The following is a 72,089-nucleotide window of genomic DNA, read 5'->3' on the forward strand; positions in this document are numbered from 1 at the left end:
TCTACATGGAATGTTGCAACATTCCATGTAGAAGTCAGCCCTTGCAGATCACCAATGTGGCCGCGCAGGCTTCTGCTTCTGTGAGTCTGACGTCCTGCGCAGGACGTCAGACTCACAGAAACAGAAGCCTGCGCAGCCTTCTACGTGGAATGTTGCTAGTGGAATAGCAACATTCCATGTAGAATCTCCAATAGTATCTATTTTATTTTTGTTACATTTGTACCCCGCGCTTTCCCACTTATGGCAGGCTCAATGCGGCTTGCATGGGGCAATGGAGGGTTAAGTGACTTGCCCAGAGTCACAAGGAGCTGCCTGTGCCTGAAGTGGGAATCAAACTTCATTTTGCCGCACATCCATTTCTGGCAAAAATTTTAAGAAAGGCCTTTTTTTTACAGGTGCGCTGAAAAATGATTCTTCGCGCACCCAAAACCCGTGCCTACGCTACCGCAGGCCATTTTTCAGCACACCTTAGTAAGCGGACCCCTAAATTTGGCCCTGTATTGTACTGGTAGCCAGTGTTTAGCTGTGAGTAATTCTGGCTAGGCCTTTACTTTTGAGTTATTTCCTATCATGATCTCCTTATCTTTGGGCTGCTCTCTTCAATTGGTGGGGGGGGGGGGGGGGGGAGGGTTTCTACGTATAATTGAGATTTTTGTTTTTCTTATGCAAGTGTGTCTACCTTGTAAGTTTGCTGAAATTATAATAAATAAAATAAGAAAGAATATTATTATTTACATGCTGTCCAACTCACAACTAGGCATGGCCATTTACACTAGCACTAGGACTGCTGTTATGCTCGCGTCTAGAAAGTAAGAATGTTTTTGGCTACTTGCACCAATGAAATATTTTGGCACCCACCAGACAGGACTTCACAAAGGTCTGGGCTTTCTATCCCACTGTAAACCATAAATTTCTACTGCTTTGTCACCCTCATCAGCCATCCATTTCTCCCTGTCTCTCACCCACCCACCCCACCCTCTTCCAGTGAGACTGTCATTGGAATGCTTTTGTCTTTCACTTATATATTCTGATATTTGTCAACATTTGCTTATTTCTGATCTGAAGAAGAAGGGCAACCTTCGAAAGCTAATCAAGAACTGTATTAAGTTATGTCCAATAAAAAAGGTATCATCTTATTTTCTTTTCTATACTTTGATTTATTTCTACCGCATCACTTTAACCAATATTCTTTAAAGAAAAGTAGGCAGCTGTTTTTCTAGGTATAATAGGTTTGAGAGAAGTACCATAACTAACTCCTCTTACTCTCCATGGAGTGGAGGAGCAGCCTAGCGGTTAGTGCAGTGGACTTTGATCCTGGGGAACTGGGTTCAATTCTCACTACAGCTCCCTGTGACTCTGGGCAAGTCACTTAACCCTCCATTGCCCCAGGTACAAATAAGTACCTCTTTGAATGTAGTTGCAAAAACCACAGAAAGGCAGTATATCAAGTCCCATTAACAAGATTCCAGGCACAATCTCAAAGAGTAGCAACATTCCATGTAGAACCCCAAAGAATAGCAAGATTCCGGAATCCCAAGGAGTGGAAGAGTAGCCTAGTGGTTGCTACTATTTGAGATTCTACATGGAATGTTGCTAGTGGAGGAGTAGCCTAGTGGTTAGTGAAGTGGACTTTGATCCTGGGGAACTGGGTTCAATTCTCACTACAGCTCCCTGTGACTCTGGGCAAGTCACTTGAACCCTCCATTGCCCCTGGAACAAAAATAAGTATCTGAATATATGTAAATTGCTTTGAATGTAGTTGCAAAAACCTCAGAAAGGCAGTAGATCAAGTTCATTTCCCTTTCCCTCTTACCTATCTATGTGTTAACCACCTCTCTGACCTCATGTGCAACTTTCTTTAAATTAGTCACCTTACTTTCTAACTCCTCTTACTCTCTTACCTGTCTATATGTTCCATTTTTACTTATACCCTACACAGTCAATTAAAATATTCTATTACATATTGTGTTGACATTGTAAGTAGTATACTATGCCATACTTTGTATTGTTATTGGAACATTTTTACTGCTGTAATTGTCTATTGCTCATGTAAATACATTCTAATAAATAAATAAAATCCTACAACTGCCTGCATGAGTAACAAGTGCCCTCATGCTTTTCACGTCATGGTCTTGGGAGGTTTTCCAAAGTGAAATTGCACAAGTATTTTCACATTTAAAATAATCCCAAGCAATGTACCCAACACACATTTACACCTGCTGATTTGTGGTTTTATTTATTTATTTATTTATTTGTTACATTTGTATCCCACATTTTCCCACCTATTTGTAGGCTCAATGTGGCTTACATAGTACCAGAGAGGCGTTTGCAGACTCCGGTGTGAACAAATACAGGGTGATGTGGTGGTACGATCAAGTTCACGTGGCATAGCCACATTAGGGAATCGGAGAACGGAAGAGTTGTGTTATGTCCATTAATTGCTTTAGTTTTGTTATGTTGCAGAGATCAGGCATTTAAGTTGGATCGGTAGGGTAGGCCTTTTTAAACAGGTTGGTTTTTAGTGATTTCCAGAAGTTTAGGTGGTCGTACGTATTCTGAATAAAAACATGTATGTATTTGTGTGTAATTCTAACCAATACCCGAGTCTACCTCCAGGAAAGGTCTTCCTCCTCTTGCAGTGAAAATCATGCATTTAAAGAACATTGCACAAATGCACACAATTCTTTCACCCCCAGATAGCGTAGGCAATGTTATAAAAACCCATTTCCATGGTTAATACACTCTTTCACCTGCAGTCATGGCTTTGAAAACATGTTAAAAGCTAATTACTTTGACTGAAATACAAAATGGCCAAAGTCTCAGATTGATTTTCCTGCCTATTTTCTGTGATGCCATTCAAGATCAGTTTTGATTAAATCCATTACCACAGGAGGCTCTAGTGGCTGATGACCCTTGACTTGTAACCTAACGACCTTAGCTGTCCTGGCTAGAGGAACTACTTTTTGTCCTCTGATAACCTCACAGACATAACTCAGCTGGACTCAGTACATCCTGGCCAGTGGGAAGTATTAATTAGAACATAAGAACCAGGGGCGTAGCCAGACTTCGGCGGGAGGGGGGTTCAGAGCCCAAGGTGAGGGCTCCCCCCAGTCATTATCAACCCCCCCCCCGCCGCTGACCCCCTGCCATTACTGACCCCCCCCTGCCGCTGCCGCCAACTTTGACAACCCCCCTGCTGCCGCCAACCCTCCCCCACCATGGGCTACCTTTGCTGGAGGGGGACCCCAATCCCCGCCAGCCGAGGAGGTCCTCTTCTTCCCGCGAAAGCTTCGTTCTGTTTTTGCGAGTCTGACGAAACAGAATGAAGCCATCGCGGGAAAAAGAGAACCTCCTCGGCTGGCGGGGATTGAGGTCCCTCGCCAGCAAAGGTAGCCCACGGCAATGGCGGGGGAGGGTTGGCGGCGGGAGGGGGGTCGAGAGGGTCGTTAGCAGGGGGGTCCAGGGCCAAATCTATGGGGGACCCAGGCCCCCCTGGCCCCACGTGGCTACGCCACTGATAAGAACATAAGTATTGCCATACTGGGACAGATCGAATGCACAGTGTTCTCCTAAAACTATATGGAGTGTCTGCTTGATACCACCCTGGTCCTTCACAATATCTTTTCCCAAATCCTACCACTGACAGCAGTAAATCGCTATAAAACCAACAGCGCTCTGACTGGCAAATGACAGTTTCTGTAAATCCGACGACAGGTCGCGGACACACAACGTGGTTGAATGAAAAGCATCTGTTTTTAGCTCTCTTAAAGCCATTTTACTCCAGGTTGGGATCTGAAGTGAAACTGGTTGAACAGCACTTCTGCAAGCCCACAGGAGCCATGCCCAGCATTTAAAAAATGATAACCCGTCATCTGGTACACTTGAAGTCCAGGGCTGCAACTGCCTGGAGCCTACATGGTCAGTAACCCCTGGACAGAGTGGTCTCAGCGGGTCAGAACAAAGGTCATCGGCAGGGCAGGGATGGGGAAGGCCTGAACTGGGCCACACTTCGCCTGGAGATTAGTCAAACAGAAGACATCTGTTTTGTGACATACCAGTTTTCAACCTCTGGAAGCACTCACAGCATCTCACTCCAAACAACGTTGCCCTAATAATTCCCTGACTAATCCAGGGCTTATTCTTTGTGTACGTTGGGGGTTCTTTTTTTTTTTTTTTTTTTTAACCTTTTCACTATCGTTAATGTTTTTTAATTTAGTGCTACCCTGTACTGTTAGGATCCGTCAAATTAGAATTTTGTAAAAATCTCTGCGAAATTCCTATGGAATAGGTGTAGGGAATTTAAATGATAAGAAGCGAGTGCTTAATTTACTATTGATCCCCAAATCAAACATGTATTCAGCATTTTCCTGGATGGGATTTTATACTATGGGAGCGATTCTGTGATATGGTGCCTCCTTTTGGGTACTTCAAGACACAGCAGGAAGCGTCAATTCTAGAACTGAATCATAAGTACATAAGTATTGCCATACTGGGACAGACCAAAGGTCCATCAAGCCCAACATCCTGTTTCCAACAGTGGCCAATCCAGATCACAAATACCTGGCAAGATCCCCAAAAAGTACAAAACATTTTATACTGCTTATCCCAGAAATAGTGGATTTTCCCCAAGTCCATTTAATAATGGTCTATGGACTTTTCCTTTAGGAAGCCGTCCAAACCTTTTTTAAACTCCGCTAAGCTAACCGCCTTCACCACATTCTCTGGCAACGAATTTCAGAGTTTAATTAAACGTTGAGTGAAGAAACATTTTCTCCGATTCGTTTTAAATTTACTACATTGTAGCTTCATCGCATGCCCCCTTGTCCTAGTATTTTTGGAAAGCGTGAACAGACGCTTCACATCTACCCGTTCAACTCCACTCACTATTTTATAGACCTCTATCATATCTCCCCTCAGCCGCCTTTTCTCCAAGCTGAAGAGCCCTAGCCGCTTTAGCCTTTCCTCATAGGGAAGTCGTCCCATCCCCTTTATCATTTTCGTCGCTCTTCTCAGAGCATCCATATTCTGACCTAGAAAATTAGCGCAGAGTGCATCTGTGCGTCCAACGGGAAAGCAAGCCTCTTTATGTCAAATCCGTGTCAAGTGGAAGTGGGCGTGCCTATAAACGTCACTCAGCATGTGCATCTGATAGTGGACAAGCCATTGGCCCGCCCATGTGTACACCCACTTTGCAGGTGTGTGCTAAAGCACTTACGGCTACCTTACAGGAGAGTGTCTAGAGCAAGGGTGCTCAATGCCAGTCCTCGAGGTCAGCATTCCAGTCCGGTGTTCAAGATTTCCACAATGAATATGCATGAGATCTATTTGCATACCATAGAGCAGTGATGGCGAACCTATGGCACGCAGGGCCCTCTCTGTTGGCACATGCGCCCAGGCACTTTCCCTCCATCCTTCGTTCCGGAGCGGAGCTGCCTGTAATGGCAGCGCTCGCAGCAGTGGCCGCTAGAAAAAAGAAAAAGCAAAAATGTTTTTTAAAAGCAAGTGCGGCACCGCAGGCAGCCATCACGCATTGGCTGTTCGGCCCTGCAGCCGCTCCTCCTCTCGCCTCTCATGTCTCTGCGCTCCTCCGGGGTTCTACTCCAGGGGTGACGTGAGAGGCGAGAGGAGGAGCGGCTGCAGAGCCGAACAGCCAGTGCATGATGGCTGCCTGCGGTGCCTGTTGGAGTGTCAGCTGAAGAAGTTCGGCCCTCTCAGTTCAATCTAGGCCTCACCCCAATGAGGTAAGTCAAGAGATTTTAAAATTCAGACGGAGGGAAGGAGGGGGCCTGGAACTCGAAGGAAGGGAGGGAGGAAGGAAGGGAGGGGGGAAGGAGAGATGATGACCCTGGAACTCAGAGGAGGGGAGAGGGGATACCCTGGAACTGGGAGAGGGGAGGGGGGGACCCTGGAACTGAGAGGGAGAGGGGAGGGAGAGACCCTGGAACTGGGAGGGAGAGGGGATCCTGTGGAACTGGGAGGGAGGGAGGACGGGGACCCTGGAACTCGGGGAGAGGACCCTGGAACTGGGAAGGGGGACCATGGAACTGGGAGAGAGGAGGGGGACCCTGGAACTGGGAGGGAGGGAGGGAGAGAGGAGGGGATCATGGAACTGGGAGGGAGGAGGGGACCCTGGAACTAGGAGGGAGGGAGTAGGGGACACTGGAACTGGGAGGGAGGGAGGGAGAGAGGAGGGGATCATGGAACTGGGAAGGAGGGAGGGAGGGAGGAGGGGACCCTGGAACTAGGAGGGAGGGAGTAGGGGACACTGGAACTGGGAGGGAGGGAGGAGGGGACCTGGAACTCAGGGGGAGGGAGGGAGGGCCAACTCTGGAACTGGGAGGGTGGGAGGGAGGGGGCCTGGAATTCGGAGGGAGGTGGAGGGGGGAAAGGGGAGGAGGACAGGAGGGAAAGGGGGAATGGCACTTTGCGATAAATAATTAGATTTTGGGTTGCTGTTTGGGCACTCGGTCTCTGAAAGGTTCGCCATCACTGCCATAGAGGCAGTGCATGCAGACAGATCTCATGCACGTTCATTGGGGAAATTCTGAGACCCCCAACTAGGTTGCGGACCTCAAGGACTGACATTGAGCGCCCCTGGCGTAGAGCGTTAGGGCAAATAAACACAGCAAAGATGACAATGAAACAACACACAGTCGGGAATGGTGTTGTTATTTATTTATTTCTTAGGAATTATTTACCACCTTTTTGAAGGAATTCAGTCAAGGCAGAGTGAACAGTAAGAATAAATCAAACATAAGCAATAGCCAATTACAGCAGTAAAAATATTCCAATATCAATACAAAGTATGGCATAGTAAATTGTGATACTGAACTTGGTTGCTATAATCCATGGAATAATCATGCTGCACATTCTCTCGCTACACAGTCCTCTATTCTGTCCGTTTGGGATTAAAAACTTCATTTGCAGTTTGTTACTAGTCTGTGGAGCTCATTTTCAAAAGAGAAAAACATCCAAAATTGGCATAAATCGGCCTGTGGATGTTTTTCTCACAGAAACATCCAAATTGGTATTTTCAAAACCAATTTTTAGAATCTCCAATAGTATCTATTTTATTTTTGTTACATTTGTACCCTGCACTTTCCCACTCATGGCAAGCTCAATGCGGCTTACATGGGGCAATGGAGGGTTAAGTGACTTGCCCAGAGTCACAATGAGCTGCCTGTGCCTGAAGTGGGAATTGAACTCAGTTCCCCAGGACCAAAGTCCACCACCCTAACCACTAGGCCACTCCTCCACTGTTCCTACTATTTGAGATTCTACATGTGATTCTACATGGAATGTTGCTATTCCACTAGCAACATTCCATGTAGAAGTCGGCCCTCGGCCCTTGCACATCACCAATGTGGCCGCGCAGGCTTCTGCTTCTGTGAGTCTGACGTCCTGCACGTGCAGGACGGACGTCAGACTCACAGAAACAGAAGCCTGCGCAGCCTTCTACATGGAATGTTGCTAGTGGAATAGCAACATTCCATGTAGAATCTCCAATAGTATCTATTTTTTTTTTTTGTTACATTTGTACCCTGCACTTTCCCACTCATGGCAGGCTCAATGCGGCTTACATGGGGCAATGGAGGGTTAAGTGACTTGCCCAGAGTCACAAGGAGCTGCCTGTGCCTGAAGTGGGAATCAAACTCAGTTCCTCAGGACCAAAGTCCACCACCCTAACCACTAGGCCACTCCTCCACTCTATGAAGTCAATCAGAAATGCGTTCAAATCACAAGGGAGTATGTCAGGGGCATGTTAAGGGCAGGATCTAGGTGTTTTTCAGCCATAACGGAACAAAACAAAACCATCCAGGACTAAAACTAAGACATTTTGAGCTAGACCTGTTTTTAGAATGAATAAGGAAAAAAAAAAACAAGTGCCTTAAATGATCAGAAGACCACTGGAGGGAATCAAGGATGATCTCTCCTTACTCCCCCAGTGGTCACTGACCCCCTTCTACCCCCCCCAAAAATGTGATTAAAAACATTACTTGCCAGCCTCGGATGTTATACTCTGGTCCATTACATCAGTATGCAGGTCCATAGAGTAGTGTAGTGCTAGGGGGCAGTGCACTGCAGACAGGTGGACCCATAGCCGCCGAGAGGGGGGGGCAGGGGGGACAAGGTTCCCCGTGCCCGGGCCTCCGTCGTCGACCGTCTGCCACTCACCTCCGTGTGAAAGCGTTGCAGGCAGCAGGGCAGCAGATCGCCTCCCTTCAGGCTTTCTTCCCTCCCTGTGTCCTGCCCTCATCTGACGTAACTTCCGCGAGGGCGGGACACAAGGAGGGAAGGAGGGCCAAAGGAGGTGATCTGCTGCCTGCAGCGCTTTCACACGGAGGTGAGAGGCGCTGTGTTTTCAATGCAGGGGCCTGGCCCAGTGGCGGACAGAGGGGGGCAGGTGGAGGGGGGAGCGGTGGCGGCGACCTCAGGGGGGTGGAGGGGGGAGCAGCAGCAGCGTCCTCGGGGGGGGGCAATGGGGGCAGGGCCCCGGGGGCCACCTTGCCCCGGGCCCGGCCCAGTCTCTCGGCGGCCCTGGGTGGACCCAGGCCTATACATCCCCCTATCTTTTACATTTGTGATGGAAACTGTGAGCCTTCCAAAACTCCCCAGAAACCCACTGCAGTGGCATACCAAGGGGGGGGGGCGGTGGGGGCGGTCCGCCCCAGGTGCACACCGCTGGGGGGTGGCGCGGCACGCGCCTGCTCTGAGTTCGCTGACTTCGCGCGTTCGCTGCAGCTCCCTCTGCCCTGGAACAGGTTACTTCCTGTTCCGGGTCAGAGGGAGCTGCAGCGAACGCGCGGTCAGGGAACTCTGAGCAGGCGCGCGCTGCGGCACCCCCCCCCCAGCGGCGTGCACCCGGGGGGGTTCCGCGCTGCATCGGGGGGTGCTGCACCCGGGGGGCGGGACGCCACCCTGGGTGTCCGCCCCCCTAGGAACGCCACTGACCCACTGTACCTACATACGTGTAGAGAGAGTGTGTGCAGCACAATTATCAACGTGTACTGAGTAGCCAAGTTCAGTATCACAAGTGGCATTAGACTCCTGATGCAGGCCAGTTGGCCGAAACACAGGCCAGTGTCGAGGCTTGCTTTGTTTTGAATTAAAATGTTAACAACACCATCATTGACAGTGCGTTGTTTCATTGTCATCTTTACTGTGTTTGTTTGTCATCTGTGCTGTTTGCGAGGACGGTTTCTTCTGTTTTGCTGTACAGCGTTAGGCTGCATAACTGCCTTGCGCACACAAGGTGCATGTAACTGCTGTGTTGCCATTTCTAGAATTGCATTTCATGTAAAAGCACGTGCACGAGTCCCCCATATGCATTATCCACAGATTTTATATATGGCACCAGGTGCACTGCTTAAGTACACAAGTATTGCCACACTGGGACAGACCAAAGGTCCGTCAAGCCCTGTGTCCTGTTTCCAACAGTGGCCAATTCAGGTCACAAATACGTGGCAAGATCCCAAAAAAGATCAATACATTTTATGCTGCTTATCCCAGAAATAAGAAGTGGATTTTCCCCAAGTCAATTTAATAATGGCTTGTGGACTTTTCTTTTAGGAAGTTATCCAAACCTTTTTTAAACCCTGCTAAGCTAACTGCTTTTACTATATTCTTTGGCAACGAATTCCAGAGTTTAGTTACACAGTGAGTGAAGAAACATTTTCTCCGATTTGTTTTAAATTTAGTGCTTTGTAGCTTCATTGCGTGCCCCCTAGTCCTAGTATTACGGAATATCTGTCATCCAGATTTTTTCCAAGTCCTGAGTGTGGGTGAATAAAGCCCTAAAGAATTTGTTCCATGGTTGCTGACCTTTGGTTAAGGCAGAGGCTAATGCAAAGAGATTTCCTGAAAGGCACTTTTATTTAAAAAAAAATAAATCTGTGGGTAAATGAAGCACCAGCATCTGGATTTAACCCTATTTCACACACACACACACACACACACACACATATATACAAACACACTGTACTACTAAATATGAAATCACTGTTGCAGACTAACCATGAGTGTGCATGGATAGAGACATTTTTCCTCTGTCTTTATGATGCTGGTGGCATCTTTCCATCTCTTTTGAAGATGTCTGATAACTCGCCGAACAGTTTGTTTGTGAGTGCATGTTTATAAAATTCTGACTACTCCCCGGAGACACACATCTTCCTTTTCCAGAAATACTGTATGGAACGAGGCCATCGTAGAAGGACGCAGACATCCCTTGATGGTATCAGGAGGGAATAAGAGGCTTCCATTGATGAGAACTGAAACCAGGAAAGCTTCAAGAGGCCGAAAGTTAATAAAATAATTGAAAGCTTGGAATTCTCATTTCAATGTGTCTCCTCAGCTCAGTCACAGACCAGATCCTGTAGATCTCAAATAATAGAAAAAAACTATCCTTTTGCAAATATTTATGATTTCATGGGAACGATTTGGTTGTTTCAGCCGCCTCATTATTCCAAGTGGACAGTTTTCCTAGCTTGTTCTGGGGACCCCACAGCCAGTTGGGGTTTCAGGATATCCACAATAGCTGTGCAGGAGATAAATTTGCATATGCTGGGTCTCCAAAGCATGCAGATTTATCTCACCTCTATTTATGGTGGATATCCTGAAAGTCCAAGTGGCTGTGGGGTCCCCAAGACAGGTTTTAGGAAGCCCAGTTCTAGTGGTAAAAAGTGGCTGGCAACAGACTTCGAAAGCCACCCTATGCAGTCCTGCAACCTCAGGGGTATTTCTGAGCCCTCAGTATCTATCCTAATGTCTGTGGTGATGGTTACACCTTCACAGCTCAGTGCAAAAACAGACCTCCAAATTTCTTTTTTTTTTTTTTTTCATTTAGGGATCCTTTTTACTAAGCTGCAGTAAGCACTAACAGTTGCTTACCACAGCTTAAAATGTACTACCGCAGGGTGCACTCAGACGTTCAACGGTAGCTTTTGCATGTGGGCGGTGTACCCACACACTAAAAATTAAAAATTATTTTTAGCACTGAGGGAGTGTTTGGGGTGGAGAGGGGGCGTGGCTATGTTATATTATGTTGTGTTATGTTATTGGAGGATTATCTCTCACCAGCTCTCTCAAATGAGATTCAAGGCGAGTTACAGGTACATCAGTTACAACTAAAGGCTGTGTTCTGCCCTTATTTGTATGGAGCAGTGGCGTAGCTACGTGGGGCCTGAGGGGGCCGGGGCCCCCGCAGATTCACCCCAGGACCCCCCTCCCGGCGAACCCGCCCCCGCCGCCGCCTACCTTTACTTTTGCTGGCGGGGGATCCCACTCCCCGCCAGCCGAGCCAACGTCTTCTCAGTCCTTCCTGCACTTCAATTTGTTTGCTGACGTCCTGCACGTAATTGTACGTGCAGGACGTCAGACTCAGAGAACAGTTCTGTTCTCTGAGTCTGACGTCCTGCACGTACAACGTGCAGGACGTCAGCAAACAAATTGAAGAGCGGGAAGCGACTAAGAAGAAGACGTCGGCTGGTGGGGAGTGGGATCCCCCGCCAGCAAAAGTAAAGGTAGGCGGCAGCGGCGGCGGGTTCGCGGCGGGAGGGGGGGGCGGCAATGTCGGCGGTGGGGGGGCGGCGCCGGGGGGGAGGGCTAAAATGTGCCCCCTCCCCCCGGGCTCTGGACCCCTCTCCCACGGAAGGCTGGCTACGCCCCTGGTATGGAGGCAGGGTGCATGTTGTTTATATGTATATGCTGGACATTGTTTATATCAGATTATATCGCCCGTAACAATTTACAGTGCTTCTGCCCTTTGGACTGCAAATCTTAGTCTTCCTGCAGTGCTCTGTAATAGGCTTTTCCTGAGATGATGTCCCTGTTCCCTATGCCTTTTCCTGTTGGCCGGCCCATGCCCCTATGTATGCTGGGTTGTAGCCTGCCCCTTCTCGCTCCACTGGGGTTGATAAGAGTGTCTGCCACATACTTTTTGAACAACTGTAAGCTGACTTGCTGTACCTTGTTGCATCTCCCCCTTTAAGCTACTGTAATATAATCAAGTCTTTTTTTTTTTTTACAGTTTAAAAGTATTCGCAGCATCTATTCACTCAGCTTGGTGCTGAGATCTCTTGGCTCCTCTGGTATGCAGGTGAGCTGCTAGAGAACAGACTCCCAGTTCTGCAAGGCCGAGACTCTTGTCCAGCACATCTAGCTGCAAGTCATTGTCTTTTGTTTGAATTTGCATTAAAGAAGATTTTGATTCAAGAGTTCTGAGTCTTCACAGTGATGGTGTATATACTCTGGTTAACTGCAGGCTAATCTCCTGAGTAGAGAAAGCCAATCAGGAGAGAGAGCAGAACAGTTATCAGAAGTCACAAAAGAAATAAAATGCACAATAAACAACATCATAGCCCCTCGAGCACGTGGGAATTGCTGCACACTAAGGGTCTCTTTTACCAAACTGTGCTAGCAATTCCCAAGCAGTAGAGAATGACACGGGGACGGGGAACCACAGTAACCGTGGGGATGGGGACAGAGCTCGCGGGGACAGATCCCACAGGGACAGGGTGGGGACGGGGACAGATCCCATGGGGATGGGGCGGGGATGGGGACAGAGCCCACAAGGACGGGGACAAACTTTGTCCCCGTGTCATTTTCTACTTTGAAGCCTGTTAATGAACTGGACTGTTATTTATGTTTAAGTGATGCCTACAAAGATATTTTGATTTTTTAGAAAAACAAGCAAACATACTGGCCATAACTAGCAAAATTTGCATGGGAGATCCTGTACATCCTGCTACCAGCACATCTTCTAAGAAGACAACTTCTATTCCAGGAAGGACTGTGGAAGGCAGGAGAGCTAGATTGAATCCCGAGATTGTTGATGATTTCTTATTTATCCACAGATTTAAAAACCATAACAGTGCTTTATAGGGCATATTTTTCCCCTCTAGGGCATATAGAACGGGTTTTATTTTGTACTGGACATTTTAACAGTGTGAATTAGGATTCCTTGGTGTAGTAGAAATCACCTACTGTTGGGGTTGGAAGGGTAGAGGGTGGTGGTGGGAAGGAGGGTTATTATAGCTGCTCATTGTTATTATTGTTCTCTATTTGTAATTTATACACAACAGTTGCACAGCATATTGTTCCTTTTTATATTTTAATAAAAAGATTTACATATAAAATCGTAAGTGTTCGAGGCTTCTGCAGATGAGGACATAGCCCACTGGGACGGGGAGAGAACCTGCGGGGACGGGGCGGGGACGGAGACAGAACCTGCGGGGATGGGGTGGGGATGGAGACAGAACCCATGGGGACAGGGTGGGGACGGAGACAAACTTTGTCCCTGTGTCATTCTCTACCAAGCTTAGAAATTGTGGGAATCACATATGAAACAAGGGACCACAGATCAGTAATAGAGAGTTGAAGACAAAACACTGAACTGGAACCTCAAGAAGTCAGAAATGAAGACAATTGTTGTCCTTCTGCAAATACATAGTTTACCATAGAACATGAAAGCAATGAATACTGAGAATGCACTTATGGCCCGTCCTCAGTTCCGCTTACTTTTTGCCTACAAATTAAATCCTGCAAACACTATGGAGCCCTGTTACTAAAGCTTAGTGTGTGCTAATGGAAATAGAGAAGGAACCCGAGGAAGAAGTTCCATTTCAGATTTTGACAGGTTCAGGTTGTATCCTGTCAAAACGAGTATTGTAGGTAGCACTTGTTTGGTTTGGGATGACAGGTTCAGATTACATCCTGTCATAAGGATTATCGGTGATTGTTTGTTTGTTAAAGTTAAAATATGTTTGAAGAAATGATTTCCTTTCAAGATGGAAGGAAACTACAGAACCCATAAAGCTTGGAGCTAAAGCAGGAGACTCAAAGAGCCCAAAGGGGGAGGGTACTCTAGGAAGGAAGGTTTCAGCCTATGAGGAACCACCAATAGGGAGAGTTGTCTCACTCTAGGAAGGAAGGTTTCAGCCTATGAGGAACCACCAATAGGGAAAGTTGTCTCACTCTAGGAAGGAAGGTTTCAGCCTATGAGGAACCACCATAGGGAGAGTTGTCTCAGGAGGGTGGGAGTAAGGAAGCCTGAAGTCTACTACTACTAGTCATTTCTATAGCACTACTAGATGTAAGCAGTGCTGTACACATTATATACAGGTACCTTTCTCTGTTCCTAGGGGGCTCACAATCTAAGCTTTTTGTACCTGGGGCAGTGGAGGGTTAAGTGACTTGGCCAAGGTCACAAGGAGCTGCAGTGGGAATTGAACCCAGGTTGACAGGGCCAAAGCCCACTGCCCTAATCATTAACCTACTCCTCCACTCCGGGAGTCAGGGAGAGCTTGGCCCATATTAGGGAAAGCATAGAGGAAAGAGTCCCCATCTCAAGGAAGAATGAATCCTATAAGCCTAGTTGTGGAGTAATGAAAGAAGCCCACAGATAGGTGGGTAGCTAATGAAAAGGAAGGAATTTATATCCTAATTGAAGGCAGAGAAGATGGGGAAATAAGAAACAAAGGACCTACAGCCCTGAGATCTGAGGAGAAAGCATGGCCTGAGAAGCTCCCACATGGAAAGCCCATCGGAGAAGACTTAAAGCTGGATAGCTGAGGACTGTGAGAGAAGGAACAGGGTGCTTGCCATTAATTGGAACTGAAAAGATGAACGATGGTTTTCTGGTAAATTTTTAAATAAGACAAATAGCCAAAGGTGGAAGATAGAGCTTTAAATTAATGGCAAGATTGTTTCTATCCAAGGAGGGCTGATAGACCTACAGCTCCTAGTCCTTACCCAGGAGTCAAACTTTCTTTTTCTTTTTTTTTTTAAGTTTATAAAAAGGAATGCTGAGAGAAGAAAGCCCTATAGACTTTGTTAGAGGGGAAAAGGCTGGAGTCTGTGAGAGAGACTGGAAGTTGATTTGCATATCCTGACAACTCTAACAATGTGTCTGTTTTCTTGTTCCTCCTCTGCCAATACAAGAGCCATACGGTTCTGAATAATAAAGTTTTTGGTTTTGCTCACAGAATGAGTATTGCTCAACTTGATGAATCAGCAGTTGAACTGCTAGTGGGAATTAACCCTGACTGTGTTGGTGGAGGAGGATATAGACTACTGTGCCTGAAAGTAGGGTACATATGGATTTTCTTTGATTCTTTTTATTAGAGACAAATCCTGAAGAGCTGTTAGCAGTGTTGTCTCATAAGCCAATGGAGGCAGATACTCAAGTCTCTTTTCAGAAAAGGTTGGTAGCCACAGCTTTAACATAAGATCCAAACATTCTGAATTAAAAAAAACTGTTGAGTTTGTTTGATAGTTCATTATTAGAAGAGCTCTGGTTTATTATTATTATTATTATTTGTATCCCGCATTTTCCTACCCATTTGCAGGCTCAATGTGGCTTACATTTGCCGTTATGGCGATTGTCATTTCCGGACTTTAGATATGCACATGATTTTGCAATCAAGTGTGTACATACATGGTAGAAGAATGCATTGTAGCCTTGTGTAGGTTTAACAGATTAAATTATATCTATAATTTTATTCAATCTAGTAAATTAAATTTTGATGTGAGAAACCAAAGAGAACAAAGGCTGAAGTTCTAACATAGGGCCTTGAAGGTTCGCTCTTCGCCCTGCCCTTCAGCAGCCACAAAACATAAATTCCACAGTAACCTTTGCAGCCACTTTAAACTAGGGGTCTGCTATACTTTCATTCTTCTGAGTATCCCTTCCCTTCCATTTCACAAGATGACTATGACCGGAGAGTATGATGCTGGCCTTCAAGACACCAAAAACAAAGTCCTTAAAATTCCATGGAACATCTTCCTCAGGTGGTTTGTTGTTTACCATCAATCAATGACTGGCAACCTTTCTTACACTTTTCATATCTGTGCAAGTCTTGCAAGACCTACAGCGCACAAGAAAAATGCACAAGACAGGTTAGAATTAGATCTCACCAACACTCACAACTGACAAATGAGATTTTTTTTGGCATGGAAACATTTCAAGCCAAGAAAAACCCAACTAGATCATTTGACCTCCTGTTGCTTAGAAATTGTGAGAATCACATTTGAAATATAACCGTAAATGCAGTTCTACTGGAAGTTCTATATATAAAACTGTTTACTTTGAAGCTAACCTTACGTATAGCTTGAGAAGGTATTTGGGAATGGATTGCCTGGAGATCGCAGACTCTCAGGGTAGCATTGCAGCAGAAACAATTGAATGGGAAGGAACCGGTCTGCGGAAGGATAGGGTTGGGGCACCACATGCCACAAGTATACACAATATTTTTCCTCTAAAACCGAGGCTCTTTTTCCTTGCAAACGTAAACTAAGTCTCCAGACCATGCACTAAGATAATCCCCTCATTCCCCTCTTCATACCATGTAGCATATTTTTTCTGTCAGGAGTATTTTGTGTAACAAATTCCAATTTATAGTCCTTTCACTTGAAAAAATAAAGATTGGCTTCTTGACAGCTCTGACCATGGAGTTTCTTGCATTGTCTATACAAGTTTTACTTAGAATCATTCATCATTCGCTTCGTAAACCAGAGCTCCACTGGTGGTTAAGAGGAAATCATTTGTTTCCCACAAAAATATTCCCTGCCTCCACTGTCCCATCTCTTAAAGTGGGAATGGTTTCATCAACCTCATTTTTTTTAAAGGCATCTTCTGACATCAGGGCTAAGCTTTATCTTAACAAACCTTCCTGAATGATAGGAAGAACCTCTGCTTTACCCTGTTTGGTATGGCAAGGTTGAGTCAGAACCCCCTCTCCCCACCATCATCGTCCATCCTGGTAGTTTTCCAAAAATCAGCTCATGGATTTTAAACTTTAAGAGTCGTGGCTAACTAGGTAAACCCTTTTCTATTGCTGTTAACTCCAGAAGCATAACGTGTTGCATACAGGGGTGATAATGAGCAAAAGGCACAACCACACTGATGGGAGGTTATGCAGTCGACAAATAACAAACACCCAGAACTTGCCTATAATTTTTAAATGAAAAGAATTGGCCCGCTCACTGTAATGCCGTGTTTTGCTCACGGAGAGAATTAAGCTATAATTTTGCAAGAGAAACTCAATAAAATCAAATATTCTCTTTCTGTGAGGACTGAAGAATTCTGAACTGGCCAGCATTTTTATGATTTTGTTTCCCAGTTAAAGGCACGGGCTACTACTACTACTACTTATCATTTCTATAGCGCTACTAGACGTAAGCAGCGCTGTACACTTGAACATGAAGAGACAGTCCCTGCTCCACAGAGCTTACAATCTACTCTTCCTTAGACCACTACATGTGGGGGGTTAGTCTTTTAACCAGGAGAACATAAGATATGTATAATAAAGAAAAATGGCCTGACTCATATTCTACCCTCTTATCCCATAATAGGGTTTGAACTATGCTGGATTCACATTGGAAAGCTTTTTCTGTTCCAGAAAAAACTTTAACTGATCTGGTTCAAAAAAAACGTATTTTACATTCAAATATTTAGTTAAACATTTACATGGGTACGCCAACAAAAAAGTGGCTCCTAGTGCCCTGGTTTCTTCCCTCAGTGATAGAAATAATTTTCTCTTATCCTGTGTAGTCTTTGTAACATCCGGAAATATCCAAAGCCTTGAGCCACAGAAAATCTTCTTAGAATTCTTAAAGTGTAGTTTTAATAATGAGTTCTTATCTTGCTCGAAGACAAAAGAAATTAGAAGTGTTTGACGCTGAGATATTACTGACAAAGACTGTTCCAAGAATGCTGTTAAATCTTGTAAACTATGTCCAGCTTCAACTTGAGTTTCTTCCCTCAATTCCCCCTGACTTTTCTTTTGCAAGGAAATGTAAAAAATGTTGTTCAATGGAGGTATAAGTGAAGGGGAATATTGCAGAATATCAATTAAGTATTTTCGAAATAGTTCCATTGGAGCAATACCATCTACCACTGGGAAATTCAAAATCCTTAGATTTAAACGTTTATTATAATTTTCAATTTGCTCTATTTTCCTCATCATCAACGTTTTATCTTTTATTATAGTCATATTAACTGCTTTCAGCGTTGTTAAATCTGTTTCAATTGACTCAAACTTTGTTGTATACTCAGTTTTCACTTTCTCCACTATTTCTGTCAAGGTATTTACTTTACTCACTAGAAGTCTGGTCTCCTGGGCAGTATTCGTCACTATTTTTGTCAAGGCCTGAATAGCCTTCGAAATTGAATCCAACGTTACCACCGGTGGGGTAGATAACTCCAAAGATAATTCCTCTGCTCGTTCTGGGGCGGCACCGTCGTTTTCGGTCCTGTCTCCGTCGCCTTCCGATGAGATCAGGTCCAACATCCCCCCTCTCTCGCGAGCAGGACACGGCGGGGTGTTAAACTCCGGCGGTGAAAGAGATGTTTCAACCTAGGTTTCTCTCCGATTTGTAATTTCAAAGAAAGAGAATAACATCCAGCACCACCAGCGTTCAGCCTCGAGTGTGAGTCGCCATCTTGGACACGCCCCCCTCATATCCCACAGAGCTTACAATCTAATCAGGACAGACAAACAGGACAAACAAGAGATAAGGGAATATTAAAGTTCAAAATTCTGCTGCACGACTGATATTTCGCCAAAGTCGTTATGCCCATATCAGCCCTCTCCTGAAGTCACTTCACTGGCTCCCTATCCGTTTCCGTATAAAATTCAAGCTCCTCTTATTGACTTATAAGTGCATTCACTCTGCAGCCCCTCATTACCTCTCCATCCTCATCTCTCCCTACATTCCTCCCCGGGAACTCTGTTCACTAGGCAAATCTCTCCTAATTGCACCCTTCTCCTCCATCGCTAACTCCAGACTCCGTTCCTTTTGTCTCGCCGCACCTTATGCCTGGAATGGGCTTCCTGAGCCATTACGACTAGCTCCATCCCTGGCCGCTTTCAAATCCGGGCTAAAGGCCTACCTGTTCAATGCTGCTTTTGACTCCTAACTTGTCACTTGCTCGTAACCTTTATCTTGTCTTCCTCTCTTCAATAGTCCCTTTCCCTATGTGTCCTTCTGTCTGTCTTACCCTTATCCTTATTGGTCCTGTCTGTCTGTCCTGATTTAGATTGTAAGCTCTTTCGAGCAGGGACTGTCTTTTCTTCATGTTCAATTGCGAAGCGCTGCGTACGACTGGTAGCGCTATAGAAATTATTTATATTATAGTAGTAGTAGCAGGATGATAAAATAAGGGTTCTGAACAAGTGAATAAGGGTTAGGAGTTAAAAGCAGCATCTAAAGGGTGGGCTTTTAGCTTAGATTTGAAGACGGCCAGAGATGGAGCTTGAGGTACCGGCTCAGGAAGTCTATTCCAGGCATATGGTGCAGCAAGATAAAAGGAACGGAGTCTGGAGTTAGCGTTGGACGAGAAGGGTGCAGATGAGAGATTTGCCCAGTGAACGGAGTTCCATCTAGTTCTGGGCTCAGCAGAGACCCCTAGTGAATCTACCAGTATAAGGTATGTGACCTTTTGACTTAGAATACTCTAAGAGGGTGGCTGTCCTACCTGTGACTGACGGTGGAAGGCGGAGACATACTTTGGAGGGAAACTGTGTTGGTATAAATACCAACCCCCAGGAAAAGTTGTCTTGTCTTTGGCTCCTGTTCACCAGCCACTGTACCTGCGCTGCAAGGGGATCAGGCTGGGCTCTCTATTCATTCCTAATAAAATACACCCAAATAAGAAGAGGGTCTCTGGCTATCCAAGCCACCGCACCTGGAGACAGCAGGAGGGAAAGGACATCTAACAGAGCCAACAAGGCCGCTGCACTTGCGAAGGTGGAAGCTGGAATGGAGAATCAGCTCAGCACCCTTCCTACCATGAAGCAAGCGAAGAAAAAAACACCAAGATCAATCCTGAAAGAACAAGTAGGGACCAGAGGAGGGTCCCAGCAGAAACCACAGGGCGGGGAACCTCAGAAGCTGAGTTCCCACAGAGGAAGGGGACACTTATTTATTTATTTATTTATTTATTTTATTTATTGCACTTGCATCCCACATTTTCGCACCTCTTTGCAGGCGCAATGTGGCTTACAAAACATCATGGATAATGGAAATGAAAAGAGAATAGGCAGTTGGTGTTACAGAAGGATGTTGGATTGCATGGTAATGGAATACATGATAGTAATATAATAGAAGGCATTAATAACATTTCTGGGTATATGTATGAGTTTCACGTGATTTGATCTTTGTGGTATATCTTGTCGAAGAGATGGGTCTTTAGTAGTTTACGGAAGTTGGCCAGTTCATAGGTCGTTTTTAGGTTGCGTGGCAATGCGTTCCAGAATTGCGTGCTCATATAGGAAAAGGCTGATGTGTGCATTAATTTATATTTTAGACCTTTACAGTTGGGGAAATGGAGATTAAGGAATGTGCGAGATGATTTTTTAGCATTCCTGGATGGTAGGTCTATCAAGTTTGACACGTAGGCTGGGGCATCGCCAGGGATGATTTTATGTACTAGGGTACATATTTTGAACATGATACGTTCTTTGAGTGGGAGCCAGTGTAGCTTCTCTCGTAGGGGTTTTGCACTTTCGTATTTTGATTTTCCAAATATGACTCTGGCCGCCATGTTCTGGGCTGTTTGGAGTTTTTTGATTATTTGCTCCTTGCAGCCAGCGTAGAGTGAGTTACTTACAAGGACTTATATCTAAAGACTCAGAGAGCCCTACTACATCGTCAGAACAGTTTCTCTCTTGTCCATAACGAAACTTGCTAAAGACTGTAAGCAATTGAAAATTCTATATTCTGCTACTGACTGAATATAGTTAACGTTGAACTTTTGTCCCATTGTTTTTCCTGCATCATCCAAGTTTATGTTAACCTTTTAGTTCAGAACTGCAACTTCTGCCCTGGACTGACTTATTGGATGAAAGAAGAGTGCTGAGTGCATTAATGTGTCTGTCAACCACCCAGTTCACGCTGGTCCCAACCCTGACCTCACAAACCAGTCCAAAATTTACTTAAATTAACCCACCCTGATGCTTACTGGGTAGGTAAGGGTTACATAATTTATTTGCATTTGGTGGTACAAAGGATGCAAGTTAATTTGTGGCTCTCGGTGACCCAAAAGAATGCCAGCTGCCTTCATAGTGAATTTTTAATTGCGCTGGGTAAATTAGCATAAACCGCTTCTGATTTTCAGCCAGTGTTTTACAGATCGGGCTAAAAAGGCGTCGTCGCTCCTGTAGTGCCACAGAGCAATCCTGAAAGAGCTTGATAGGTGCTCCATCATAATATAAGTACATAAGCACTGCCACGCTAGGAAAAGACCAAAGGTCCATCAAACCCAGCACTCTGTCTCCGACAGCGGCCAATCCAGGCCCCAAGAACCTGGCAAAAACCCAAAATTTAATAACGATCAATGGACTTTTCCTTCAGGAATCTATCCAGACCCCCTTTAAACTCAGCAAGGCCAGCTGCCGTCACTACCTTCTCCGGCAATGAGTTCCAGAGTCTAAGTATGCGCTGAGTAAAGAAAAACTTTCTCCGATTTGTTTTAAACCTACCACATTCTAATTTCATCTTGTGTCCCCTGGTTCTATTATTGTTAGAAAATGTAAACGAACGCTTCACATCAGTCCGCTCTACCCCACTCATTATTTTGTACACCTCTTTCATATCACCCCTCAGCCAACTTTTCTCTAGGCTAAAGAGTCCTAACCGTCTTAACCTCTCCTCATAGGGTAGTCGTCCCATCCCTTTTATCATTTTTGTCGCTCTTCTCTGCACCTTCTCCAATTCCTTTATATCTTTTTTGAGATGAGGCGACCAGAACTGAACACAATACTCCAGCTGCGGTCGCACTATGGAGCGATATAACGGCATTATAACATCCTCATGCTTGTTTTCCATCCCTTTTCTAATAATAACATTCTGTTCGCCTTCTTAGCAGTCGCAGCACATTGAGCTGAAGATTTCAGCGTCCTATCCACGATGACTCCCAGATCCCTTTCTTGGTCCGTAACTCCTAAAGCGGAACCTTGCATGACATAGCTGTAATTCAGGTTCCTCCTTCCAACATGCATCACTTTGCACTTGTCAATGTTGAACTTCATCTGCCATTTGGATGCCCAATCCCCCAGTCTTATAAGGTCGTCTTGTAAGATTTCACACTCCTCCTGTGACGAGATGACCCTGGATAACTTTGTGTCATCTGCGAATTTAATTACCTCATTAGTTACTCCCATCTCAAGGGAGTATTTCAATCTTATGTACATAGTTGAAAACTTTAGCGACGACAACACGGGGCCTGTTTCCCTCAGGCTGCTTACGGCCTACCCTGTGTGCTCGCTCCAGGCACAAGGGCCCCGCACTGTCTGAGAGGGCAAATTCTGCTTTCAGCCATCTCTCCAGTAAAGTTGTTAATGAGTTCTCGGGAAGTGTCTCAGGGATCCCAACAATTCTGAGGTTGGATCTGCGTGAGCGGTTTTCCAGATCATCGAGCCGTTGTGCATGGTCCGACACTGTTTTGTGGATTTGCTTTATTTGCACTGTCATATCCACCTCCATGTCCTCTACTGCTGACACTCGTTTCTCTAACTCCCCCATTCTACGCGTTGTATCTTCCAGTAACTCTTCAAGACTCAAAATCTGTTCAGATAGGTGCTGCAATCATTGGAGCCGACTCTGTGGGTGCTGTGGGTGCTTGAGCACCCCCAATATTGAGAAAATTCATTGTATGTGTCCAGGGAGGGGTCATTTCCATTGGGCTTAGCACCCCCAATAATTTTGAAAAGTTGGCTCCTATGGCTGCAATTATGGTTCTATAGCATTTCTTACCGCCTCCATTAACTGGTGCAACTGCGGCGATGTAAAGAGCAGGGTCATCGCGGTCGGACTCGGAGCCATCTTTGTTTCACAAGCGGTTCTTACTTTCTCTGGTTCTTTCTTATTTGATTTTCCGGGCATCGCCTTTCCGGTTCTTAATACAAATAGGTCCATAGAATATGGTGCTTTTAGGGTCCGGAAAAGTTGCTGGATGTGGCTGGGCTGGGTGCGAGGGCCCCGGAGAAGTGCTCTCACACGTCTGCACTTCTCAGCTCATCACGTGATCTCTCTGATACAGACATTTAAATACTTGAAAGGTATAATATAGAAACAAAAATTTTCCAGAGAAGGGAAAGTGGTAAAACTAGAGGACATGAATTGATGTTACGGGTTAGTAGATTTAGGAATCAAACAAAATAAAACATGGAAAAGAAAATAAGATGATACCTTTTTTATTGGACATAACTTAATACATTTCTTGATTAGCTTTCGAAGGTTGCCCTTCTTCGTCAGATCGGAAATAAGCAAATGTGCTAGCTGACAGTGTATATAAGTGAAAACATTCAAGCATTACTATGACAGTCTGACAGGGTGGGAGGAGGGGGGTGGGTAGGAAGTATGCATGGGGACATCAAAGCATATCATTGATATTCTAACAGGATGGGTGTGGATAGGTGAGGGGTGGGGTGATCAACAGAGACATACAGCTTTATGGTTTATAATGGGCTAGGAACCCCAGATCCTTGTTAAGTCCTTTCTGTTGGGTGTTAAAATATTCAATCATTCTGACTTCAAAGGTCTTACGTTCTTGTATGGTTTTAAAGTTACCTTTCAGGATTCTCACTGTGAAGTCACTGGTGCAGTGTCCTGGTCCTGTAAAATGTTGACCAACAGGCGTGGGAACCCTGCTGGCACCAGTATTGTTCATATGATGTCTATGTAAATTGAATCTTGTCTTAAGCATCTGGCCTGTTTCTCCAATATAGCATCCTTCGTTACATTTTTTACACTGAATGATATATACCACATTGGAAGATGTGCAAGTGAAAGATCCCTTTATGTTGAATATCTTTCCTTTGTGGATGACTTTGGGGTCCTGTGAAATATTTTGGCATAGTTTGCAACTGGATAAATTACAGAGAAGTGTGCCCTTCTGTTCCTTTTCAGTCTGTGATGGAAGTTTACTTCTGATTAGCTTGTGTTTTAAATTGGGTGGCTGTCGGAAGGCCAGTACTGGTGGGGATGGGAATATCTCTTTCAGTAATTCATCCTCCTGGAGTATAGGTTGTAGATCTCTTATGATTTTCCTCAGTTTTTCCAGCTCTGGATTGTATGTCACTACAAGGGGAATTCTGTCTGTGGATTTTTTCTTTTTGTACTGTAGCAGATTCTCCCTGGGTGTTTTGAGGGAGGAGGCAATATTCTTGGAGATTATTTTGGGGTTGTAGCCCTTCTGTTTGAAGGATTCAGTCAGGGTTTTAAGGTGTCTGTCTCTGTCCCCTGGGTCAGAGCAGATACGGTGGTATCTTGTGGCTTGGCTGTAAATGATGGATCTTTTTATATGTGAAGGATGGAAGCTGGAGTTGTGGAGGTAGCTGCATCTGTCTGTGGGTTTCTTGTATATAGATGTTTGTATACAGCCATCACTGATTGATAGAATCCTGAAAGGTAACTTTAAAACCATACAAGAACGTAAGACCTTTGAAGTCAGAATGATTGAATATTTTAACACCCAACAGAAAGGACTTAACAAGGATCTGGGGTTCCTAGCCCATTATAAACCATAAAGCTGTAAGTCTCTGTTGATCACCCTCCCCTCACCTATCCACACCCATCCTGTTAGAATATCAATGATATGCTTTGATGTCCCCATGCATACTTCCTACCCACCCCCCTCCTCCCACCCTGTCAGACTGTCATAGTAATGCTTGAATGTTTTCACTTATATACACTGTCAGCTAGCACATTTGCTTATTTCCGATCTGACGAAGAAGGGCAACCTTCGAAAGCTAATCAAGAAATGTATTAAGTTATGTCCAATAAAAAAGGTATCATCTTATCCATGTTTTATTTTGTTTGATTTCTATTGATAACCAGGTTCAACATACAAATTCTGCCTTGTCATAGATTCTGTGACTGGTTGCAGGGGGCCTGGCTATTGTGGGGTGAGTCCCTCAGTGATCACCCCACCCCTGAAGGGTAGGCTGGCATTTGAGTACCAGCACCTTTTTTGCTAGACAAAATGCACTGAGTAAATATGATAGGATTTCTAAATTCTGTATTGACCTCCATTGGCTTCCTATGGAAGCCAGGATTCTGTTTTAAGTTTTCTTGTTAACTGTTCTATGTTTTTCATGGGCAGGGGCAGACTGACCGTTTGGGCAACCGGGCATTGCCTGAGGGCCCAGAGGCTCTGTCTAGATGTCCACTGCACACTACAGCCCTCTCCGGTCCTACCTTTACAGGCGCGACCTGCTGGTGATCTAGTGGCTTCTGCGGGGGGGTGGGGGTCATGTTCTTTCCTGTCCGTTGTGCTGCTGCTATTTCCCCTGCCTCACACCACCATACATTAAAAATGGTGGACGAGACTCTCTGTAGAAGTCTCGCGAGACTGTCGAGACCCTCAAGACTACCACGGGAAGTCTCAGCCGCCATTTTGAAACTGCAGCGGTGCCAGCAACCGGGGAAATAAAGGAAGCGCAGCAGACAGGAAAAAACATGCTCCTTCCCCCCCTCCCCCGTAGAGACCTGTAGACCACCAGGGCACTTCAGGTAGGACCGGGGCAGTGGGGGCGTTGGCTGCAGCTGTAGGGGGGCAGCAGCGTGGTGGTAGGGAGTGTCAGGCAGTGGCCGAGCGGGGGGCTCAGACCACCCCCAGTGCTCCGTCCCTGTTCATGGGGATTGCCCTGAATATTTATTGTGCCATTTTGAATTTCCAAGTTCATCTAGAAGCAGAGAACTTTAAACTGTTCTCCTTCTGCTAAAGGTGTGAAGAGGATGAGGGTCTGTGACATGTTTCTTGCTTACCAAGCCCCTAAAATTTGGCATTCATATGCTACCTGTTTTCTAGATATTTCAGAGTATATATATATTTTAGAAAGATGCTTAAAACTACTCTTTCTAAGGATTTCCTTACTATTTATGGTTGTTTTGTTTTTTAGGGGTTTTTTAAAATTCTTTTTAAAATTTATTTTATTAAAATGTAATTTTATTGTAAGCTGCTTTGAACCAATTTGGTGTTAGAGGTATATAAATTGAAAACTGTACCTGTATATACCTACCGTACCTTCGTTGTAACTGGCCTCAAGTTCAGATTTAGAAACAGCAATTAATGAAGTCTAAAATCCATATGCTTAATTAGCCTGTACAATGAACAGATTCAGGCTATAAGTATCCTTAAATCATGCAATTAGTTTTTGTTGTCGAAGGCATTATGTCTAATACTTTTTCCAGGACTGTGGAATCCAAGTCTGAAAAGGTTCTTCTGTTGAGTAACGTCACATTTTCAGTCTCAGTAAAATAGCTTTTCATTTCCTCTTGGTGAGGATAAATGTAAATTGAAGCCGAACTGAACTTTTTCCCTCTGGGTAATAGAGAAGGTTGTGCTCTCCAAATCACACTGGCATCTTGCGCTTTCAGACCACCACTATCAGGAGAACAGTCGTGCAAAGGCTTTAACTGAAGCTATGTACCGGTAAGAGACAGCAGGTAAGTGGGAAGGTGCTACAAGTTGGAGACTTCAGTCTGAAAGATGTTTTTAAGATTTGGATAAGTTTTTGTAGAAAAAGTCAAATGCAGGTACCTCCACAACTCCAGCTTCCACCCTTCACATACAAAAAGATCCATTATTTACAGCCAAGCCACAAGATATCACCGTATCTGCTCTGACCCAGGGGACAGAGATAGACACCTCGAAACCCTGACTGCATCCTTTGAACAGAAAGGCTACAACCCCAAAATAATCTCCAAGAATATTGCCTCCTCCCTCAAAACACCCAGGGAAAATCTGCTACAGTATAAAGGGAAAAAAAGCCACAGACAGAATTCCCCTTATAGTGACATACAACCCAGAGCTGGAAAAATTAAGAAAAATCATAAAAGATCTACAGCCTCTACTCCAGGAGGATGAATTACTGAAAGAGATATTCCCATCCCCACCAGTGCTGGCCTTCTGACAGCCACCCAACTTAAAACACAAGTTAATTAGAAGTAAGTTCCCAGCACAGACTCAAAAAGAAGAGAATGGCACACATCCTTGCAATATATCCAGCTGCAAACTATGCCAAAATATTTCACAGGACCCCACGGTCATTCACAAAGGAAAAATATTCAGCATTAAGGAATCTTTCACGTGCTCATCTTCCAATGTGGTATATATCATTCAGTGTAAAAAATGCGATGAAGGCTGCTACATTGGAGAAACAAGTCAGATGCTAAAGAAGAGATTTAATTTACATAGACACCATATGAAAAATGCTAATACCAATCAGGATGTCACCTCTGTGGGGCAGCACTTTACAAAACCAGAACACTGTACCAGTGATTTCATGGTAAGAATCCTGAAAGGGAACTTTAAAACAATACAGGAACGTAAGACCTTTGAAGTCAGAATAATTAAATATTTTGACACCCACCAGACAGGAATTAACAAAGATCTGGGTTTTCTAGCCCATTATAAACCATAAAATTGTACTGCTTTGTCACCCTCCTGTCTCCATGCATATCTCCCTGTCCCTCATCCACCTGACTCTTCCTGTCTCTCACCTATCCACCCCCATCCTGTTAGACTGTCACTGGAATGCTTTGATGTTTCACTTATATATACCGTCATCTTCCAACATTTGCTTATTTCCGATCTGGCGAAGAAGGGCAACCTTCGAAAGCTAATCAAGAACTGTATTAAGTTATGTCCAATAAAAAAGGTATCATCTTATTTTCTTTTCCATGTTTTATTTTGTTTGGTTTCTATAGATTCTACATGGAATGTTGCTATTCCACTAGCAACATTCCATGTAGAAGTTGGTCCTTGCAGATCACCAATGTGGCCGCGCAGGCTTCTGCTTCTGTGAGTCTGACGTCCTGCACATACGTGCAGGACGTCAGACTCACAGAAGCAGAAGCCTGCGCAGCCTTCTACATGGAATGTTGCTAGTGGAATAGCAACATTCCATGTAGAATCTCCAATAGTAGCAACATTCCATGTAGAATCTCCAATAGTATCTATTTTACTGTCATAGTAATGCTTGAATGTTTTCACTTATATACACTGTCAGCTAGCACATTTGCTTATTTCCGATCTGAGGAAGAAGGGCAACCTTCGAAAGCTAATCAAGAACTGTATTAAGTTATGTCCAATAAAAAAGGTATCATCTTATTTTCTTTTCCGTGTTTTATTTTGTTTTATTTCTATTGATTACCTGTAGAAAAAGTCGATACCCTATTATTAAGATAGACTTGGTGCTTGCTCATTGCAATCTAACTGCTTGATGTCTTTGTCTAGACTTGTTGTTTGATGTTGGGTGTTTTGATCCTGAATAAAAACCCTTAAACCTTAAGACAGACTTGGGGAAAAGCACTGCTTATCCCTGGGGGTGATCAGAATAAAATCTTGCTATCTTTGGGGATCCTGCCAGGTACTGGGGACCTGACCATTGTACAAAACAGGATACTAGGCTAGAAGGACCTTTGGTCTGACCCAGAATATCTATGCACTTATCTTGAAGAAGAACTTGAACTCTATCCAGGGAATGCGGCTCAGACAACTAGGAACAGAAACTTTATATGTAAGGAAGACCTGATACTGCATCCCAGTTCCACAACAGACAGTGTGGCTTAAAAACAAAGTAATGATCCAGTTGAGCCACATAAAAAGTAAGGCTCCAGGGCTGTAGGCATGGTAGTTTTTATCTTTGTAACCAAAGACTGAAGTCATAAGACCATGGACACGAGATGGAAAGAGAATGAGATTTTCCCATATTTGGATGACAGATTTTGTTCTTAAAGCTCTGCAGGAAGAAAGGAATCCAGAACTAAGGAATCGGAATTTTAGCTGGTTTACAAAAGAGATAGTAACATAGTAGATGATGACAGAAAAAGACCTGCACGGTCCATCCAGTCTGCCCAACAAGATAAACTCATATGTTCTACTTTATGTGTATACCTGATCTTGATTTGTATCTGCCATTTCAGGACACAGACCGTATAAGTCTGCCCAGCACTAGCCCCGCCTCCCAACCGTCTCTGCCACCCATTCAAGGCTAAGCTCCTGAGGATCCCTTCCTTCTGAACAGGATTCCTTTATGTTTATCCCACGCATGTTTGAATTCCGTTACCGTTTTCATCTCCACCACCTCCCGCAGGAGGGCATTCCAAGCATCCACCACTCTCTCTGTGAAAAAATACTTCCTGACATTTTTCTTGAGTCTGCTCCCCTTCAATCTCATTTCATGTCCTCTAGTTCTACCACCTTCCCAACTACAGAAAAGGTTCATTTGCGGATTAATACCTTTCAAATATTTGAACGTCTGTATCATATCTACTACTACTACTATTTAGCATTTCTATAGCGCTACAAGGCGTACGCAGCGCTGCACAAACATAGAAGAAAGACAGTTCCTGCTCAAAGAGCTTACAATCTTTCTCCTTTCCTCCAGGGTATACATGTTCAGGTCCGCAAGTCTCTCCTCATACGTCTTGTAACGCAAATCCCATACCATCCTTGTAACTTTTCTTTGCACCGCTTCAATTCTTTTTACATCCTTAGCAAGATACGGCCTCCAAAACTGAACACAATACTCCAGCATCAGTTTATTCCGACACAGTTCTCAAAAAAAACACAAAATAATATAGATCTTCCTGTGCTGTGGACGAAAGTGTACAGGGGATGCTGGTTGAACTGAACAGGCATTGGGGGGGGGGGCGGGCAGCATCGATGTCAGAAGCTGGAAACGCACTGCTGACTGCTGCAGGGATGAGACTGCTCGGGGACTCCAGAAAAGTCTCCTCAGCTGGTGGGGCACAGAGTTCCTCACCAGCTAAGGTAGTCATCTTTACTGCTTCAGGGGGAGGGGGGACAGAGAAAGGAAATGCATGGGTCATGCCCACCCAATCTACTCCCGGACCCACCCAGTAATTGAGGTCTAGCTACACTACTGCTGTCATCTACTCAAGAATTCCTGGACTTTGTGACAGAGGTGACCCTAAATTTCCTTAGGCTAGTGATCACAGGAAAGTTGAACCTACATATTGGTGCTCTAAACACCACCTCTGATGCTTTCCTTGATACAATGGCAGCTCCAGGATTCACAGAAGTGAAAAAATCTCCAACCACGAAAAAGGCCATATGCTAGACTTGGTATTCTGCAAAAGGGTCAACTTCTTTGAACAACGCTGGTGGTGTCAAGGCAACACCTCTATCATGGGCAGATCATTTTTAATAACATTGAATTCCTGTAGGCAACCTGCATTGGCCTTGCAGGCTTCTCTTCACTGCATCCTGCCCTTGACATCACTTCCTGTTTCTGTAGAGAGAAGCATGCAAGACCAAGACCAATGCAGGTTGCCTACAATAGCTTAGAGATAGACCAGAGAGGAGAAGGGTTCAGAGAGAGATGGGCAGATGCCAGGTGGAGGAGGAGAGGGGCAGATGCCAAGCAGGGGGAGGAGGGGCACAGGAGAAGCATTTATTTGCATTTTGCTCACACCTTTTTCAGTAGTGACTCAAGGTGAGTTACATTCAGGTACTCTGGATATTTCTCTGTCCCAGGAGGGCTCACAATCTAAGTTTGTACCTCAGGCAATGGAGGGTTAAGTGACTTGCCCAAGATCACAAGCAGCAGTGGGATTTGAACCCACCACCTCTGGATGCTAAGGCCGGTGCTCTAACCACTAGGCCACTCCTCCACATTAAAAAAAAAAAAAACAGAGACAAGTAGTGAAGAAAGCATAATCCATGGAAACAGGCCAAAACATAGTAACATAGTAGATGACGGCAGAAAAAGACCTGCATGGTCCATCTAGTCTGCCCAAGTTAAACTCATACCTTGAATTTGTACCTGTCTTTTTCAGGGCACAGACCGTATAAGTCTGCCCAGCAGTATTTCCCGCCTCCCAACCACCAGTCCCGTCTCCCATCACCGGCTCTGGTACAGACCGTATAAGTCTGCCCTCCCCTATCCTAGCCTCCCAACCACCAACCCCTCTTCCCCCCACCTGCTCCGACACCCAATTTCAGCTAAGCTTCTGAGGATCCATTCCTGCTGCACAGGATTCCTTTATGCATATCCCACGCATGTTTGAATTCCGTTACCGTTTTCATCTCCTCCACCTCCCGCGGGAGGGCATTCCAAGCATCCGCCACCCTCTCCGTGAAAAAATACTTCCTGACATCTTTTTTGAGTCTGCCCCCCTTTAATCTCATTTCATGTCCTCTCGTTCTACCGCCTTCCCATCTCCGGAAAAGATTTTTTTTGCGGATTAATACCTTTCAAGTATTTGAACGTCTGTATCATATCACCCCTGTTCCTCCTTTCCTCCAGGGTATACATGTTCAGGTCAGCAAGTCTTTGGTCATACGTCTTGGAACGCAAATCCCATACCATTCTCGTAGCTTTTCTTTGCACCGCTTCCATTTTTTTAACATCCTTAGTGAAAGGAGAGAGAAAGAGGGGTGGCCCAACCATTAGGCCACCTGAGTCAGGGCTCTCAGGGGGCACTCTTTCGGGAGTGGCATCTCCTCCTTTCCTTCCTCCACCCTGTTTCCCAACTTTACCTTCTTTTTATGTTTTTTAAAAGCCGGTGGTGGCAACGATTCCCATACACTGCCCTGCCGCCAGCACCTGCCTCTTCCCTTTGCTGCAGCTGCCTCTCTGATATAACTTCCTGTTTCCTCAGAAGCGGCCACAGTAGAGAAGAGGGCAACATATGGAAAACGCTGCCACCGCTGGCATTTAAAAAACATAAATAGAAGGTAAAAACGATGAACGGGATGGAGGAAGGAAGGGGGATGCCGGAACTTGGCCTGGGGGGGGGGGGGAGCAGATCTCAGCCCTGCCTCAGGTGGCATCTTGCCTTCGGCCACCCCTGGAGAGAAATCATGGTGGGAAATAAATTGACAGTAAGCGCATGGCATTGGGCTGCCAATACCTTGGTGCCAAATTATACAATTACCACCTTAGGCCCAAGCCTGAATGTAATATGCCTTGAAGTATGACTGAAAAAGGTGCACGCAAAACCCCAAATTCCTTTCCTTCCCCTTCACGCACGGCAAAAAGTCTCTTTTCCCGGGCACACCTGAACAGGACGGAAAAGCACAAGCCAGACTTCTGGCAGGGATGGTGCTAAATCACAGTGTGAGAGCTCACAATGACACAGGAAAATGTACAAGTTTGTCGGAGGTCACAGAGGTGCACACACTAATCTTAATATGACAGCCCCATGTTGCTTGTAACATTTTTACGGTCTTCATGACCTCCTAATGCCAAAGGTCAGCCTTCCAAACTCAAATATAGACATTTCCATGTGAATTCCTTTTGGCAGGCCTAATTTGTTCTGTGTGGTAACTCTTAAAAGGGAGGCAGCATCACTGTGGGAGTTTTTTTTTTAATCCCAGAATTTCCCAATCTCCTGATTTACACATCTCTGTGTTTCGTGCATTTTTTTCCTCTGATGTGCTTGTTTCTAACCTGACTTCAGATTCTAAGTGTTTTGTTTTTTCCAGGGCACTGCTCCCAGCCTTCTCAGCAATCTCAGAATGAAGAGTGATCTTTAAGGACTATGGATGTGAAGCTGTCACTTGCACAGATGAACCCATGGGCAGCCAGGATAAACAAGACAAATCCCCAGGGATTGACCAGTGTGTACACTAATTGGTTATCTATACATCTTTTCTATAAAGCCACACAATCATTAGCAAAGCAAACATAAACTTAGTCAGCCCTTTTCCCGCAGTCTTGCGCCGGGGGGGGGGGGGGGGGATCGGTTTACATTGATAATGTTCGAGATGCAGCTTTGTATAATATCTCTAGACTCTTCTGCCTACCTGCTTATGGACATGTCTACATCTGCATCCCGTTTTGAATTCCTGCGCCGTGTCATTCTACTATAAGGCCTACACGCATTATAATTAACAACAAATTAGCCTGAGCCATTTATTCAAATCAGGATCCAAAGTTTCAAGTTTAATAAAATGTACTATCCCGCCCAACAGTGTGTACCGTCTAGGCATCGTACAATCTAAAAACAGGGAGGAGGGGGCAAGATGATCTTCCTGGACAACACACAATAGGGAAAGGGAATAGAACTAGAATTGATGGTAGGATGGGGGGAGGGAAGGGTGGCGGAAACAAAAGGCTAGCATACCAATGCTTCAGAAATCCAGAGCTGGTTCCATCTATCTACCGGTAAGAAAAGAAAAAGCGATCTAGAGAGTCGCTGGATGGAAAAGATTAATTTCATAAGGATTAATAGTAAGCATCTTGAAACAAGAAGTTCAACCTTAACTTGTGCAAGGGATGATTGTTGGCATAAATGATATGGGAGATAATTCCAGAGTCTGGGACCCTGGACCGAGAATATAGAATGTCTACAATGTTCATGAATTATGTCCCTATGGGTTGGTATTGCTAAGTTGATTTTGTTGTGTATAGGAGCCAACCTTTCAAAATGATTGGGGGTGCTGAATTTGTTTTTTTTTTACAGATGGTGCATTCCCTCCTCTTCCTTCCTCCTCCCCTCTCCCCCTCCCTCCCTCCTTCATTCATATGCAGCAATTCTCTTCTCTCCCCTACCCTCCCTCTCATCCATGTCCAACAAGTCTCATCTTTCCCCTGCCCTCTCTTCCATGTCCAGCGATTTCTCCTCTCTCCCCTCCCCTCCATGTCCAGCGATTTTGCCTCTCTCCCCTCCCCTCCATGTCCAGCGATTTCGCCTCTCTCCCCTCCCCTCCATGTCCAGCGATTTCGCCTCTCTCCCCTCCCCTCCATGTCCTGTAACTCACCCCAAACACCACCTGCCCCTTTTCAGCCCCCCTCTCCTTCGAGTTCCAGGCCCCCCTTCTCCTACGAGTGTTAGTCCCAACCCCAGCCCAACCTCTTCTCCCACAACAGTCCTCCGTCCTCACCTTCCTGCCGCCCAGAACTTAAAACTCATTTTACCTCTGTCCTGGCAGCAGTGAAAGGCGAGCAGGCTCGTCTTCAGCCTTCCGTTCTCTCTCAGCTCTTGTCCCGCCCTCATTTCCTGTTTCCGCGAGGGCGGGACCAGAGCTAAGAGAGAAGGGAAGGGTGAACTGCTGGGCCTGCTCACCTTTCACTGCTGCTGGGACCGAGGTAAGATGAGTTTTAAGTTCTGGGCAGAAGGAAGGTGAAGCGGGTTAAAATATTGGGGGTGCTCGAGCACCCACAGAGTCGGTGCCTATGTTGTTGTGCAATCTAAGAGTCCGTAAGGAATTAAATTACATGAGAGATAAGCTGGTTCATTGAAGGCACAAGTCTTAAATACTAGTAACAATATCTTGTAAGTGAGATGGAAACATAGAAATATGACGGCAGATAAAGGCCAAATGGCCCATCTAGTCCTCCTTTTCCTAAGGGATCCCACATGCTTGTCCCATGCTTTCTTAAACTCTGACACAGTTCTCATATCCATAACCTCCACCAGGATGCCATTCCACGCTTCCACCACCCTTTCCGTAAATGAATACTTTCTTGAGAGATTGGTAACCAGTGAACATTTTTAAGATAAGAAGTCACATGGTCATAGCTCTTGAGTTGACTGACAATTTTGATTGCTGTATTTTGTACTTTCTGTAGCCTGTGACGGTCTTTCATCCAAAGACCCATGTATAGAGAGTTGCAATAATTGGCTAATCACTAGAGAATGAATCAAAATGTTTAATGCAGGGGGCGTACTAGAGATTGGATGGGTCTAATCAGACAAAGCTTGTAAAATGAACGTTGTACAACCTGGCCTATTTGGTTTTGTAAGTTGAGTTTAGGATAACTCCTAGAAGTCATGTACTTGGGCAACAGGAGTGTCTTCAATAAAAAAAAGGAGAAAGGTGGGCTGTTTGGTCTTGATCAGAGAGCAGGAGTGCCTTGGATTTGCTCGGATTTAGTATGAGTTTATCTCAAAACCAAGGTGCAATAAGCCTAAATTTGGCATTGTTTTGGCACTGCCTAAAACACAGCAGCCAGACTCATATTTGGAAAAACAAAATACGAAAGTGCCAAACCCCTAAGAGAAAAACTACACTGGCTCCCACTAAAAGAAAGAATTGCGTTCAAAGTTTGCACCCTGGTCCACAAAATCGTTCACAGTGAAGCCCCGATCTACATGTCAGACCTCATAGACATGCCAACTAGGAACACAAAAAGATCAGCACGCACATTCCTGAATCTCCACTACCCCAGCTGCAAAGGACTTAAATATAAATCCACATATGCATCCAGCTTCTCCTACATAAGTGCGCAACTATGGAACGCACTACCAAAGGCCATAAAAACAATGCACGACCTAGCAATCTTTCGAAAACTACTGAAAACCAACCTGTTCAAGAAGGCATACCATAACGATCCATCCTAAATACTAGACAACTAGACTCTACATGAACTACACAAAACCGAACTCTTTACAGTAGACTGATAACCTTCGTTGCTACTAATGAAAGCTACGCAAAACGCACTACCACTTTATTTCCCATGCCAGAAATGAACTTTCTATAGTTGATTATCTAACTTATTTTATAATTCACTCTATCATTAGGAACTTCAATGCATTACCACTTTGTATTCTACTTTACCATTTATGCGCCTTAATGCAATACCACTTGTAATTCTCCATCCGGAAATGGCGATCGCCATTATGGCATAATGTAAGCCACATTGAGCCTGCAAATTGGTGGGAAAATGTGGGATACAAATGCAACAAATCAATCAATAAATCAATCAATAAATAAATAAATATTGAAAATTTCTTGCTGATTAAAAAGATTCAGTGGGCAGAGGATCTGGATATCGTCTGCTTAAACAAACACAGTGAGACCAAGAGATTGAGCTAAATTAAGAAGGGGTGCAAGAAAAATATTAAACGATGTTGGGGAAAGTATTGAACCTTGGGGAATTCCAAACGCCCGTGTACATGGGGTTAGACAGTGTGTTATGAGAATGGACTACAACCTGTGGTTCTCTAGGGTTGTTTAACAGTACAAAATAAGTGAATCTCATTGTTCACTTACGGATCAGGGTTAAAAAAGCTAATACCTTGGAATGTTTCTGTTTGAAGTTCATTTACTTCTCTAGTGGCTCCATGAATCACAGATGCCGAAGACCACTAACGACAGTCCCTATGTACTAAGATGGGACATATGTGACTTAATAGATAGAAGGGACAGTCATGTACCATTTCATAGAAACTGAAGGAAGAAAGGCAGTGTGAGGCAATTGGCCTATAAGGAAAGAATCCAGTTAACGGTAAATCTGAGTAAGTCAGTGACTACAGAGTTAAGTCACTTCCATTGTGCCTTATGAGTCAGAATTGTCTTTGAGTTGATGCTGATGAAAATTGTATACTTTTGGTCTACGGTCATAACCATTGCAATTTTCTCAGCCTGTGGTAATTTACATCTCGAGCTGCAAAGGAAATGCATGCACGCCTTAAAATATCTGCTTTCCTCAGACTGTTTAAAGTCATGTTTAAATACCGGCCATCTCAAGGAAGAGTTTCTTCTCAAAAAAGAGAAACGTAGAAAAGGCTGTTTCTGGAAGAACGCTGATCTGCAAGTTGCAAGTTATTCGTTGCCTGATAGGTTATAGGGCTAGAGTGAGAGATACAGCCATAATCCCCCAAATTTATTTATTTATTTCTTGCATTTGTATCCCACATTTTCCCACCTATTTGCAGGCTCAATGTGGCTTACAATTTTTGGTGCCAAACGAATGTATATGATCTCCTTACAAGCAGTTACACGCTGTTTTGTTTTTCAACAGACTACACAGTGACGTTTCAGTATCTGTTTAAAAATCATCAAAGGTCTTTCTGAAGATTATTTAACCTCTAGACGATTCCTAGTACCAGAATCATTTAAGACTCCTGAGGCAGGCCTGTGGCCGAAACATGGTACTGTGTCGAGTCTGTGAATAAAGTGGTACTTTGTACATCAGTATCCCGTTTCCGTGGAGTCATTGGTCCACTTCCCACTTCCCTCTAACTGTTGTTTTCTCGTGGGAGTCAGTGTTCATCCACCTCAGTGGATCACTTCCTCCTTACAATTTTTCCGTCATGACTTATGTCATTTCAGAATACATATACAATTGGTAAATATATATAGAACATGAATGCTAAATGAACAGTCGGGTAAAAAAGGGGAAACATTCAAATGGTATCACATTCTATTCGTGGTACCCAAACTTGAGCTCACAGTTATACAGCTAGTTATGCGCGGCACATAATTAACTAATTGGCACTAACTTGGCAAATAATTGGCATTATACAAGCACTAATTGGGGTAAATTTGCAGTTTCATGCATATCAGACTTATGTGCACATAAGCACCGCCATACTGGGAAAAGACCAAGGGTCCATCAAGTCCAGCATCCTGTCTCCGACAGCAGCCAATCCAGGCTTCAAGAACCCAGGAACTCCCCCCCCCCCCCAAAAAAAAAAAAAATTAATAATGTTCAATGGACGTTTCCTTCAGGAATCTGTCCAAACCCCACTTAAACTACGTAAGGCCAGCTGCTGTCACCACATTCTCCGACAACGAGTGCCAGAGTCTAACTACACGCTGAGTAAAGAAAAACTTTCTCCTATTTGTTTTAAATCTACCATATTCTAGCTTCATCTTGTATATAAACAGTGCAACTAACTTTCCTTGCAAGCTAATAGAAAGAGGGTGTTAACATGTGAGGATTACGGGTGAGTCGGGGACATTCCAACTATTTTTGTGTGCCCAACTACCGCATTTTAGGGGCTCTTTTACTACGACACGTAGGCGCCTACATGTGTCCAACACGCGTCAAATTGGAACTACCGCCCGGCTACCGCACGCCCTGGGTGGTAATTCCATTTTTTGATGCACGACCACAACACGCAGTAGAAAACATTTTCTATTTTCTACTGTGTGGCGCTTACCCGGCGGTAATCGGCAGTTTACACGTGCTGAAGCTTACCACTCGGTTAGCGCATGAGACCTTACTGCTAAGTCAATGGGTGGCAGTAAGGTCTCAGGCTGAAAATGGACGTGCGCTCGTTTTAAATTTTGCCGCACGTCCATTTTCGGCCACAAAAAAAATGACCTTTTTTCCAGGAGCACTGAAAAATGGACCTGCGCGTGTCCAAAACACGCGCCTACACCAGCACAGGACACTTCTCAGCACGCCTTAGTAAAAGGGCCCCTTAGGTGCCAGCATTTATGGCGTAAGTGGTCGCGCCTAAAGTCTGGCGCATCACTGCAGACTTAACGCTAATATTCTACAACAGATTTGGTGCGTTACCCTGCCATTATAGAACACTGACTTAGCGCCCAATTTTTTTTGGCGCCTAACTTTTACCGCCATTTACAGAATTGCCCCCTACATTAGTCGGCTAGTATGGTTTCTCCTTCAACTGGTTTCGTCACCTTTGTTTCAAACTATCTAATCATCTATATGTTACAACTTTGCCTTACCCTTCACTACCAATTATAATGTTCTATTACGTATTGTGTATTGGCAACTACACCAGTAAAAATATTCAAGTAACAATACAAAGTATGGCATAGTATACTGCTTACAATGTCAACACAATACGTAATAGAACATTATAATTGATAGCGAAGGGTAAAGCAAAGATGTAACACATAGAAGGGTAAGAAAGTAGGAAGAGTTAGAAAGTAAGTTGCACATGAGGTCAGAGAGATGGTTAAATATTATCTCAGCTAGGGTAGGAGTGGATAAACATGTCCTGCTGCAGTATGTGCAGCCCGTGTCACTCCTTGTGTATGTGTGTGAGACTAAGAAGTTAGTTACTTCTGCCATTAAAGGCCTGGTTGAAGAACCAAGCTTTCACCTGCTTCCTGAAGTAGAGATAATCTTGTGTTAAGCAGAGCCTTTCAGGCGTGGGGGCTACTCCGGAGAAGGCTCGCTTGCGGGTATCACATCGTGTGTCCCGTTGGTGGCCGTGCCACCCTTCAGACTTACCCTGTTTCTGGGAGTCAGTGTCTGTGCTGGCTCCTGCTTGTCTCTGTGTCTGTGTCTGTCTTAGGTTCTCTCTGGCTCTGTGTGCTGATTGCCCTACTGAACCTCACCTGTGTGGGCTATGCCTCTTCCAAGATGGCTGCCGCCTCTTCGTCTCTGCCAGTATCCAAGATGGCTGCCGCCTCTTCGTCTCTGCCAGTATCCAAGATGGCTCCCGCTGTTACTTTCTATGGGATGCCTGCTCTGAGTGTCAAGCCTCTGTTTGGTTGCAAGGTGATTGCTGCACCTGTGGCTCTGGTGTTGATGGGCTTTATTAGTCACCTGAAGACTAGAGCCTTGGCCTTTGTATCTAACCTCATCTCATTTATGACATCTTATCCAAAGGTCCTGGAGTATAGAGTGCTCTGTACCCAGTGTCAGTGTTTGCTCTGTGTGAGTGTTCTATGTTTGTTTCCAAGGTAAGACTAGTTAGCTTAGGCACCGTCTGGCTTGTTGCCTGTGCATAGCTTTACTAGTTCTCTATGTTTGTTTCTAAGGTAAGACTAGTTAGCTTAGGCACCGTCTGGCTTGTTGCCTGTGCATAGCTTTACTAGTTCTCTATGTTTGTTTCTAAGGTATGACTAGTTAGCTTAGGCACCGTCTGGCGTGTTGCCTGTGCATAGCTTTACTAGTGTTCTATGTTTGTTTCCAAGGTAAGACTAGTTAGCTTAGGCACCGTCTGGCTTGTTGCCTGTGCATAGCTTTACTAGTTCTCTATGTTTGTTTCTAAGGTATGACTAGTTAGCTTAGGCACCGTCTGGCTTGTTGCCTGTGCATGGCTTTACTAGTGCTCTATGTTTGTTTCCAAGGTATGACTACTTAGCTTAGGCACTGACTGGCTTGTGGTCTGTGTATAGCTCTGCTAGTTTCCTATGCTTGTTTCTAGAGTGAGCCTAGCCACCCCTGCTAGCCACTATTCCCAGACTATGTTTGTTCTTCGTGTTAGCTAGCCGTCCTGCTAAGCTATTTCCAAGACCATGTTTGTTCCTCGTGTCAGCTAGCCGTCCTGCTAAGCTATTTCCTAGACCATGTTTGTTCCTCGTGTCAGCTAGCCGTCCTGCTAGCCATTTCCAAGTCTGTGTTTGTTTCTAGTGTTAGACTAGCCGCCTTGCTAGCCACTATTCCAAGATTGTGTTTGTTCCTAGAGTGAGCCTAGCCGCCCTTGCTAGCCACGATTCCAAGACTGTGTTTGTTCTTAGTGTAGACTAGCCAGCTTAGGCCCCGCTGGCTTGTAGCCTGTGTCAAGCCTTGCTAGTCTTCTGCGTTTGGGTCCAGGGCATGACTTGTTAGCTGGGGCACAGCTTAGCTGTTAGCTGGTGTATAGCTTTCCAAGTCTCCTGAGTCTGCTCTGTGTATGTTCTTGTGTATGACTGGTTGGCCTGGGTATAGTGTTTCTATTAGCCCAGGTACAGTCTACTAGTCATTGTGTTGATTCCTGCCGACTGCCAGAACCCGGACAGCTCCTGCTTGTCTGCCTTGCCTTCGCCTAGGTGCCAGGGGGCACTCCTGGATCTTCATTCCTGCTGTTCCTGTAAGTCCTACCGGCTGCCAGAACCTGAGGGCTCAACCCGAGGGAGAAGGCAGTCAAGTGTAGGTGAAGCCTAGATCCAGGGTGTTCCAGTTCCGCGGGTTCCGCTCCAGTGTGTTCCAGTCCAGCGGGTTTCACTCCTGTACGTTTCAGTCCAGTGGGGCCACTCCAGTGTGTCCAGTCCAGTGGGTCCCATTCCAGTGCGCACCAGTCCGGTGCGTTCCAGTTCCGAGGGTTCCGGTGTACAACTCCAGTCCGGAGTTCCGGTCCAGTCTTTTCTCTTTTCTACCTGGAAGGTGATTTTGCCTTAAGGACTCACAAACCCCGCGCTCCCGGGGAAGAAGCCTGAAGGTATGCCAAGGTCCTCGAGAGCGCGGCGAGCGCGAGAGGCGCGACATCGTGTGCCGTACATCACTTGCTGTACAGCCATTTCCTGCAGGAAAGAGAGACTTCCCTTTTACCCATTACAGTAAGAAGGGGCCTCAGCATGCGTGGAAAAAAAAAGTGCTGATGCCCACGCAGGCCCCCTTTTGCCGCAGCTTGGTAAAAGGAGCCCTGAGTTTCTACCTGAGGCAATGCAGGATTAAGCGATTTACCCAAGATCACAAGGAGCAGTAGTAGGATCTGAACTGGCCACCTCTCACTGTCAAGATTGGTGTTCTAACCACTAGGCCACTCCTCCTTGTAGAGCTTCTCTGCCTAAGAAAGGTATATTTGCACTTGGTTTCTGCACTTGGACCCCTGGATTCTATATAAGGCGCGGTGAGTAGTACGCATTAAATTGTGTGCGCAGCCAATTAACGCATGCTACTCAACTGAGTAACAAGCCACTTAGTCATGATAATTGGCCGATATCAACCAATTTATGATCACTAATTCGCAATAACTGGAATTTATGCATGCTTCTTTTTAGGCTTATTCTAAAAAGAGGTGCGCAAAAATTCCACCACGTAGCTAAAAAGGGGACGAGGCCATGGGATGTCAATCACATTTACACGCATTGTTATAGAATTCGGGGGAATGCATGTACATTTAGGGGCAGACATTTACACCAAGTTTTTAGTGATGTAAATGGCTGCGCCTTAATATACACGCGGTCTCTTGGTCTACACGCTATTCTATCTTACCGTAGACACGGTTTATAGAATAGTGCTTAAATAGTACTTAAATAAGTTCTCAATACTCCATGACTCCCAATCAGGTTTTCGTGCTAACTACAGCACTGAAACAGTACTAGTCACTCTCATGTCCAAATTTAGACAACTGATTGCTACTGGCAATAACATATTACTTCTACAATTCGACATGTCCAGCGCTTTTGATATGGTCGATCACAGTATTCTACCACATCTCCTCGAATACTTTGGAATCGGAGGCAGTGTTCTTAACTGGTTCAAAGGATTCCTAACCACAAGATCGTACCAAGTGACATCCAACTCGACTACATCTGCCACATGGACACCTGAATGTGGAGTTCCACAGGGATCCCCCCTCTCATCGACTTTATTCAATCTAATGATGATACCTGTGGCTAAACTACTATCCAACCAACACCTCAACCCATATATATACGCAGACGACGTAACGATTTACATCCCATTCAAACAGGATCTACAGGAAATCTCCAACAATATTAACCAAAGTCTGCACATCATGCACTCATGGGCGGACGCATTCAAGCTCAAACTCAATGAAGAAAAAACCCAATGCTTAATACTCACTTCTCAACACAATACGAACAAATTCACCACCATAAATACACCAAATCTGACACTCCCTATATCGGACACCCTAAAAATCCTAGGAGTGACTATCGACCGTCATCTAACACTTGAGAATCATACGAACAACACAACCAAGAAGATGTTCCACTCAATGTGGAAATTAAAAAGAGTAAAACAGTTCTTCCCAATGACAGTCTTCCGTAACTTGGTACAATCAATGGTGCTCAGCCACCTAGACTACTGTAATGCACTATATGCTGGCTGTAAAGAACAAACAATCAAGAAACTCCAAACAGCCCAGAACACCGCAGCCAGACTTATATTCGGAAAAGCAAAATATGAAAGTGCTAAACCATTACGAGCAAAACTACACTGGCTCCCACTCAAAGAACACATTACGTTTAAGATTTGTACACTAGTTCATAAAATCATCCATGGAGACGCCCCAGCGTATATGTCAGACCTGATAGACTTACCGACAAGGAACGCCAAAAGATCAGCCCGCACATTCCTTAATCTTCATCTCCCAAGCTGCAAGGGTTTAAAATACAAACTTACACATGCAGCAAACTTCACCTACTTGAGTGCCAAGCTATGGAGCGCACTGCCGCACAACCTGAGAGGGATCTACGAACTAACAAACTTTCGAACATCACTGAAGACCCATCTTTTTAAAAAGGCATACCATATAGAATAACAATTATAAATGTATACATCTCCCACATCTTTACTCAGATCCATTTTTATAATATCTGCTTGCTTTAAACTCTAATACGTTATTCAACATCTCTATGTAACAATAAGTGATTACGTTCTAATCTATCACCACCAAGAACGATTTATTGTAAGCCACATTGAGCCTACAAAGAGGTGGGATAATGTGGGATACAAGTGCAATAAATAAATAAATAAATGTTATTCTGACATGCCTACATCCAGCCTGGAATGGGTAAAACCAGGTTGGCCTACGTGAGGTGGCAACCCTACATTCAATTATCTTTACCAGGACTGGTGGAAGAGTATTCGCTTTTTAATATTCTTATTTGCATTTACATTGGTGTTTTAATAGTATTATGGAAGCTTTTTAACATTTTTTTCAAAAATATATATTTTTTATATAAATACAAAAAATTTACATTAAATATTTTTTTACATTTAAGATTTAATATAAAATACATTAAAGATTCATGACATCTTTCAAATTACAATGTTTAATATATTTTTTGTTTTTCTACATTGCTATTAGTGTTGGTATTTTAATAACATTATTGTTGTTTTTAGTTAATACATGTTTTCAATTCATTATTTGTATTCATTAACTAATAATTAGCTTGATTTTATTGCCACTTTAATTATAATTTTTTATTTTTAATTTAGTTCATATATTTTTTATTTATAATGTTATTTATGTTTACATCATTATCTGATTAATGAATATGTTATCACCAATCCTTATTCATAGATTGCACTGTATGACGCCTGAAGTAGACGCTTGCATGCGTCGAAACACGACCCGTGTCGGGTCTCTCTTTAATAAAGACTGTTGAACTCATATCTCCTGCAGTGACTCGTCTTTGGTCCAGCCTCTACTCTCACCCTGTGTGTTTGTTCGTCGTAGAGGAACCTTCCTGTTTCGTATTTTGGAAGAGTATTGGGCCCTGAGGCAAACTATCAGCCTTACACCCCCTCATTTAATTTTCAGGCAGGGGCGTAGCCAGACTTCGGTGGGAGGGGGGTCCAGAGCCTGAGGTGAGGGGGCACATTTTAGGCCCCATCCCGGCGCCGCCAACCCCCCCAAGCCATTACCGACTCCCGCCAACCCCCTCCCACCATTGCCGACCCCCCCACTTCTGCCAACTTTGATGACCCCTGCCAATGACCCTCTTGACCCCCCCTCCTGCTGCCAACCCTCCCCCGCCATTGCCGTGGGCTACCTTTGCTGGCAGGGGACCCCAATCCCCGCCAGCCAAGGAGGTCCTCTTCTTCCTCCGAAGGCTTCGTTCTGTTTCTGACATCCTGCACGTTGTACGTGCAGGATGTCAGACTCACAGAAACAGAACGAAGCCTTGCAGATCAGCCAGCAATGGACGTCAGACTCACAGAAACAGAACAAAGCCTTCGGAGGAAGAAGAGGACCTCCTCGGCTGGCGGGGATTGGGGTCCCCCGCCAGCAAAGTAGCCCACGGCGACGGCGGGGGAGGGTTGGCGGCGGGAGGGGGGTCGAGAGGGTCGTCGATAGGGGGGTCCAGGGCCAAATCTACAGGGGCCCAGGCCCCCCCCAGGCCCCACATAGCTACACCACGTTTTTCAGGTCCCCAGCCTGTCAGCACCCCCTCCCCCTCCAAGAATGTGATCATTAAACTCTACAATCATTGAGCATCGTGCTTTTAAATATGAAACTATGGTTTGCACCTAAAGTAGGTGCTGGTGGTTCCTTTGAGTTTGTGTGACTGACTGCCAGGACTTTTTTTTTGTCTGCAGCTGCTTTGTGCTGCCCCCACAGAAGCTGCCATCCTAGGCAACCGCCTAGTCTTGCCTGTTGAGCCAGCCCTGGTCTTGCCACAGTCAAATTACAGTCCAGCTAAGATCTGTTTCAGCAAAGCTACAGACAGAACATGGAAGACATGGAGTTGGCCTGCAAAAGAGCCCCCTCTGATGGAAATGAACTTTCTTCACCTGGAAAAGTGTGGAATAAGTACGAAATGATCTGGTACAAAAATGACCTGTGGGGGGAGGGAGGGAAGGACTAGGCTAGGGTTTGGACCTAAACAGTAATGCTGAAACCAAAGACTAAAGGAGTTATTTGAGGAAAAGGAGAGGGAGGGAGAGCAGAATGGGCATCTTGTTTCTGTGGCCCGATGAGTTCTTCAAAAGGCTGCATGCGTATCATCACTCCGACTGCAAACTGAGGCTCAAGAGTTCAATAATTGCAGTGTAATTAGAATATTTTCCCAAATTTACTCCTGACTACAGTGTACTAAATGCTCTGATGATAGAGTTACTCTGGCAAATTCCTGTTCCTGGACGCCTGCTCTGAATGATTTCTTTGTGCTGCAGAAAGGTCGCCCGGAGCTAGAAGCTTCCTTTGCACATCTGAGAAGTCTGCAGTCAAAAAGTTTCATCTAAAATTCAGAAGAATATTCTGTGAAGTTCACTAAGCCCAAAGGTGATTTCCTATGTTTGGCATTGAGTAGAAAACCAGAGGCCCCTCCCCTCCCACCTCGGTATTTACACTGTTTACTTCTGTTCGCCTTTTATTCTAATACATATGACAGAACGAAGCCAGTACGGGGTGATGGACCCTTTTGCCTCTTGTAGAGACATGTGTCTAGTCTGTCTATGCCTTGATCCTGCCTGCTATATCAATGATGAAAAGGATTTATTTTATTTATTTACTAGTAAAAAAGCCCCGTTTCTGATGCAAATGAAACGGGGGCTAGCAATGTTTTCTTCTGTGTGCATGTGGGAGTGTGTGTGTCCCTGCCCTCTGGCCTTTCTCCCCTCCCCCCTCTGAGTCCTTCACTGTTACAGAGCCAGCGATTTGATTTCGTGCTCTGCTGTTTTCCTTCACTGACTGTGTTACAGAGAGGGTGGGGCAGACACTCATAGGGAAACCGGATATCTCGCCCCCTTCACACTTCCGGCTGGAGGCTTCATAGAACGTTGGTGTTGCTTTTTATATAGAGAGATTTGTAGCACTTGTACCTCACATTTTCCCACTTATTTGCAGGCTCAATGTGGCTTACGTTGTACCGTAGAGGTGATCGCCAATAACGGTATGAACAAATACAAAATGAAGTTGTGGTAGAGTCAGATTTAGGGATCATAAGGAGGAAGAGGTAATTTATGTCCAATCGAGTTTTGGTTAAGTTGTGTTGCAGAGTTGATGCATTTAGGTTGGGTTGTTCGGGTATGCCTTTTTGAACAGGTACGTTTTTAGTAGTTTCCGGAAGTTTATGTGGTCATATGTTGCTTTCACGGCATTTGGTACTGCATTCCATAATTGTGTGCTTATGTAGGAGAAGTCGGATGCGTAGGTTGATTTCTATTTGCGTCCTTTGCAGCTTGGGTAGTGGAGATTTGGGTATGTTCGTGATGATCCTGTTGTATTTCTGATTGGGAGGTCTATGAGGTCTGACATGTATCCCGGGGCTTCAGCATTGATGATTTTGTGGACGTGGGCGCAGATTTTGAATGCAATACGTTCTTTGATTGGGAGCCAGTGTAGTTTTTCTCGTAGAGGTTTGGTGCTATCGAATCTTGTTTTTTCATATATGAGTCTGGCTGCTGTGTTTTGAGCAGTTTGGAGTTTCTTTAAGATTTGTTCTTTGCATCCCGCATAGATTCCATTGCAGTAGTCTAGGTGGCTTAGTACCATTGATTGTACCAGGTTGCGAAATGGTTCTCTCGGGAAGAATGGGTTCACTCTTCTGAATTTCCACATAGATTGGAACATTTTCTTTGTTGTGGCTTTTACTTGGCTTTCAAGTGTGAGATTGCGATCAATTATAACTGCGAGTATTTTCAGGCTATCTGAGATAGGGGGGGTGTAGTCTGGGGTGGATATATTGGAGGGTATGTTCGTGTTATATTGGGATGAGAGGATTAGACAGCGTGTTTTCTCGGTGTTTAGTTTTAGTTGAAATGTGTTCGCCCATGAATTCATGACGTTCAAGCTGAGTGTGATTTCTTTGGTGATTTCTGTTAGGTCATGTCTGTAAGGGATGTATAGTGTGACATCATCTGCATATATGAAGGGGTTGAGACCTTGATTGGATAAGGATTTGGCTAGTGGAATCATCGTTAAGGATGAGGTGATGTGTTAGTGGGAGTAGGCAGGTGACATCTTATGGATTAACTGATTCAGGAGGTCTTTTACAAAAGCATGCTAGCATTTTTAGCGTGCGCTAAACGCTAAAGACACCCATAGGAATATATGGGTGTGTAGTATTTAGCACGTGCTTATTTGAAAAAGGGGCCCTCATTGAGGCAGGGGCGTAGCCAGACTTCGGCAGGAGGGGGTCCAGAGTCCAAGGTGAGGGGGCACATTTTAGCCCCCCCCCCAGCGCCGCAGACCCCCCCCACCATTGCCGATACCCACCCCCCCCCCCCCCGCCATTGCCAACCCTGCCACTGCCAACTTTGCCCCCCCCTGCCGATGACCCTCTCGACCCCCCTCCAGCCGCCAACCCGCCGTCGCCTGCCTTTGCTGGCGGGGGACCCCAACCCCCGCCAGCCGAGGTCCTCTTCTTTTCGCAAAAGGCTTCCTTCTGTTTCTGATGTACTGCAAGTACGAGTTACATGACAGACTTGATCAACTTACCAATTAGAAATACATCCGAATCAACACGATCTTATCTAAATCTGCACTACCCAAGCTGCAAAGGACTAAAATACAAAACAACTTACGCATCTAGGTTCTCCTACATAAGCACACAACTGTGGAACGCATTACCAAAAGCCTTGAAAATGACGTACGACCACCTAAAATTCCGGAAATCACTAAAATACAACCTGTTTAAAAAGGCATACCCTACCGATCCAACTTAAATACCTAATCTCTGCAACACAACCAAACTAAAGCACGTAATGGACATAACACAACTCTTCCGTTCTCCAATTCCCTAATGTGGCTGTGCCACATGAACTTGATCTTACCACAACATCACCCTGTATTTGTTCACACCGGAGCCTGCAAAGGCCTCTCCGGTACTATGTAAGCCACATTGAGCCTACAAATAGGTGGGAAAATGTGGGATACAAATGTAACAAACAAATAAATAAATAAAATAGGGAGAACCCTAAATTGGACTAAGCTTGAATCATATCCTATTTCAGACAAGGTTGATCTATGGCATCCTACCTTATCTACTGCCCTTGATCAGATTGCTTCTGTTAAGGACATTTTGATCAGATGTAGTAAGAAAGTACTATGGTATCTATGCTGTTGCATACTCAAAAGGTTACTGTGCATAACCTTGAGAAGAAATAACATAATAATCCTTGCATTGAATCCAACGAAATTTATTTGACAGTCTTAGAGGATTACCACAAGACTACTAATATGGCAAAAATAAAATTATTTCTGTGACAAAAAAATTGAATCTGTTTCTTCTAAATCTAAAGTAGAGGAGTGTGGTAGCCATGTTAGTCCACTCTTAAGGTTATCAATAGAAATCAAACAAAATAAAACATGGAAAAGAAAATAAGATGATACCTTTTTTATTGGACATTAACTTAATACATTTCTTGATTAGCTTTTGAAGGTTCCCCTTCTTCGTCAGATCGGGTTCTACATGGAATGTTGCTACTCTTTGAGATTCTGCATGGAATCTTGTCACTCTTTAGCATTCCGGAATCTTGCTGTTCTTTGGGGTTCTACATGGAACGTTGCTACTCTTTGAGATTCTGCGTGGAATCTTGTCACTCTTTAGCATTCCGGAATCTTGCTGTTCTTTGGGGTTCTACATGTAGAGAAGTGTGGTAGCCGTGTTAGTCCACTCTTAAAGGTTATCAATAGAAATCAAACAAAATAAAACATGGAAAAGAAAATAAGATGATACCTTTTTTATTGGACATAACTTAATACATTTCTTGATTAGCTTTCGAAGGTTGCCCTTCACCTTCGAAAGCTAATCAAGAAATGTATTAAGTTATGTCCAATAAAAAAGGTATCATCTTATTTTCTTTTCTAAATCTAAGGAATTGTTTTCTGTAGTATCAAGATTGATTGCTTCCCGTTTATCTTTCTATGAAAAATGGCCTACCTGTCAACAATTTGCTGACAGAGTTCAACAAAAAGTAACTTAAGTCAGTTGTTGAATTTGAGTCTCTTGCTCTATCAATTGTTTGACTTATTTTGAGATGGAATTGACCTGCGGGAGAATTTTGCTGAAGTTTCTATTGACCAAGTCCCAGAGGTTATCTGTTCACTGAATAATTCTTCTAGTCGATTGAATATTTGTTCAACAGCTATTACGAAATCTTTTTTTGTGTGTGTGTGTGTGTAAGTATAGCTCCCTGAGGAGAACAGACCTCGTCAAGAAGGTACTATCCTGATTTCTTTAAAAAAAACAGGCATTAGTTCAATCTTTACTAAAATATCCTAAATTTGAACCTTCTGTTGTAGACAATTTTAGGCCAATTTCTTCGTTAACTTTTTTAGTCAAAGTGTTAGAAAAACTAGCTTTAGAGCAATTACAAAATTACATGAATCAAAAAGGGTACTTGGACCAATTCCATTTGGATTTAGAGTTAAGCACAATACTGAAACTCTTTTGATTTCTGGGTTAGATACGACTTGGCGGGCTTTTCATTTGATATGATTAATCATGACCTTCTTTTACTGAGATTGCGCATTTTGGGTCTCAGGACAGATATTGAATTGGTTCACCTCCTTCTTACATGGTCGCCAAATTCAAGTCAGAATAGGCTCTAATTTTTCCTCTTAGGCTTCAATAAAATCTGGACTTCCCCATGGCTCATTATTTTCTACTCTACTGTTTAACATATACAATGCCCTTTTGTGTAACATATTAAGCTGCCTTGCAGTTAATTATCAGTTATACGTTGATGACATTCAGTTTTATTTCTCGATTAAATCTTCATTTGCTGATACATTTACTTTTTTGAACCTGTGGGGCTCATTTTCAAAAGAGAAAAATGTGTAAAAAGTGGTATAAAGCAGCATTTAGACGTTTTTCTCACCAAAACCTCCAAATCCGTATTTTCGAAATTCGTTTTCCAGACATTTTCTTATGCAGTTTGTCTGCAGTGCATCCAAATCTCAAGAGGGCATGTCAGGGGTGTGTTAAGGGTGGGATATGCGCGTTCCGAAGACTTGGGTGTTTTTCAGTCATAATGGAACAAAACAAAAAAGACGTTTTGAGCTAGACTTGTTTTAATAACAACTAAAAATAGGAATAGATATATACTATATCTGAAGTTACTTTTGTTTGTTATGACATTTCTGACTAATACATATGAGATCTTAGCCCCACAAGTATATTTTGTTCACAGATTAATTGCAACCTTCTCGCTGGCCTCCCGCTTAGCCATCTATCCCCCCTTCAATCTGTCCAAAATTCCGCCGCACGTCTTATCTACCGCGTGAACCGATACTCTCATATCACCCCTCTCCTCAAGTCACTTCACTGGCTCCCGATCTGCTACCGTATACAGTTCAAGCTTCTCCTATTGACCTTCAAGTGCACTCAATCTGCAGCCCCCCATTACCTCTCTACCCTCCTCTCCCCGTATGTTCCCACCCGTAACCTCCGCTCTCAGGACAAATCACTCCTATCCGTACCCTTCTCTACCACCGCTAACTCCAGACTCCGCCCCTTCTGCCTCGGATCTCCTTATGCCTGGAACAGACTTCCCGAGTCCATACGCCATGCGCCCTCCCTGCCTATCTTCATGTCCTTACTCAAAGCCCATCTCTTCTCCCTTGCTTTTGGCGCCTAACCACCTTCCCAATTCATGATACCTACACTGACTACAGAGTTTGTAACCTCTAGATTGTAAGCTCTCTTGAGCAGGGACTATCCTTCCCCATGTTAAACTTGTACAGCGCTGCGTAACCCTGGCAGCGCTGTAGAAATGCTAAGTAGTAGTAGTAGTAGATCTTACCCCCACAAGTATATTTTGTTCACAGATTAATTGTTCTTCTTAGCACAATGATTAATACAACAAATTACATATAGTTATCTCTGATTTTCAACCGATTCATTCAGACATAATCTATGTCTTGACCATGATAGTATTAACCAATGTCAGATGTTCAAAAGTCCTTATCATTAACGAATAATGTGAAAGTCAAATAATAAGTGCTATCCACAATTGTGCAATGCAAAAAGACAATTGTGGATAGCACTTCTTATTTGATCATCCAGTCAGTGTATTTGGCTGAACAAGAACTACTGTGAAGTAAACTGATACGGTACTACGGGACTTTCACATTACTCGTTAATCATAAGGACTTTTGAACATCTGAATGAATCGGTTGAAAATCAGAGATAACTATATGCAATTTGTTGTATTAATCACTAGTAAAAAAAGGCCCATTTCCGAAACCAATGAAACGGGCGCTAGCGTGTGGTTTTTTTTGTGTGTGTGTGTGTATGTGTCACAGAGTTATTTTGTGTGTGTGTGTGAGGGTGCGTTGTGTGTGCAGGTTGTTGATGATGGAGGTGGTGTGTCGGTGTGCGGTTGTTTCGTTAGTTTGGCAGCCAGTCTCCAGCGATTCCTAGGCAGGGAAGGAGTACTCCTCCCCCTTCCTTGGTCGCTGTTTGCTGCTGGCTGGGTCGCGGGTAATCCTTCCAGCTGAGCCGCAGCTTGTCCTGTTCGCCCACGTCCCAGATGATGACGGGCACGTTGTTTTCCGGCTCCTCTGACTCCATGTCAAGCGATCCCAAACATAGTCTGTGCTATAGGCCCTCTGGCACTCTTCAGTACTGGCATTAGGCATTTAAAAATTTCTCCCCCCCCCCCCCCCCCCCAGTCTATTTTTGCACATACCCACAGCAGGAATATTCTTCTCTCGTTCCAGCGGTGGTTCTGTGCTCTCCGTGCTGCACAGATAATGAGCCATTCTGCTGGGGAATGCTCCTCCCTTATTCTCACGTAGTTTCCTCTGATTGGTCCGTCTTACGTTGCCTAGTGTTGCCTGGGAACGGTGTTGTGATGGTCCTTTGTGTTTCAGAATGTTGAGGTTGTTTTTTCTGATTGGTCTGTCATGCGAGGGCGGGGCAGAGAGACATGGTCAGTGTTGTGGCTTCACCACCATGAATCCATGAACCCTTCAGGGAGTGACTGAGTGACTTCAGAACGTTGTCTTCAGAACGTTGAGGGTGAGTTTTATTATAGTAGATTGTGCTAAGAAGAACAATTAATCTGTGAACAAAATATACTTGTGGGGCTAAGATCTCATATGTATTAGTCAGAAATATTATATCAAATAAAAGTAACTTCGGATATAGTATATATCTATTCCTATTTTTATTGTATTCTATATAGCTTTGGAGGAATAGTACACAATAATTGCCCCCTTTCCCTAGTCAATTTTAATAACAACTAAGCCACAAAAAAGTACCCTGAATGACCAGATGACCACTGTGGGAATAAAGGCATGCCACCCCTTACTCCTTCAGTGGTCGCTGACCCCCTCCAACCCCCCAAAGATGTAAAAGAAACAGTACATGCCAGCCTCTATGACAGCCTCAGATGTTATGGCCACTCCTATTAGAGCAGCAAGCAGGTCCTTGGAGCAGCTTAATGATTGGTGCAGAAAGAGATCTAGGCCCATAATCTACTCTAACTGTTACACTTGTGGTGGAAAGTCTAAGCCTTCCAAAACTCACCAAAAACCTACTGTACCCACATATTGGTGACACCTGCAAGCATAAGGGCTTTTGTAGTGGTTTACAGTTGGGTACAATAGGGTTTTGGTGGGTTTTGGAGGGCTCACTATACAAAATAAGGGAGCAACGGTGAGATATATACCTGGCATCTTTTAGGTGAAGTCCACTGCAGTGCCTCCTAGGGTGCCCCACTGCTCTGCTGGGATGTCTATGTGGCCAGTATACTACGAATGCTGGCTCCTCCTATATCCCAGTGGCTTGATTTTATGAGTTTTTCACTTGGACTTTTTTTTTTTTTTTTTTTAATGGCCCAAAAAGATAAATACACAGAGCACAAAAATATCTACCAGGTGGCCATTCTTGAAAAAAAAAAAAAAAAAAGAGTAGACTTTTGCTGTTTCAAAAATGGCTATATTTGCTATTTGGATTCTGGATGTTTTTGAGCAAAATGTCCAAAGTCGGACTTCGACGTCATATCAAAAATGTCACTCTTTGTTCGTCTACTATAAGATCTTGGTTGTCAGCTAATAAACTAAAATTGTATCCAGCAAAAACACAACTTCTTCTTTTTTATCCAGTTCTGATTCACAAAATTTCCCGGATTCATATGTTTTTGATGGAATTAAAATTCCTGTGTTGATAGAGAGATAAAATATCTTGGAATCATACTGAACACATCCTTGTCTACGAAACCACTTCTTAGAACAGTTGTCCAGTGTTGTTTTTCTTAAATTAAAAAGACTTGGGGGCCCTTTTACTAAGCAGTGGTAAAAAGTACCCTTAACGCACAGTTACACAGGTCTTTCCTGTATGCTATGATAGAGTCACATCCAGGATAGTTGGGTTAAGGCAGTTTCAGTCTGAAATACAAGTCACAGAAGGCATTGCAGGCAAAGAGCCAGAGGGTGAGATGAAGAACCCGGACTGGACTCCTAGCTGTTTTAGGGGAAGACACGGGTGTAAGCTGGCCGGATGTGTAGATTGGCTGCCACTAGGAGGAAAGAGAGATAGGAAACCCTGTGTGCAGGAGCTCATCATTAGTCTAATGCTCAACTCAGCTGGTATGGGTGTGGGGGAAGCTAATGGAAGGAGAATGATTGGTTGTGAGAGCAGAAGCCAGGGATTGATTAGGCAGGTGGGAAGGAGTCCCAGGGAACAGAGAAGCAGAAGGAGAGAAGCAGTTGCAGGCTGAAAACCCTTGGATAAGAGAGGTCCCTAAAGTATTGAAGCAGGCTGAAATCCCTTGGGTGTGAGGAAGTCCCAAAAGTATTTGCAGGCTGAAAATCCTTGGGTAAGGGAGGTCCCTAAAGTATTGAATTTACCAGTGAAGATGATGCAGGGTGAAATCCCTTGGGTATGAGGAGTCCCTAAAGTATTGAACTCTCCTGAAGGTAAGGAGAGTAGAAGGTAGAAACTGCTGCTTTGTGATTGAATTGTGATGATGAATTGAATGAACTGCTTCTATTGGAAATTGAACTACTGTTTATTGTGCACTGGATAAAGAGCCCAGACTGTAGCTGACTGTGAGCTTGTATTGAATCCTGATATGTGCTGATAGCCTACTGCTTAAAGGGGACTATTTGCCACACACTTTTAGGTGGCTTATATGTGCTTAAGATTGAAGGTGAATGCTGCTGTTGGAACTGTGTATCAGGTCTACTAGAAACCTGCATGGAATAAAGTCTTTAAGATTGAAGTTGCGGGTGGACATTTATTTCTTGACTGTACCAGGAGCCTGTGGCTGGAGGAGATTGTTCTATCCTTGGCTGCACTTAGAGGTACCTGGTTACAATGCTAAGGCCATTTTTACCACTGGAGTAAAATGGTGCAATTTCCTATTTTTTATAAATTAATGGCCACGCCCTAATTTTACAGTCCACACAAACCGAGTGGGAAAATAACTTTAACTGCAGCTGACACTTACTTTCACTACTGAAAATATTATATAGGGTTGAAAAACAGACCTCAGATGCCTGTGCTTTTTTGTGCTGTTATATAATATAACAATTACAGCACAGTACTGACTTCAATCAGTAGTGGAGTGGAGGAGTGGCCTAGTGGTTAGAGCACTGGTCTTGTAATCCAGAGGTGGCCAGTTCAAATCCCACTGCTGCTCTTTGTGATCTTGGACAAGTCACTTAACCCTCCATTGCCTCAGGCACAAACTTAGATTGTGAGCCCTCCTGGGACAGAGAAATATCCAGAGTACCTGAATGTAACTCACCTTGAGCTACTACTGAAAAAGGTGTTAGCAAAATCTAAATAAATAAATATCTCCCCTTGAAGGGCTTTTCTTGTAAGTGGAGAAGCAGCCTAATGGTTAGTGCAGCAGGCTTTGATCCTGGGTCCTTATAAAGGAGTAGGCTGATGATGTCACAAGTAGGAAAAGAAGCAGAAGCAGGAAGACCAAGTGGAGGAGTGGCCTAGGGAGTGGAGGAGTGGCCTTGTGGTTAGAGCACTGGTCTTGTAATCCAGAGGTGGCCAGTTCAAATCCCACTGCTGCTCTTTGTGATCTTGGACAAGTCACTTAACCCTCCATTGCCTCAGGCACAAACTTAGATTGTGAGCCCTCCTGGGACAGAGAAATATCCAGAGTACCTGAATGTAACTCACCTTGAGCTACTACTGAAAAAGGTGTTAGCAAAATATAAATAAATAAATATCTCCCCTTGAAGGGCTTTTCTTGTAAGTGGAGAAGCAGCCTAATGGTTAGTGCAGCAGGCTTTGATCCTGGGTCCTTATAAAGGAGTAGGCTGATGATGTCACAAGTAGGAAAAGAAGCAGAAGCAGGAAGACCAAGTGGAGGAGTGGCCTAGGGAGTGGAGGAGTGGCCTTGTGGTTAGAGCACTGGTCTTGCAATCCAGAGGTGGCCAGTTCAAATTCCACTGCTGCTCCTTGTGATCTTGGGCAAGTCATTTAACCCTCCATTGTCTCAGGAACAAAATTAGATTCTGAGCCCTCCAGGGACAGAGAAATATCCAGAGTACCTGAATGTAACTCACCTTGAGCTACTACTGAAAGAGGTGTGAGCAAAATCTAAACAAATATTTGAGATTCTACATGAAATGTTGCTATTCCACTAGTAACATTCTATGTAGAAGCCTACCCTTCCAAATTGGCTGCGCAGGCTTCTGTTTCTGTGAGTCTGACGTCCTGCACATACGTGCAGGACGTCAGACTCACAGAAACAGAAGCCTGCGCGGCCGCGTTCTTGATCTGCAAGGGCAGGCTTCTACATGGAATGTTCCTAGTGGAGGAGGAGTGGCCTAGTGGTTAGAGCACCGGTCTTGTAATCCAGAGGTGGCCGGTTCAAATCTCACTGCTGCTCCTCGTGATCTTGGGCAAGTCACTTAACCCTCCATTGCCTCAGGCACAAACTTAGATTGTGAGCCCTCCTGGGACAGAGAAATATCCAGAGTACCTGAATGTAACTCACCTTGAGCTACTACTGAAAAAAGGTGTGAGAAAAATCCAAATAAACAAATCAATGGTCTCAAAATGTCCTAACAACCCAATTTTCTAATTTATATGGTGATGAAATTAAATCTTAGTGCATTAAAACATCAATTTGAAAAACATGCCGTTTTTTGTAACTTATCTTTTGAGCAACAGTTTGTGGCGTACGTGAAACGTCCCAACAGGGACCCGTTTCATCAAAAACGGCTTCCTCAGGGGACTTTATAATGCCATCGCTGTTGGTAAGCTGTTCAAAAAAAAAAAAAAAAAAGAACAATTAAAAAGTAGAAAGAGTCACCAGCCCAGTCTCATAAATACATTATAACATAGTAGGTGACGGCAGAAAAAGACCTGCACGGTCCATCCAGTCTGCCCAAGAAGATAAATTCATATGTACTACTTTTTTATTTCTACTGTCCTCTTCAGTGCACAGACCGTATAAGTCTGGCCAGCCCTATCCCCGCCTCCCAACCACCAACCCCACCTCCCACCACCAGCTCTGGCACAGACTGTATAAGTCTGCCCAGCACTAGTCCCGCCTCCCAACCACCAGCCCCGGCACAGACCGTATAAGTCTGGCCAGCCCTATCCCCGCCTCCCAACCACCAACCCCGCCTCCCAACCACCAGCTCTGGCACAGACCATATAAGTCTGCCCAGCACTATCCCTGCCTCCCACCACCGGCTCTGGCACAGACCATATAAGTCTGGCCAGCCCTATCCCTGCCTCCCAACCACCAACCCCGCCTCCCACCACCAGCTCTGGCACAGACTGTATAAGTCTGCCCAGCACTAGTCCCGCTTCCCAACCACCAGCCCCAGCACAGACCGTATAAGTCTGCCCAGCACTAGCCCCGCCTCCCAACCACCAGCTCTGCCACCCATTCTAGGCTAAGCTCCTGAGGATCCCTTCTTTCTGCACAGGATTCCTTTATGTTTATCCCACGCATGTTTGAATTCCATTACCGTTTTCATCTCCACCACCTCCCGCGGGAGGGCATTCCAAGCATCCACCACCCTCTCCGTGAAGAAATACTTCCTGACATTTTTCTTCAGTCTGCCCCCCCCCCCTTCAACCTCATTTCATGTCCTCTCGTTCTACCGCCTTCCCATCTACGGAAAAGGTTCGTTTGCGGATTAATGCCTTTCAAATATTTGAACGTCTGTATCATATCACCCCTGTTCCTCCTTTCCTCCAGGGTATAGAAAAATAAAATACACGAGGAGCAAATTCCATTATACCTCAATGTGTGTAGGTAAGATTTCATCACAATATAAATTAGAAAATTGGGTTTTTAAGACATTTTGAGACCCATGATTTGTTTATTTGGATTTTTTTATTTTGCCAAACGTCCATTTTCGGCAAAAAAAAAAAGGCCTTTTTTGCAGGTGTGCTGAAAAATGGACCTGCATGCGTCCAATACACACGTCTACTGCAGCACACCTTAGTAAAAGGTCCCCTGAGCATATTATATATCCTGCAAAGACCAACAATAGGACAGAGCAGTTAGGAACATGGGAATGAAATCCCAGGACTCCCGTGAGGCAAGATGTACCTTATCCCATGCAGTCGCCTTGATTCAATTTTGTTTTTACATATTGAAAATCTGCGAAAGTGGTCATCAACTCTGCCGGCTATTCTGCACTTCACACTCTTTGACACTCCTACACGCAAACTCTGCTTTTTTTTTTTTTTATTTGGTTTTATTTTCTTAGGGAGAAGAGAAAGGACAAAGAGGGGAGACACGTATCACCGGCAGAATGGCTGTCACTTGAAAGTAAGTGAACATCTGGAGTCGCTTGTGCCGTACAGACTGTGTGCGAGTCCGAGAGAGGAAACTAGTCCTCAAAGCCGTGACATATGAATGTGCGGAGGAAGAGGTGTGTACGTACCACAGGCAGTAATCCATCTCATTCTGAAAGGTACAAGTGCTATTTGGAATAGTAATTTACCAAGGGAATCTGTGCATAAATTACATGATTCATCACTTTCTGTCAAAGACGGGAAACAACTGGACCAATGAGCCCTATGATTTGATGCTTTTGCTGTGGAATGTGTCTGTAACACCCAGAGACAGTGGCATAGCAAGGGGGGGCGGGAGGGGCGGTCCGCCCTGGGTGTCAGCTCGGGGCGGGGGGTGCTCCCTGTCAGCTCCCCCCCCCCCCCCCCGGGTGCAGCACGATGACACCCTCCCCCCCCGACCCAGTGCCTACCCTCCTCAGCTCCCTCCAACCAGCTCCCGCACCCTACCTTTAAAGAAATTTCGGAAGCCGTGGAGAGGTGAGGCGCAGCGCCTCGCGCCTGCATGTAAAAAAAGCGCGGATCGTCATCGGGCCTTCCCTCACGCTGTCTGTCCCGCCCTCCGCCGACGCAACTTCCTATTTCCGCAAGGTATCTGGGGCAATGGAGAGCTAAGTGACTTACCCAGGGTCACACTGGGCTGCAGAGGGAATTGACCCAAGCAGTCACGTCTCTCCAAATATTTTGCTTAGTTGCACTGCAGATTCCCTAGATCGGCTTTCCATATAGAGTATTTTATTTTGGACAGCAGCAAGTCAGTTTCCTCGTCCGCAAAGTGTTGTTTTACTGACTCATACACATGTTTTTACACTTGCACAAGGCTCTCAAGAAAATACAAGGAAAAAGTAAGACAGGGACTTTTACAGCTGTAGGGGATTGGTTCCTGAATTCTGAAGCAGATCTGCAGGAGAAACAATTAAATATCCAAACTGGTACAATTTGTTTTTGCAAAAGGTCCAGATTCGAGCACAGGGATAATAGGCAAATACCTATGACATCAAGTACCCAAGTCAAAGAGGACCCTGCTCTTGCTTCAAAGGGGCACCACTGTGGCACTATGACCTTCCTGACAGCCCTCCTCCTCCCCCCCCCCCCCTTCATGGTCTTTCGTCTTGTCTTTGTGTGCCAAGCTCTTTAATACAGCCCTGTTTTTCCAATATCTATAAAACTATATTGTGCTTGCCAACTCTTTCCAGGTATTTGGGCCATTAAGGCAGCTCGGAAATTTGGCAGCTCAGAGGCTAGAAGGCCAGCAGGCTCAGGCTATGGGTCCTCTGTTTTTGGTCTCGCTGGATCTTTTTTAAGAACAGGAAATTTAGGGGTTGCTTCAACCATTGTACATTATGCTAGATATTTATTTTGGAAAACAGCCTTTAAAATAACCTTCCCCTCTCTCTTTTCCCATGTAAATCATTCCAAGTTTTAAATCAAGGGTCATTGCATGTTAACTGCTTCACTATGTTTGTCCTGCTCTTGTGTTCCAATTTAGCAACTCCACTTAAGTTCGGCTGTGCTGGTCCCAAACTCCAGGAAAGAGAGGAAACGGTTCCTGCACACCAAAAAGAAACGGGTTAAAAGCTCTTTTCCTGTACACGCCACTGACACCCCGTCCGCTCCCTCTTGCCATTCCGTAATGAACATGTAGCAGTGCACTCGTACCATCTGACCCCAGCACATCAGCCTCAATTTAAAGCCACTGCATGTATTCTCACCGAGCGCCTCGCTGGTGGCAGAAGAGAGGCTCAGATCCTCTCCAGCTCCTGGAGGCGAGGTAAATTCAGTGAGGTCAGTGGTTCCCAAACCTGGTCCTGGAGGCACTCCAGCCAGTCAAGCTGTCAGGATATCCACAATGAATATTCATGAGAGAGATTTGCATGCAGTGGAGGCAGTGCATGCAAATCCCTCCCTTGGCCAGATCTAAACACAGACATACAGAAATAATTAGGCAGGCTTCTCAGATTTTCAGCAGACATTCAAGAGGAAGACATCTGAGATCCTTACTGACAAATTCTATTTCTAGCCCCACCCCCACCCCCTACAAAATGTAGAGTAGAACCAGTCCTCTAGGTCTGCTGTAGGACGCCTACCTCACCCCGAAGTGTCTTCCCATCCCTGTGCCCTGTACCACTGCCTGTCTTGTTTGGGACAACTTGTAAAAGCAGCTGGAACAGTGGCGTTCCTAGGGGGGCTGACACCCGGGGCGGATCGCCGATGCGCCCCGCCACCCGGGTGCAGCGCCCCCCCAGAACAGCGCGACCCCCCCCCCACCGGCGAAACCCCCCCCCCCCCCCCGATCCCCCGGCGAAAAAAATGTTGGAATGTAATTGTATTTTACATGCATTGCCTGTCACCTATTATTTCTCTGTGATTACTCTGTGACCTCTGATGTGAATTACTTAGAGAGGTCACACAGCTATGCAACTTCCTGTGGGGGTCAGACACAGCAGATGCAGCACATGGAGCACATGGAGCTCATGTTCTCTCCTAACCTGAGAGGATCTATGGTGGTGTGAGCATCCATTACCATCTAAGCACATGGAAGGAGCTGATAATACAAATGTATAGTAATATGTATATATAAGCCTGTCTGATTATAATCTAACTACAAACTGTGAGTAAACAGATGTTTTGTTACTTCAACTTTAAAGTGACTCAGCAGTGAATTATTCAGGGGTGAATGAGAGAGAGATGAAGAAAGAAATTAACATTTCTAAAGCTGAAGCTGTGTGTACTAAAATCTGCTAATTATTTACTACAAATAATCCAACAAAAGGGTTATGGGCCCAGGGTCCAGGAATTGAAAAAGAAGAGAAATATTACCAGGCAGAAAAAAAAGGCCACATTTTTCTCTTAAGTTTTAAAGGAAAGATTCAGTCTGTCTCTCTCTCCCCCACACAGCAGACAGAAGGCTAAGAAAATGGCTGAGGGAAGAAGTTCACCATTGTTCTATTCTCTCAAGGTGCCTAAATTAACTGAGTTTAATTATCAGCAGTGGGAATTAAGATTCATATGTCTCCTTCGAGCAAAAAGATTAGATATATGCTTAGACCAAGACAGAACAGCTGAAAATATGGCTGAATGGGACAATGCAAACTATTATGTGAAGTGCATGCTTTTGGAAGCTCTCTCAGAGAAACAAGCCATATTAGTGGAGGGAAAAGATACACCAAAGGACATTTTATATAAACTGAGAACTATGTATGCAACTACATATGCAAAGCAGCAACCAATTTGGTTGGCAGAGTTGAATGAAACCAAATTAAGGGATAAAAGTAAATGTAATGATCACATTATGCATCTTATGTCTTCATTTCAAAAGTTAGAACTTTCTGGAATTACCATGTGTGATGCATTGAAAAGAGCATTTCTTTTTACCTCACTATCAAAGAAGTTTGATGTTTTTAGGTCTGTAAATGAGGCCATTGAAGGGCAATCTTTTGAACAGACAACATCAAAACTAAGGCAGGAATGCATAATAAATGATTCTGAGGAGATGTGTTCTCAAAGCAAGTCAGAGAGAAATGAAACAAATTTCTTGGCAAAGAACAGAGGAAGGCGGAGCTATGGGAAAACTCCACCCAAGGGCAAGCTGATTTGCTACTCATGTGGAAAGGAGGGACATGTATCTAAATGGTGTAAGGAAACACAAAACACTCCCTCTAGCTCACCTAAGCCAATGGAACTAAAGAATTTTCAAACCAGGAAATGTATGAAGGACAAAGATAAACACAAGGGCTTTCTAATGGCAGAAAAATCTTTGACTATGGTAAATAATAATTCAAATGAAAGTACTTGGATTTTGGATTCAGGGAGTACATGCCATTTAACCAATTGTAAGAATTTCTTTCAGGAAATGTGTCCAGAGGAAGGTATTCTTAAAACTGCAAACGCAGGGACTGCTAAGATCCAAGCAAAAGGTATTGGATTCTTAAAATGCAAAGTGTCTAATGAAGTTAAAGAAATTCCTGTAAGTGATGTCTTGTATATTCCCCAAGCAGTTTGCAATATGCTTAGTGTATCTACATTAGATAAGAAGGGATTTGTGATTCATTTTGAAAACAGTAAGTGCACAATCTCTAAAAATGATGAAGTGTATGCTGAAGCTTTTATGCATAATGATGTTTATAAGCTGAGCATTTCAGGTGAAGCCTCACATATGGCGCAAGTAAGGAAGAATGATGGTAAATGTAGTCTGGAAATCTGGCATCGCCGCCTGGGACATCGTGATTGCTAAGGTGATCCAGGATCTTTACAGTAAGGCAACTAGGCCACAGGCATTCAGATAAGTACAGATGCTGGTAAAATGGAGAAATGCATAGACTGTGTTACTCAAAAAGGTGTGAGACCCTCATTTCCTGCATACACAGGAAATAGGAGTAATAAAGTACTGGACTTAATACACAGTGACTTATGTGGACCGTTTAATATCCCATCATTGGGAAATAACAGATTTGTGCTAATATTCTTGGATGATTTCTCTAGATATTGTGTGGCCTATTTGCTGAAAGAAAAAAGTCAAGTCACAGACATGCTGAAGAAATACGTAGCCATGGTGAGCAATAAATTTGAAAGAAAACCAAAGGTTCTTCAGACCGACAATGGTGGTGAGTTCACTTCACAAAGCATGCGCACATTTCTAGAACAAGAAGGCGTTCAGCATATCACAACAGTAGCTTATACACCAGAGCAAAATTCTGTTGCAGAGAGAAAATTTAGGTCACTTGTGGAAATGACCAGATGTATGCTGTCAGATAGCAATCTCCCTAAAAGACTATGGGGGGAAGCCATTCTCACAGCAGTGTACCTACAAAACAGAATGCCAACTAAAGGCGCTGAGCGCACACCACATGAGACATGGCATGGTAGGAAGCCAAACCTGTCACACATAAGAACATTTGGAAGTACAGCATATGCTCATGTACCAAAGCAAAGAAGGCATAAGCTGGATTCCACAACAGAAAGGGGCATTTTAGTTGGCTATGCTCCAGGACACAAAGGATATAGAATTTTGAATCTGAAAACTGGCATTGTTGGCATAAGACATGTTACATATTTTGATGAAAACAAAAGGGTTGATAAAGGCTGGATTATCCCAGATGAGCCTTATCATCCAGAATATGAAACTAGAACCATAATAGACATGCCAGTGTATATAAATGCCATACCAAGGCAGATGTCTGAAAGCAACTCATCTGTATCTAACGAGGAACAGGCAGAGGAAACAGACACAGAAAGGATCATTGAAGAAGACAGTACAGTTGGAGAAGGGGAATCAATTGGAGAAGTACTCTCAGATTTAGAGGATGCGGAAAGGTCAGACCAACCTGTTGTCAGACGCTCATCCAGGGAAAACAAAGGTGTTCCACCCCCAAGACTGTCTTACCTAACAAAGTCAGCAGAAGCTCAAGAGCCCTTAACATGGGATGAGATTGAGAAAATGCCAGCAGAAGAAGCTGCTGAATGGCATAAAGCTGCACAAGAAGAAATTGATGCATTGGATAAAAATAATACTTGGATTCTTACAAAATTACCTCCTGGCAAGAAAGCTATAGGATGCAAATGGGTATTCAAGTTAAAAAGGAATGCACAAGGAAAAGTGGAAAGGTATAAAGCCAGATTAGTGGCAAAGGGATATCTTCAAAAATATGGAGAAGATTTTGATGAAGTGTTTGCACCTGTAGTGAAACACACGACAATTAGAACACTTCTGAGCATTGCAGTCTCAAAAGGCATGCAAGTCAAACACATTGATGTGAAAACAGCGTTTCTTCACGGAGAAATAACTGAAGACTTGTACATGGAACAGCCAACAGGTTTCATAAATACAAAACAAAGACAGCTAGTGTGTAAATTAAACAAAGGTCTTTATGGATTAAAGCAAAGTGCAGAATGTTGGAATGAAAAATTGCATGAAATATTGACAAATTTAGGATTTAAGCAAGGTGAAGCAGATAAATGTTTGTACACTAGGTGCACAAATGGACAATATGCATACATTTTAGCTTTTGTTGATGATCTGCTCATTGCAAGCAAAAGTGAGCAAGAGTACAAGGACATTGTAAAATGTTTAAACCACAATGTTGAGATAAAAGAACTTGGTAATGTGTCATACTATCTTGGTATAGAAATTGAGAAACAAAATGATGGTTCTTATCTTCTAAGCCAGAAGCAGAAAATAAATGAGCTTATTGAAAGTTTAGGTATGCAAGATGCCCAAGTTGTAAGCACTCCCATGATCACTGATTTTCTGAAGGATGAAACAGTAAGAGAACCTTTACCAGATAACATCCAATATAGATCAGCCATAGGTAAGTTTTTATATCTAGCTACCACATACAGGGCTGATATAGCAAATGCAGTAGGAATTTTGAGCAGAAGGGTCAGCTCACCTACCAAATCAGATTGGACTGCAGTTAAAAGGATGGTAAGGTATTTAAAGGGTACCATTGATTGTAAATTAAAGATTTCAGCCAATAGTAATCCAAAACTAATATGTTACTGTGATTCAGATTGGGCAGGGGATCATTCTAATTATAAATCCACAAGTGGATATGTGTTTATGTATGGAAATGTACAAATTTCATGGGCCAGTCATAAACAAAGTATTGTGAGTTTGTCTTCTACAGAAGCTGAATATGTGGCCGTATCGGAAGCGTGCAGAGAACTGATGTGGATTGAAAAACTTATGCTGGATTTCGGAATAGCTGAAAAGAGACCAATCCAGATAATGGAAGATAATCAGAGCTGCATCCGACTGTCACAGAATGACAAGGTTCAGTCACGCACCAAGCACATCGCAACGAAATACCACAACGTGCGAGAGTTGGTGAAAGAAGGGGTCATCAGTCTACAATATTGTCACACCAGTGAGATGACAGCTGACATCATGACCAAACCGTTACCCAGAGAACATTTTGTGAATCTGCGTATAAAGCTTGGACTTTGTATGAATAAATAATTGCATGACAGTTATGCATGAGAAGGGGTTTGTTGGAATGTAATTGTATTTTACATGCATTGCCTGTCACCTATTATTTCTCTGTGATTACTCTGTGACCTCTGATGTGAATTACTTAGAGAGGTCACACAGCTATGCAACTTCCTGTGGGGGTCAGACACAGCAGATGCAGCAGATGCAGCACATGGAGCACATGGAGCTCATGTTCTCTCCTAACCTGAGAGGATCTATGGTGGTGTGAGCATCCATTACCATCTAAGCACATGGAAGGAGCTGATAATACAAATGTATAGTAATATGTATATATAAGCCTGTCTGATTATAATCTAACTACAAACTGTGAGTAAACAGATGTTTTGTTACTTCAACTTTAAAGTGACTCAGCAGTGAATTATTCAGGGGTGAATGAGAGAGAGATGAAGAAAGAAATTAACATTTCTAAAGCTGAAGCTGTGTGTACTAAAATCTGCTAATTATTTACTACAAATAATCCAACAAAAAAAACCCCGGGTGCACGCCGCTGGGGGGGGGGGGGTGCCGCGCGCCTGCCAGCTCTTCGTTTTCATGCTCCCTCTGCCCCGGAACAGGAAGTAACCTGTTCTGGGGCAAAGGGAGCATGAAAACGAAGAGCCGACAGGCGCGTGGCACCCCCCCCCCCCAGCGGCGTGCACCCGGGGCGGACCGCCCCCACCTTGGTACGCCACTGAGCTGGTATGTGTTAGAGTTATCTGAGGAGAAAAACTAATCGGATTCATCCAAGTCAGGAGAAAAACAAGACCAAAAAAAAAAAAAAGGTTTGGGTATTGCAGAATTTCGTTAGAGAAAAAAGCCTGAAGGGTCTGGGTTCGTCTGCTTTATGATTTAAATAGAGTCCACACAGGTGGATAAGGACACCTCAATCTTGAATTCCCATCAGCAGTTTTCTCTCTTATTTAAGCAGATTAGTAATACACTGGTTATGCTGTATAAGCTCAGTAATGAGTTCTGCAGGAGGAGCCATTAAACAAAGATTCAGGACAGACAGAAAGGCATTTTCAGGCTCATCACGGGAGGTGGTGGAAACGAAAACTGTAACGGAATTCAAACATGTGTGGGATAAACATAAAGGAGTCCTGCTCAGAAGGAATGGATCCTAAGGAGCTTAGCCGAGATTGGGTGGCAGAGCCGGTGGCGGGAGGCAGGGATGGTGCTGGGCAGACTTATACGGTCTGTGCCAGAGCCGATGGTGGGAGGCGGGACTGGTGGTTGGGAGGCGGGGAGAGTGCTGGGCAGACTTATACGGTCTGTGCCAGAGCCGGTGGTGGGAGGCGGGACTGGTGGTTGGGAGGCGGGGATAGTGCTGGGCAGACTTATACGGTCTGTGCCAGAGCCAGTGGTGGGAGGCGGGACTGGTGGTTGGGAGGCGGGGATAGTGCTGGGCAGACTTATACAGTCTGTGCCAGAGCCGGTGGTGGGAGGCGGGACTGGTGGTTGGGAGGCGGGGATAGTGCTGGGCAGACTTATACGGTCTTTGCCAGAGCCGGTGGTGGGAGGCGGGACTGGTGGTTGGGAGGCGGGGATAGTGCTGGGCAGACTTATACGGTCTGTGCCAGAGCTGGTGGTGGGAGGCGGGGCTGGTGGTTGGGAGGCGAGGATAGTGCTGGGCAGACTTATACGGTCTGCGCCAGAACCGGTGGTGGGAAGCGAGGCTGGTGGTTGGGAGGCAGGGATAGTGCTGAGCAGACTTATACAGCCTGTGCCCTGAAGAGGACAGGTACAGATCAAGGTAGGGTGTGCACAAAAAGTAGCACATATGAGTTTATCTTGTTGGGCAGACTGGATGGACCGTGCAGGTCTTTTTCTGCCATCATCTACTATGTTACTATGTTACTACCACTGCAGGGCACCTGAAATGAACATTTCAGTAGTTAGGGGGGTAATTTAATAAAGCTATTTTCATACATATATCACAGGATACGTGTGTATAATGCCTCTTTATAAAATTATCCCCTTGCAGGAAATTATGCACAATGACCAGCAAGTACATACTTTTACACAGGCCAGGTGAAAGCACTTTTGAGAGCAGGTTTTGGTGGAACATGGGCAGTTTTCTGTAAGCTGAGCAAGAGTCCTCCGCCTATAGTCCTGCCAGCAGGTGGTGCTGTTTCATTTTCAACAGTGAGAGACAGACAAGTCCTGCAAGACTCCAGGAAACCTGCATGCCAGAAGTGTAGCCAGGCAAAGTTGCCAGGGCTGCGGGTTTCTCGCCCAGTTGGGCTCCTTTTCACGACCCGCTGCAGCTTTTTCACGCCGCATGCAGGTTGCGTGATTTTGGGTGGCTTTTTTTTGCCCCACCGCGATTTTTTTCGCCGGCCGTGGGTTTTTTTCGCATGGCCGTGGGTTGGCTGTTTTTCCCGCGGCCGCGGCCAATAGAAGCCCCATGGAGGCGGGCTTAGTGACTTCATTTGTATGCAAATGACCTCATTAATATTTATTAATGATGTCCTTCATATGCAAATGACTTTGTGCGGTTTTTGGGCTGGTTTGGGGCTGGTTCTGGGCATGGAAAATTTTTTCCATCTGGCAACGCTGTAGCCAGGTTGTGACGCCAGGGGGAGCGGAGAGGCACGCAAGCACACTGCCTAACTGCAACAGACCACCTGAAAAATAGGCACCAGAGCCGTCCGAAGTTCATTTGAGGAAGCAGTCGTTCCCCTAGCTACACCACTGCTGCCTGCCCTAGCGATTGAAAACACAGTATTGAAGCACCCCCCCCCCCCCCCCCCACTGCAACTTACTCCTCACCGGCCTCCCACTTAGCCATCTATCCCCCCCTTCAGTCTGTTCAGAACTCTGCTGCACGTCTCATATTCCGCCAGAACCGATATACTCATATCACCCCTCTCCTCAAGTCACTTCACTGGCTTCCAATCAGATACCGCATTCAATTCAAGCTTCTCTTTCTTACCTACAAATGCACTCAGTCTGCTGCCCCTCACTACCTTTCTACCCTCATCTCCCCTTACGTTCCCACCCGTAACCTCCGTTCACAGGATAAATCCCTCCTCTCAGTACCCTTCTCCACCACCGCCAACTCCAGGCTCCGCTCATTCTGCCTCGCCTCACCTTATGCTTGGAACAACCTTCCTGAACCCTTACGCCAAGCCCCCTCCCTGCCCGTCTTCAAGTCTTTGCTTAAAGCCCACCTCTTCAATCCTGCGTTCGGCACCTAACCCTTACCATTCAGTGAATCCAGACTGCTCCAATTTGACTGCCCCTATCGGACCGACCGTTCACTTGTCTATTAGATTGTAAGCTCTTTGAGCAGGGACTGTCTCTCTTTGTTAAATTGTACAGCGCTGCGTAACCCTAGTAGCGCTCTAGAAATGTTAAGTAGTAGTAGTAATGTAGTTGGAGGACTCCCATTCAGCTTAGAGGGAACAGGGTGCTGCTACTTACCATTATAAAGTTATGCCAACCATACAGCTTATCAAATCAAATCAATTCTTATATACCGTTAATATCCCCTTTCTAGGGTTCAGTGCGGTTTACATTCTAGGTGAGACAACAGCTGATAATGTTAGTGTGAGGCAGGGGTGTAGCCAGACTTTGAGGTGGGAGGGGGCCAGAGCCCAAAGTGAGAGGCACATTTTTGGTCACCCTCCCCGCCACCCCTACTGTTGCCTTGCCACCCTCCATCCACCCACTGCCGCTGCTGCTATGCATATTGCATACCTTGGCTGGCGGGATCCCCAACCCCCACCAGCTGAAGCACCACCACCGCTGTGTATGAGTAAAATACGTGCTGTGTAAGAGTAAACTATGCTCTGTGTAAGAGTAAAATATGCACTGTGTAAATGTAAAATACGCGCTGTGTAAGAGCATAATACACTGTGTGTAAGAACAAAATACGCACTGTGGAAGAGTAAAATACGCGCTGAGTAAGAATAAAATACGGGCTGTGTAAGAGTAAAATATACTGTGTGTAACAGCAAAATACGCACTGTGTAAGTGTAAAATATGTGCTGTGTAAGAGCAAAATACACTGTGTGTAAGAGCAAAATGCGCACTGTGGAAGAGTAAAATACGCGTTGAATAAGAATAAAATACGGGCTGTGTAAGAGTAAAATATACTGTGTATAAGAGCAAAATACGCACTGTGTAAGTGTAAAATATGCGCTGTGTAAGAGCAAAATACACTGTGTGTAAGAGCAAAATATGCACTGTGGAAGAGTAAAATACGCGCTGAGTAAGAGTAAAATATGTGCTGTGTAAGAGTAAAATACACTCTGTGTAAGAGTAAAATATGCTCTGTGTAAGAATAAAATACGCGCTGTGTAAGAGTAAAATACACACACTGTGTAAGAGTAAAATACAAGCTGTGTATGAGCCAAATCACATTCAACTCCTCATAAAAAAGTTATTCACCGTTCATCGTCATCAGGTCTCATAATGACATATCACCACTTCATTTAATCTAATCCTATGTAACTGAAACTTAGTATTTTCCCATATGGTTTTCACCAATTTCTTTCATTTTTCTTCCAAAACTACATTTCAATGAATTAAGAAGTACTTATCTCATATTTTTCATTAATTTACTAGCCATTAATCTTCAGGGAGACTTTTCTTTCGACATGAATTCGTGTCTTTCTAGCAGCTGTATCAAAGAAAGGTCTGCTTCTTTCACAAGTGTCCTATCTCTCAAGCGGCTCTGTCAAAGCTAATTGGGTTTTCAATTCATAATATACCTGTATTATAATTGCTTAAAGAACATTTTGTGCTTAAATTGGTCTGAGATTATTTTAAACATTTACCCCCCAGATTCTACATATCGCGCCTAGTGTTCTGCGCCGAAACCCAAGAGTATACTATGACAACGCACATAAATTAATTGGTTTAACAAGCTTATCAGCATTGATAACAGGCCTTAATTAGCAATAATGAGCACTAATTGGCAATAATTAAAACATAAACACACAACTCGCTAAGAGGTGCCTACGCACATCCAATGCACGTCAAATTGGAGCTACCACCCGGCTACCGAATGCCCCGGGCGGTAATTCCATTTTTGACGTGCATCCAAAACACGCGGTAGAAAATATTTTCTATTTTCTACCGCATGGCGCTCACCCCACGGTAATCAGAACTTTACATGTGAGACCTTACTGCTAAGTCAATGGGTGGCGGTAAGGTCTCAGGCCGAAAATGGACGCGAGCTGGTTTTAATTTTACCGCATGTCCATTTTTGGCCACAAAAAAAAGGCCTTTTTCCAGGCGCACTGAAAAATGGACCTGCACACACCCAAAACATGTGCCTACACCAGCGCAGGTCACTTTTCGGCGCGCCTTAGTAAAAAGGCCCCTCAGCATATTGTGCAACTCACTGCGCCTAAATTCTAATGCGCGCAGTCAAAAAGGGGCATGATTATGAGCGGGGAAATGGGAGTTTTATGGTCTTTTCAAAATTTATGCGCACCGTTGTAGAATACGCCCCTCTGTGCCTATCAGGGGCGTATCTGAACTGTGGCGGTAGGGGGGGCCAGGGCCAGAGTGAGGGGGCACATTATAGCCCCCCCCCCCGCCGCCGCTGCCGCCATTGCCGATCCCCCTCCCCCCAGCCGCTGCCATTGCCAACCCTCCCCCTTCGTTGTTGTCGCCTACCTTCGCTGGCGGGGGACCCCAACCCCCGCCAGCCGAGGTCCGCGTCCTCCTGCCGCTGCCGGCTGCCGTTAAAAGAATTCCGTCAGCTGGCGGAGGACCCCCAACCCCCGCCAGCCAAGCCGAGGTCCTTTCATTTCTTCTTCCAGTAAAGCTGGCGCCGAAAGTTTCTTCTGAGTCTTCTGAGTCTAAAGAAACTTTCGGCTCTTTCCTCTTTTCATCTAAACTAGAAGGAGTTTAGGAAAATAAGGGGCCCTTTTACAAAGGCAAGCTGAAAAATGGCCTGCGGCTGTGCAGACGCATGTTTTGGGCACGTACAGAATCATTTTTCAGTGCACCTGTAAAAAATGCCTGGTTTTTTTTTGGTTTTTTTTTTGCCGAAAATGGATATGTGGCAAAATGAAAATTGCCGCGCGTCCATTTTGGGTCTGAGACCTTACCGCCAGTGGTAACCGGGCGGTAATGGTCTACGCGCGTAGAATGACGATTACTGCCCAATTACCGCCCACACGCCAGAAAATAAAAATATTTTCTGGTGCACCTACCAGACGTGCATCAAAAATGAAATTACCGCAAGAGCCACACGGTAGCTGGGCGGTAACTCAAAATTGACGGGCATTAGGCACATGTAGGCGTCTACGTGGCTTAGTAAAAGGGCCCCGTTAGTGAAATAATACAATTTTTTAAATCATATTTATTTTATACTGTCTGATAGCTCAGACTGGGAAGTAACATTAGAAAATACTAATTCATAAAAGCAGGGGTGTAGCCAGATTTCTGCGGGAGGGGGGTCCAGAGCCCGCGGTGAGGGGGCACATTTTAGCCCCCCCCCCCCGCCATTGCTGACCCCCCGGCGCTGCCGCCGCCACCACCACCAACAACTTTGACCCCCCCCCCCCCCCCCCCGACGACAACCCTCTCGACTCCCCCCTCCCGCCGCCAACCCTCCGCCATTGGCTACCTTTGCAGGTGGGGGACCCCAACCCCCGCCAGCCGAGGTCCTCTTCTTCCAGCGCAAGGCTTTGTTCTGTTTCTGAGTCTGACGTCCTGCACCGGAAGAAGAGGACCTCGACTGGTCGTCGGAAGGGGGGTCCCCGTGGCCCCACATAGCTACGCCACTGCATAAAAGGTGTAGTGGATGCATGGAACAGCCTCCCAGGGAAGAAATCTGATGGGAACTAAAGCGATACCAGACAGCATAAGATAACCAAAGAGAATCCTGGATGATCAGGAAGGGAATGGAAAGCCCATGATTTACTGGGGTCTATGACCCTGCTCCCAGCTCTACAATCTTTACAAGCCGTCAGTTTCTCTCTTTCTATCTTTAATGGTCCAACATATGTGCTTGCTAGATTAAAATCATATTTTATTTTAAGCATAAACAATGCAGCACATTGGAACTGGCAATCTTTACCCCCAGAACATGCAATCCAGACCCTTTATATTAAATACACCTTTTTTTATTAAGGCTGTGATTTGTGAACCCTTGAGGTCAGCTTTCATTATCTCCCCACTGAAGACAGATTTAGAAGAAAGACAGAACATCTGGTCTTCATATCACTCTCCTCAATTGAGATGTTGCACAGCGCTGGGGTAGCCAACACAAAGCAGACGGGTTTTATTTGATGAATAATATTTAGCTTGCAGTGGAGGTGAAAGGGGGGGGGGCTGCCC

Source organism: Microcaecilia unicolor, chromosome 5 (genome assembly GCF_901765095.1).
Source record: "Microcaecilia unicolor chromosome 5, aMicUni1.1, whole genome shotgun sequence".
Classification (NCBI taxonomy): Eukaryota; Metazoa; Chordata; class Amphibia; order Gymnophiona; family Siphonopidae; genus Microcaecilia; species Microcaecilia unicolor.